At 39.4% G+C, this 63,750-nt stretch overlaps 3 protein-coding genes across 4 annotated transcripts; all 3 read right to left on the bottom strand.

Moving 5' to 3' along the window:
- Nucleotides 1-6,312: 6,312 nt before the first annotated feature.
- Nucleotides 6,313-24,127, bottom strand: LOC138395702 (pantetheinase-like). The gene is made up of 7 exons (XM_069488564.1): nt 23,684-24,127; nt 22,252-22,382; nt 15,226-15,418; nt 14,263-14,554; nt 13,439-13,800; nt 9,942-10,112; nt 6,313-8,009 (listed from the first exon to the last, which is right to left on the bottom strand). Exons 1-7 carry the CDS (start codon nt 23,975-23,977, stop codon nt 7,878-7,880), a joined length of 1,575 nt encoding a protein of 524 aa, XP_069344665.1. The 5' UTR covers nt 23,978-24,127; the 3' UTR covers nt 6,313-7,877.
- A 3,108-nt stretch (nt 24,128-27,235) lies between these two features.
- LOC138395703 (vascular non-inflammatory molecule 3-like) lies at nt 27,236-36,766 on the bottom strand. Its single transcript, XM_069488565.1, has 7 exons — nt 36,483-36,766; nt 36,235-36,365; nt 32,618-32,810; nt 31,455-31,746; nt 29,783-30,156; nt 28,921-29,094; nt 27,236-28,259 (listed from the first exon to the last, which is right to left on the bottom strand). Exons 1-7 carry the CDS (start codon nt 36,693-36,695, stop codon nt 28,131-28,133), a joined length of 1,506 nt encoding a protein of 501 aa, XP_069344666.1. The 5' UTR covers nt 36,696-36,766; the 3' UTR covers nt 27,236-28,130.
- A 9,394-nt stretch (nt 36,767-46,160) lies between these two features.
- LOC138395330 (pantetheine hydrolase VNN2) lies at nt 46,161-59,341 on the bottom strand. Of its 2 annotated transcripts, none has more exons than XM_069488069.1 (8): nt 59,269-59,341; nt 56,770-56,858; nt 56,515-56,645; nt 54,925-55,117; nt 53,944-54,232; nt 52,491-52,864; nt 51,384-51,554; nt 46,161-46,770 (listed from the first exon to the last, which is right to left on the bottom strand). In XM_069488069.1, the coding sequence occupies exons 2-8, from the start codon at nt 56,821-56,823 to the stop codon at nt 46,597-46,599; spliced, it is 1,386 nt and encodes a 461-aa protein (XP_069344170.1). In that variant the 5' UTR covers nt 56,824-56,858; nt 59,269-59,341; the 3' UTR covers nt 46,161-46,596. The 2 variants fall into 2 exon arrangements, with proteins under 2 accessions (XP_069344170.1, XP_069344169.1); XM_069488068.1 differs by having other exon boundaries at nt 46,514-46,770; nt 56,770-57,001; nt 59,269-59,282.
- Between the last annotated feature and the right edge of the window lie 4,409 nt (nt 59,342-63,750).

Raw genomic sequence — 63,750 nt, forward strand, 5'->3', positions numbered from 1 at the left:
GAGCTTCTGGATAACAGAGTGTTAAGATGGGGAGAAGGGTTCAGGATAAATTTGGAGCTTGATGCATGTAAGTGAAGAGGCTGGGGTCGGGGTGGGCTTAGGGTATCATCACAGGAGTGCTTGAAATGCTCTGAGCTGTTAAAAAGGTAATGAAAGTAGATGTACAGGGCAGCAAGAAAATGCCACAAATATTGGCTATTTTCCAGTATAATTGAAGAAAAGTACCATAATCAGCCAATACTATAAAAAAAATCACATCCTAAGAGATGATGACAAATTATGAAATGCATAAGCAAGGAGTAGAGTGCCCAGTTTTATATTCATAGAAGTTTTGCTTATCATATAGATGAGGGGTCAGCAAATAGTTTCTGTAAAGTAAATATCTGAAGCTTTGTGGGCCATAGATCTGTGGCACCTACTCAACTTTTCCATTGTAACATGAAAGAACCCATAGTGAATGGCAAATAAAGGGGTGTGGCTGTGTTCCAATAAAACTTTATATATATAACAAACAGTTTACTGACTGCTGATATAGACTAAAGAAGAGAGACTGTGAGATTTTCTACCACCAATCAAAGCAAGAAAACGGGAATTCAAAGCCATTTTACTGGTAAGATCCTTATCTACCTTCTGCTAAAAATACTGCAGAACTAGGGTAGAAATATCACTTGCAATGTAAAAAACATCAGTTGACTAAGGCAAAAATAAGGGAAAGGATATTAGTCTTTACAATTAATTGCATTTGATGTTTACATTTGGGCTTAGCTGTTTTCTGCTGACATAAAAAGAAAACAATTTAATCTCAACAAGAAACTATACAAACTTCTTGATAAGCTTACAGTGGACATAATTAGTTATCTCTTGGAAACTGTTACAGAAAGGGCTCCAGTTTCAGGAGAATTCCCTGTTATGAGGGCCCTTCCCCTTTCTCCTCATCCCTCAATTTTTACAGTAAAGCTAGTTTTGTCTGACATCTTTCCATCTCTCCTTTCCTCAGATGCTCTCACACTTGTTTGCATTTGAGAGGCCTTATTTTCAAGGATATAGTTGTCAGAGGCCCCAAGTTTTCAACAGCAAAATGAATATGATCATGCCCAGAGATATTTGCCATTAAAAACACACAAGCAAACCGTACGGTCTTCAATGCATAACGAAATGTCTCCACGTGTGGAATTTGGGCCCCGCGGGAGAAAGATCCTGGTACAAAGGATGTGGCTTCAAGCCCCTGAAATCACATGGCATAGCCCTGGCATTGTCCAGAACTGAGCACTTCCTGAAATGGGATATGCACATGGTCAGTTGGGCAGCTCTATTCCTATTGTGGAGAAAGATGACACAACAAAACTATCATGGCCTTCTAAAAAGTATTCCATAAAAATATAAATTCTCTTTACTCTGATTTTTAAATTATTTTTATCAAGTGACCTATACATATTATTGGGTTTCCCAAACAGCTTTATTTCATGAAGCTACTGCTGGTCTGAAATGAGTATCCAGCTGGCATTGTAGTAAGCAGTCAGTCATTTACGCAGTGCTTACTGTATGCCAGGCTCTGTATTGCATTGTCTAAATATCATAGCATATCAAGAGCATTTATATCAAAATAGTATATTTAGAATATTTATATGTAAAAGGTCTATCACAGCCCTTGGAACTTAGTAGAAACTCAGTAAATACTAGTTATGGAAGCTAATAATATGGAGGCTAAAAATCAAAGTGGGACTCCAAAAATTGTGTTTAGTTCAGAACCTTGAGAAAAGACCAGCTATTATCAGATCTCATAAATCTCCTAAAACTCCTTTCAGAAAACAGATCAACTGGTATCTTCCCAATGCCACCAACTCTGAATATTTTCATGAATATTAGAGTGGAGCTTTGGAGAACTGTCTGTGTATCTATTTATTTGGCACCGTTAAGTAGAAGAAGGACGTGTTAACAAGGCACTCAGCTTATACATTTCAGGAAGAGTACTTTCTCATTCTGAACCACTCCTAAGAAACTAGACCTTGAATGTTAATCTCTTATTGAATTTGAATCTCTGACCCAGATGTTATATTCACATGAACCTATAGAGGGCAGCCCTCTACAAATTTTTATAGGATATGGGTGTTTTTTTGTTTGTGTTTTTTTTTTTTTTTTTTTGTTCTTGGTCCCTCCACCCTCCTCCCAAAGGTCTCAGAATGGAGTGACCCAGTATGAAGTAACTTTACCCCTCTCACATTTTCCTCCCTGTGGGAGGGGAAAGGTTGGGAGAAACTAGGGCAACAACTTATAATAGTGGATTTCCCACAGTGTGTCACTCACACCCTCATCTGGCATCTTAGAAACTCTCAAAGGCAGAACATGAATCAAGTGCTTGTGCAGGCACAGCCTAAGCTTGCCATTGTCAGTCATAATAAAGAGGAACAGTGAGCAAGAAGAAGAAGAGGAGGAGAGGAGGAGGGCAGAGGAGGGAAAAGAGGAGAGGAGGAGGAGGAAGGGGAGGAAAAGGAGAAAGAGAAGGGAGGAAGGAGAGGAGAGCTTTTACTAACCCTGTACTAGTCACAAGGCTAAGGATATGACATGAAACCCAAATCTATTCCCACAACAACTCTAAATAATAGATAATATTTTTAACCATTGCTTTACAAAGGAATCCACTTAGAATCAGATAAATACTAAGGGCAGCGGTGGTATTTGATTCCACATTTGTTTGACTCCAGAGTTCTAGCTCCTAATCACTACCAAGAATTTGGAAAAAAAAATTTGAATGAAGGTTTTCCTTCTCTATAGCTGGTTTCTCCTACAGACCCTCTAAATACCTGGATAGAAGAAACTGAGATTACTCTATTAATGAGAACTTTAATTAACACCCATCTATGAATGAGTGGGCAAGGGAATCTTGTTAATTACAAGCTAGGCAGATGAGATACTAAGAGTAATTTCAAAATTGTTTTTTTTTTTTTGAAACAGGGTCTTGCTCTGTTGCCCAGGCTCTAGTGCAGTGGCATCATCATAGCTCACCGCAATCTCAGACTCCTGGGCTCAAATGATCCTCCTGTGTCAGCCTCCCGAGTAGCTGGGACTACTGACACACACAACGACGCCCAGCTAATTTTTCTATTTTTTGTGGAGACGGGGTCTCCCTCTTGCTCAGACTGGTCTCTAACTCCTGGCTTCAAGTGATCCTCCCACCTCGGCTTCTTCAAGTGATAGGATTATAGGCATAAGCCACCGTGCCCGGCCATAAAAACATTTTTAAAATGGCATTTGTAATTATCTTAATCACTGAAAGTATTATAATATATTTTTATCAGCCATTTCTGAAGATAACTTTCATATATTTATTTGTGTTAAAATGAAATTATTTGTGTGTACTTAAGAAGTTATTTTCAGGCTATCAGATTTTATTTTCTTGCCACAGTGCTTTTATAATTGATCTCTGCAACAACCAGTTTCCTAGTCCTAGGTACACAGTTAATTTTTACTCATATTGCGATAGCAAATAAACCTTCAGTTAATTATATTTGATGGAGCAAGACAAAATTTTACCATAGACGAGAAGAAAAAAGTCAGGTGGTTCACAAGAAATTTCATTAAATCAACATCATAATCTATTAAAATAGCATTTTGTGATACTAATGTTTTCATACCTCTTTTCAAAGTTTGTCCAGTCAACACGTCTTGTATGCACGTTGCCCAAACATTAACTATTCATCAGACAGTCCACCACCACACTGACAGCTGTATCCTGTTTGCTTTGGCTGGAATTTAAATTTTCTAGAAAGTATCAATAGCTAAATAGCTGTTCATGCTGATAGGCACTTTTGCTGTATTTCTATGGCTGGACCACCATACAGAACTGATATTTAAATAGCAAGATTAAAAGAGAGATAGCTCTTCTGTTAACATATTTCATTGATCCTTCTAAACTTACCTCTCAAGTCTGAAAAATTCCCATTCTTTGCATTGCCAGTCTTCTCCCAGTATCTCAAGGAAAATTTTTACTCTCCATGCCACGTCAACAGATATGATCAACAAACTTCAATCTTTGTTCCACGTATATATGTTTTAATATTAATTGTGTACTTTTACCTTAGCCCTCATCCTGCTTTGTATCAAGGTGTGCAGCTATTATAGCTACAAGATCGACTATGAGGAAGGTAATACATCTCTCTTAGAAAGGTAAGGGTGCAATAGAAATCTGACTGTAATAGCAGACCAATCAGTGTCTAACACATAAATCAAACAGGATCAACATTGAGTGCCTCAGGAAGCCACAGGCTAGCATGGCTATGCAAGAAAATACTAGCAACCTACAGTGATAGACAAAGTATTAAACATGAAGTTAAATGATTCTGGTTTGAGGATTTGATACATATAAATTAGAAGCTTTGAACATGACACTTTGCTCTCAAATGCACATTGGAGAAATATGTACCTACGCTGTGAAATATAAGAAAATATATGTAAAAAATGTTTTGAAAACCATAAATCACTATACACGAAATATCAGAGATGGCTTCACATTCTCCGGGCAAGAAAATACAGGTAAAATTGCTTCAGATCCATGGAAAGGACAGGGAATGGGTAAACTTGACCTTAGCCTGTCTTTATTGGCTTGCAACTGGCAGGTACTGACAACAAAGTAACAGAGCAGAAGGCAAGGAGGTTATTATAGGTTGGAGAATAAGGGAATGATAACAGTAGCCCTGGTAACTCATGGCAGACATTAATCATTTTTTGACTGATTTCTGTGTGCTAAAGGTGAAGAAGAATATAAGATCCATGCCTTTGAGGAACTTACATTCAGTGATAAATATTACTAGTGCACATCAATATTTATGAATCTGTTCCCCTTCTTGGACATGCAGGCTAATTACACTTTCTACTCCTTTTAAAGTTTCCACGGCCATATGACTTGTTTTGGCCAATAAAATATGAGTGAAAATGACATGTATCACTCTAAATGAAAGCATTTAAGAGGCAGTGTGCAATTTTTCCCTATATTCTCATGCTCCAGAAATTATGGAAGTACAAGTTGATAAGGAATTAACACAAGAGGGAAAAGGCCTGGGGTCCTGAGCTATGACACAGAGAGTAGCTGCCCTAGAGTGGACTCTGCATAGGCAAGAAACAAACTTTTGTTGTTTTAAGCCATGAAGTTTTTGGAATTCTTTGTTATTGCAACATAACCTAGCCTATGCTGACTAATGCACATCCCAAAGAGAAAGTATGGCACAGTGAAGAAGTATATACGTTTGAGGTAAAAGGAGCTGGGCATTTTATCTCAGCTTCACTGCTCATCATTGGTTGATCTTGAATATATTACAGATGCTGCTCAACTTATGCTGGGGTTACATTCTAAGAAACCCATCAGAAGTCAAAAATATCATAAATTGAAATGCATTTAATACACCTAACCTAACAAACATCATAGGTTAGCCTAGCCTTCCCTAAATGAACACTTACATTAGCCTACATAAAGTCTATAATAAAGTATTGCATATCTCATGTAATTTATTTAATATGCTGGAGGGCACAGTATTGGTTGCTTAATGCCATGGTTGTGTGGGTGACAGGGAGCTGCAGCTTGCTGTTACTGCAGCTCGCTGTCACTGCCTAACACGGTGAGAAAATATGATAGCACATGTATCGCTAGCCCAGGAAAAATTGAAAATTCAAAATTTGAAGTACGGTTCCTACTAAAAGCGTATTGCTTTCACACCATTGTAAAGTCAAAAAAAACATAAGTTGAAACTTCTTTAAGTAGGGGACCATCTGTACTTAGCCTCTCTAAGCCTCAATGTTCTCCTTTTAAAATAAAATAAATAGTGCTTGCTTAAGAGGATTGTTTTGTGTGAGAAAGTGCCTGGTTTAAGTAGGTACTTGAAAAATGCTTATTTTTTTCCTATTTTTATACCTCAGCAGTAGGAACATGCACTGGAAATGTCTTAAAAACAAACACAATAACTCGTGCCGGGGCCCCTGGGTGGCGGCACACACTGGGCTGGGTGCTGAGGGGCTGCCAAGCAGGAGAAAATAGCCACCATCCTCTAGGGGTGCGAGGGGTGGAGCATGCCCTGGCTCCAGGATGTTAGGGTGAGGGGGCCGTGGAATCCTGCAGGGGCATTTTTGTATTTTACAATTGTTTGATTTTTTTTTCTTTCTTTTTTGCAATCTTGAATATTTTGCAAGATCAAGGCTTCACGGCAAGTGGGAGCACCCTTCCCCTACAGCCAGCAGACGCAGGCACTTGGAACCCTCGCCGAGGACTTACTGTTCTTGGAAACTGAAAGTTCTGTGCTGTTGTTTTTCTTTTTTAAATTTTATACAGATGTATTTATAGAGAAATTCCAGGCTCTTTATAAACAACCAACTCTCAAGGGAACTAATAGAGTGAGAACTCACTCATTGCCACTCACTACCATGGGGAGGGCACCAAGCCATTCACGAGGGGTCTGCCCCCCATGACCCAAACCCCTCCCAGTTAATGTCACCCAAAAGCACAAGATTATTTTATTCAAATATTTTTTGGATGATGTGGTATTTTTTAGGAAAAACATCCGTCATGAAGGTGTTTGTTTCAAAATGACATCTTGCTGGCGTGAATCCCTGCTCCAGGACCCTGCTGTCCTGTGTAGAAGGGCACATTTTGTGTAGTGTGAGGTTGATTTGAGTGCTATGTGACAGTCTATCGTTGGAGAGATGTTTCAACTTAAAAGATGTTCTTTGTTTCACTAAGCTATATAACGTCAAGAGATTCTGCTATTACTGAAAAAAAAACATTTAATGCTAGATTAAATACATAATTGCTTAAAATGGCACTTTCTGGTTTCCTAATTCTAGAGGTATTCAATGTTCTGATGGTTTCACCATAAATCCATCAACAATCCCTCTCTTAGACCCTCTATTGGAATCTTGGGGACCCAGAGCACCTGAGTACTCTTAGGAGGTAAGAATTTTGTCTCAAGAGTCAGATTTTGGTGGAAAGTGGTGGTGGGGAGAGGGGAGCAGAAATTGGTCTTTGTATTAGTTTGCTGGGGCTGCCTGTAACAAAGTTCCACAGACTGGGTGATGTCAACACAGAACTTACTTTCTCATGATTCTGGTGGCCGGAAGTCCAAGATGAAGGTGTCATCAGCATTGGTTTCTTCTAAGGGCCTCTCTCCTTGGCTTATAAATAGTTGTCCTTCCTCTGCATCTTCATAATGGTCTCCCTTGTGCGTGTCTGTATTCCAATCTCCGCTTGGTATAAAAACACCAGTCATATTGGATTAGGGTCCACCCTGATGACCTTATTTTACCTCTTTAAAGACCCTGTCTCCAAACACAGTCACATTCTGAGGTACTGGCAGTTAGGGCTCCAACATATGAATGGCAGGGGACATTCTTCAGCCCATAAGAGAATGGAAATGTATTATTTATGTAAATAATTAACAGAGCAAACAAATAAAATCGCTGGAAATTTTAAGCAGAACTGAATAAGAGATATGTGTTATAATAAAGTGGTAATAGATTTAGACTTCTAATAAGTATATTTGATGGTAGTTTTGACATGCTTTTTTTAACTGTAATTTTTATTTCTTCTGCATAAAACATTTTTGATACTCATTTGATAGAAACAGCCTAATACCAAGAAAGATCAATGCTCAAATACAGTTTGTTAAGTCTACCTTAATAGATATTATATAAAGCTTTTATTATCTGATGTGTGTGTTTTTGTAAATAAAAAGAAATTAGTAATTCACATATACCAGAGAACACTATTTCCAGAAGCCAAGCCAATTTTTCTTTCTTCATCCATCATTTTTTAAATTATCTCAAATAAAAGAGAGAAAATATAGTCTATCAACTTAATGAGTGTACAATACATATTATAACCGCTAGCATTATTCTTAGTGTTGTGCTGTGAAGTCTGATGAAGCGTCTGATACTCCGTCCTTCTCATACAACCTCCCAAACAGAGTCACTGTTAAGACCGGTCCAGATGTTGGCTTCAGGCTAAACAAGCGTCCATCACTCGACACCTAATTAAAACACAGAAAAGTAGACAAGGTCTATCTTTAAGTTATACAATCCCACAACACACTTTAAACATTCAGTATAATTGGCTGAAGAAACAATAAAAAATACTGGACAAATTCTGTTCTATCAGAAATATTTGAAATGTTGCAGAGTACAAGAAAAATTCAGGCTATGCAACTGGCATGGATGCGTTTACATAAAAATTTAAACACCTGTCATCAATATCTCATCATTTACTTAACTGAGGAAGCATCCCGTGAGTTAATAAACACAAACCAACAGATTTGGTGGTATGTAAGAGAGAAATCTAGTCCTCTCAGACAAGATAAAGATTTTCTCAAACGGTCAGAAGTGATTGACTAAGGGGGGTTAGAGCTGAGCAACTGTCATCCCTTGTCCCTCGCTCACCATGGCCCCCTCACTGTCCCACCATCCTCCCTCACCCCAGCAGCGGTTTCTACCAGGAAAAGGGAGTGACCGTGGAACCTGCAGGAAAAATCGGTGGGAGAAAGTGGCTGGGCAGAGCACATGTGCAGGAAGGGTTAGTTTCTGGACTTTAAAAAGCTTTTGCTTCTTTGCCAACACTGGCCACTGTCAAATTCTCTCTCCTTCAGCTTTTCCTTCTTTCCTTTTGTCCTACACAATGAGAGGATTTTTTTTCAACTTCCTGAGCCCATACTGCCCCGTGATCCTGCAGGGCTCTGGTGGGATTGGTTCTGAAACTATTCCTGTTCAATCTTCTTTCTACTTGGCAGACCTTCAACAGCCCAGCCTCCTCCCTACAATCCCCCAAATAAGATATTTTTTTAATTCTCAAGGACATACTAATTATTATTTTGGGCTCAGTGGCTTACACCGTAATCCTAGCACTCTGGGAGGCCGAGTTAGGAGGATTGCTTGAGGCCAGGACTTTGAGACCAGCCTGAGCAAGAGCAAGACCTCGTCTCTACAAAAAATAGAAAATTAGCCAGGCATGGTGGCACGTGCCTGTAGTCCCACTTACTTGGGAGGCTGACAGGAGTGACAGGGCAGCCTTACAAAATTAACAAGAAAATATCTAATCCTGAAATTTCCTAGTAACAGTTAAAGATCAATCCTATGAATTCTTTCACTAATAGGCAGCCCCATAGGAGTTCTGTCTTGCACAACTTCTGAAAAGAGATGTAAATGTTTCTCTTTCAAAATTGCTTTTGAGAATCTGTTTTTACAGAGTTCCTGAGTGAGCAGCAGGGAAACAAGCGTTAGGCTTCAGTCATATCTCGAGGGCAGAGTCATATCTCCTGCGATAATATTGTCTCCATGGAAAGATGGGGAAGACAACTCTTGGACTTTGACATCCTGCCACCCAGAAGAAAGAAAGGAGGGGATGCAGCAGTTTCTCACAGCCACTTCTGTTATCAACTGACAGCAATCACTATTTCTTTCCTTTCTCGTTGTCCCCATAAAATCAACAAGCCACTTGGCCTCAGCACTGGCACCCCACTTCTCTTTCTTTGGGATGCTACACCGTCTCCCTGCTCTCCCTCTCTTTCCTTCTCTCTCACTCTCTCTCCTTCTAAGAAGGTGAGCTTTTTTTCTACATATATATCTCCTAATCTCTGGGTGAGAAATCTTTCTCCCCTGCACCTCGAGCACCCACTAAGCTGTCCACCCTAACAAGGAGGATTGCTTGAGCCCAGGAGTTTGAGGTCGCAGTGAGCTATGATGACGCCATTGTACACTAGCCAGTGACAGAGACTCTGTCTCAAAAAAAAAAAAAAAAAATGAGTTTCCAGACAAGAAATTCAGCCTGCTCAGTGACCTTCCTGATCCCCAAGGATAAATCTTACTCTTTCCAAATGGAAAGTTTTATATTTGTACTTGGGTAAGTTTTGATATTAAAAAGTGATTCCTCTAACATAAAATTAATTGTGATATCAAGCAAAGATTCTTACCTGAAATTCTCCAGGTGCAAGCTGAATGTCACTCAACAACACCTCAGGGAAGACATACTGGGTTCCAAAAGTGCCACTGAGGGAGAACATTTCAAACCTGGTAGAAGCCTTTTCAGTTGAGTCACCACAAGTGTTTAAGTCAGTCGTTTTACACTTCACCAGAGTACAAATCTAGGGAAGTAATGCAGACCAACAAGTCACAAGGAAGTCATGCTGGATCTGCTAAGTAAAGTGATTTAATCATTTCATAATATATACATACAGCAAAACATCAGATCGCACACTGTAAATATATATAATTTTTATTTGTTAAGAACACCCAAATAAACCTGGGAGAAAATTTTAAAAATAAAATAAAATAATTTATTAAATAAAATACTAGATGCTCTCAAAAAAAAAAAAAAAATCCTAAGACAGTCAATTAAAATATTCTCCTGACCTACAAAAATGCCTATGCCCCTTTGTTTGGTAAAACAATATTACTTCCTCGTTAGATTCATCCACTTTCTTGCTGAATAGTAAATGTAACTAGTAATAAAAATAAAGACCCCAGTGTTTCCTGCAATTCCCTGTGAAACAGATTAACCACATAAGGAGACAATCCATCAGATCCTTGGCCTACAGCCATGAACAACTATACCGTCAGTATTTCTCAAGGGAGCAATGCTTTTAGTTATCAGAAGTATTCAATTTTTTTAAAGGTTTGATTTATATAGGGATGTGATCTCTATTTTATTGCTTATTTCACCCAATGAAAGAACGTTAGAGTTGTAATGAACCCTAAAGTTCACCTAGAGACAACCACTGTGATCTGGAAAGTCATGTCCTTTATATCTGAACAAAGACTGAAATGGTTCTCCGTGAAGTTTTCTTCCACTATACTACATAGCTATTTGAATATAACATCTAAGTATATGACTCATCTCACCATGTAGATGGAAAATTCCCATACGGAGCTCCATATTCATTTAACTCCATGCCTGTAATCCTAGCACTCTAGGAGGCCGAGGCAGGAGGATCGTTTGAGGTCAGGAGTTTGAGGTTGCAGTGAGCTATGATGGTGCCACTGCACTCTACCCCTGGCGACAGAGAGAAGCTCTGTCTCAAAAAAGAAAAAAAAACTTTTTCCTTTTTATGTCCCTCCCCCCAAAATGGTCCTTTTTAAACACTTCTTTTAAGCCTTCCCCTTTGAGAATTGCACACGGAAGCTGAGTGGAGATTGCCTCAACCTATCTCATTCTCCTTTTTATCTTCCACTGTGACTCTTCTTTCAAAACTCTGCCTTGCTCTTACAACCCTTACTGTTTGTCCAGCAGGTCGGTCACAGACCCACAGCCCTTTATACCAGCCTTTCAAACCCTGGCCAAGAAGGGGAGACGGGTTTAATGGGGTGAGCAAAAATATGCGTAGATCTGTTCTTTTCTACTTATTCTCATTATAATCTATGTTCTCGTCTCCCTTTTCAGATCTCTTGTTACTTGACTACTAACCATCTCGCTCTTTCTACAGCCACCAACTCTGCTTTTCATGTGTGAAACTTCTAGGGAAGTTCCAGACAGTGGGCCTGAGGGAGCTCAGAAAATTTCACCCCAAAATATGACTCCTTTTTATAAAAAGTATTTTGAATTAAAGGCCCTTAGAGATCCACAGGCCCTGGGAAGGGGCTTTCCCTCTATCTGCATAATCAGATGGACCCATCAAAAGAAAAATGGACTTCCCTTTCCTTCCCTGTTATCTCACTATATTGCAGGAAAGAAAATCAAGAATGCAACCAGACCTGGCCCAAATCATTTTAAATATAATACCTGTCTCTCAAGGTTAATTTAATTTGCAAAGAGAATCATGTATAAGTCAATCTGTTTTCCTCATCCATTCATCCTCCCTAGCAACAATTTATTGCCCCTAAACAGAATTACCTATATTCCTCATCTCCCCCACCCCTCTAAAAGGAGTGTATAAAAATATCTGGATCCCACTAGGCACTGGGTAATCACTCTGTGATTTTCCCCATGCATATGGTAAATAAACCTCTTTCTCTTATTAATTGGCCTTAATTGTATGTTGATCTTTCAGCGAACTTCAGGGGGAAAGGGAAAGCTTTCCCTCACCCCCACAGCCCTAATTGTGCATGGTACTTTTCCTTGCAGTGTTTGTCACAACTAAAATTAAATAATAATTTCCTTTCTTTCTGTTCAATGTCCATCTCTCCACTAAACTTAAGCTCTATGAAGGCTGATCTGTCTTGCTCATCTTAATATTCCCAGGTTTTAGCAAATGCCTGAACATAGCAAGCATAAATATTTGTTGCATGAAAGTGAATACACATGTTATGGATGAAAATAATCAGAGATTTAACGAGGCTGAGGGATTGGCCCAAGGCCAGGTGGCTACTACGTGGTGAAGCAGGGATTCACACAGAATTTTCTGACTCCAGAATCCATATTCTCAACATGTTACCTCAAGCCCCTGCATTTGGTTTTGTTTTTCAGCAGAGTTTTTATCTCTAATTCCTTACGCTGTTGGGAAATAGGTTTCTCCATTCTGAAAGACTTAGAGACTGATGATTTGGATAACTTTCACCTCGACAGGAGGCTAGGAGAGGAGAAAGGGCGCAGCACGTAAAAGAGGTACCTAATCCATCTGGGGAGGTGGGAGTGGTCTTGCAGGAAGTGTCAGGGCAGCCTTCTTGGTGGAGATAAATCCTGGATAGTGCTCCAAAAGCTGAGTAGATGGGGTTAACCATGGATAAAGGAAGCAACATGTGCAAATACACATAGGCTGTGCAGATGCCAGCAAACTGGAGGAGGGAAAATGTCTCAACATGACAGAGTGATATAATCAGAAATGGGATTTCTCTGTGATTTTTCTAATTATAGTGTAGGGAATGAACTGGATGGAGCTGAGAGTGTCAACAGAAAGCCCTGTAGGAAGGTACTGCAATAATCTGGGTAAGATAGGATGGGGGCCAGACCAAGGAAGGAAAGAGCACAATGAAAGGAACACGGAGGCCACTGTGGGCTGTGAGAGATGTGAATCTTGGCAGCAATACACCATTCTACTGAACAATCTCAGAGGTCAACTCCATCTGTCTCCAGTACATACTTAGTGTCAAGCTCTTTATAGAGCAAGATAGGCATTACTGAACATAGAGGGAAAATAGCAAAATTTGTTCAGGCAGGAGATATCATAGGTATTCGATTATCCATTAAAATTAACCTTAATTTGAATAATTTTTAATATTTGTACTGCAAATAAAATTTCCCCTTTTTCCAAGCAGCTTAAAATTGGACTGAAATCTAGGACTTCAAGATTTAGCAAATAAAAATACAGGCTACCCAGTTAAAATTTGAATTTCAAATAAACAGCAAAATTTTTAGTATACATATATTCCAAAAAGTAGGACATACTTACATGAAAAAATCTTTCATTGTTTATCTGAAATTCAAATTCAACTGAGTGCATTTTATCTAGTAACTCTTTTGACACCAAAACATTACCTGTAGATAGTAGCGTCCTTCCACGGTGTGCAGTCCATCAAATGCCCCTAGGGCATAAACTTCACCTGATCTCTTCTCTGACATCGTGTAGCTTAGATGACAACAGAGATCTTTGTGACATACTGTGTAATTCCCCATGACTCCTTTGAGCTCCACAAAGGTGTATTCATCAAAAAAGATAGTGCTCCTAAATTCCTGGTTTCCAGTCGAGAATGCTTTCACACTGCTGGCATAAGATGTCCAGTTTACCACTACAGGGCGGTGTGGGTGGGAATCCAGTTGTGAGAGGAGGAGTTTTCCCTCCTTTGTCTTCATATCATAATGAAATGCTCTTGCAGAATTGGGTGCATAGATGCCACTTCCTGGAGGTGATAAGTTGAAAATGCCATTTGAAATAAGAAAGTGAAAAGGGATTTCATAGTTGTTATTGTGATTTTAAATTCATTAACATTTTACTCTCTCTAGGCTAAATACTTTATTAATTTCAAAAATATGCTGATAAAGACAGAGAGGTGAGAGGAAATACAATAAAGTATGACATCAAGATGCCAAGAAGGGACAGCTTTATGTAAGAATTTGTAAATTTGGGGCAGGGGGGAAAGTACATTCAAGTTGAATAAAACTAAATCTACAGAACAATTTAGACTGAATTTGATTTTACAGCATGTCACCAGCTAGATGTTCAGAAATTAACGCCAGAAGACATTGTATTAAGGAGTATGTGTCAGCTAGAAAAACATGATTTCTTTTTCTTTTTCTTTTTTTTTTTTTTTTTTGATTTTCTGATTACATGATGCCTGTAAATATTAAAGGTCACACGTTACCTGTCATCTTCTTTGAGGGGTAATGTATATTAGACGCAAGGAAATTGACCCCCATGCCCAGAGCCCACGCTGAGTGGAATTCAATAGCTGACAAATGTGGCAAAACGTTCATCCAAGCTGTTGGGAAGAGTATGGTGTCCACGTGGAAGTCTTTCACCAGGGTAACAGCAGGATCATGGAAGAGTATATCAAAGCATGTGAAAATGCCAAACCTTCCAAAGGTGGTGTTGAAAGTCACAACCTCAGGCTCCTTGGGAGCATTGAATTGATCTTCACCCATGAAAAGATTTTGCTGCAATAAACAGAAGGGGAAAAAATTATTTTAGGAAGTTGACTTGGACATTACTGTGTCCGAAAAAGGGCAAGCTCATATCTGTTGAATAGTGCCAAACTCATCTGTGACCACTGTCTTCACAGGAAAAAGTTTGCTTTAGAGAATCAGAGGCCCCTCCAGCTAAATGGAGCCTTTGGTTCAATCTCTGAATGATTGATATGTACATCGGTATCCTTATCTATAAAGACCCTCTTGAATCTTACAAGACACTGGAGTATAGTATGCCTATTCTATTTGCCAAGTACACTTAACTATTTCCTGTGGGCAAAGAACTTTGTTTGCTTCTTTCTCTGTAAGACCAAGTCTATCTGGCAAGTTTCTTGCCTTGACCCCTTGCCAGGGTATGTCTTTAAAAGGACAAAGTCCAAAAGGCAAAATTGTGTTTTAATGCAGGTAGCTCCTTCTGACACTCAAACACTTCCAACAACATACTCCTGTGTTCTTAAATGCACAGGGAATTCCTTGAGCCTCTTTATAGGACCTTTCTACACCTAATCATTAGTTTCTATGCTTTGCCTCTACTCTACTTCTAAAATATTATTCTTATTATCAATACCAATTTTTTTCCTTCTTGCCCATTTTATTTCATTAAGCATACACCAACTGAATTATTTACAAATTAATTTTACCTTATGGTAGCGTGCCACCAGCCTACCCTGAGAATCAAACACAACATCAGTGTTGTATTGGTAACGGCCATCAGGGGGACACTGAGGGTCACTGGCGTTGCATGGCTTCTTGTCCCCAATATTCGCCACAACATAGATAGAGTTGTCCTTGGCCAGGCAGCTGAGTCGTTCTTGTACTGGGGTGTGGCCAAATCTGGTATATGTTCATTGGAAGAGGAAAAATTTTAAAACATCAAAGTTAACAGATTTCTGAATGATAGTTGCCTCAATATATTATTTGATATACACAAAAGTAAATTCTAAATAATAGTAGATTGAAGAGAAGGATTAAGACAAGAAGGGAGTTTAGAGGAAGCCCATATTTGTGGGAATTTGGTTGTAGGAAGCTAGGATAAGACTCTAGGCCATGTATTTGTTTCTTCATAGCATTTATCATAATCTATCATCGTATTTTCACTTATGTGTACATCTTATAATGTTTGCAGCATCCTGTAGATATTATCATGCAAAGACCTACATATCCTGTTCACTGAACCCATACGTGACAGAAAAGAGGTGAGTGAACAAAAACTTGAAGGTAGGAGGATCCTGGGAAGATTGCAGAATAGGAAGCACCAAGAGTTTGTCTCCCCACTGAGGCAACAGTTGCACTGGCAGAATCTGTCTGATGTAACATTTTGAGAGTTCCAGAATCTATTCAAACCCTTGCAACTTCCAGGGAAAGGCTTGGAAGGAGAACTGCAGTTAATTTCAGGCAATTTCAGCTCTTAGCTCAGCAGTGGCTACCCATCTCCCATTCCCTGGTCTTGTGATGAGCAGCCATGCATGTGTTCCTGGAGTAGGTTGCAAGCATCTTGTGGGAGCGTGGTGGGCAATAAAAACACTGTCTTCCTATCCCAAGAATGGAAAAATAAGTACCACATGTACTTATCATCAAATTGGTTTCACCGATCAACACCTAAGTGCACATATAGGAATAACATTAATCAGGTGTCGGGCAGATGGGAGGGAGGAGAAGGGGATGTGTATAAACATACATAATGAGTGTGATGAGCACTGTCTGGGGGAGGGACACACTTGAAGCTCTGACTCAGGAGGGGGAGGAGGGGGCAAGGGCAATATATGCAACCTAAACATCTGTACGCCCATAATATGCTGAAATAAAAAAGAAATATGTCTCATCCAAAAAAAAAAAAAAGAACGCTGTCTTCCAGTATCAGAGATCTATGTTCTGATCACTGATTATTGCTTCTGATCATAGAGGTGCAAACACACAGGCAGGCAGCCATTGTTGCACACACATACACACATACACACACCATTGTTGCAAACCCTCCCTCTGTGTGAAGTGAATTCCAGGAGATTTAAAGGGCCAGTGCCTTCTTCTTTTCCCTGATTTTTTTTTTCTTTTTCCCCTATGGGGAGCCAGGCTTTTAAGGACAAAGATATACAAAAACAATCAAATACACAGGGGAATTTAGAAAGTCACTACACATGCCCGGGGAAAAGTGAAGTCCAGAAAAGAGCTGAGAAGATCTTAAGTTTATACTTCAAGCTGATACCCAACATAGGAACATCCTACAGCAATCAAAAAAAGGAAAGCAAACAAACAAACATAGCAAACCCTGGAAGAGGGGAATCTGATTTCCAGAGTTACTACATGAAAAGATTCAAATATCCAGTTATCAACAACAAAAAAATCACAGATTATACAAAGAAACAAGAAAATATGGCCCACTTAAAGGAAAAAGATAAACCAACAGAAACCATCCCTGAGGAAGACCAGATGGCAAACCTAGTAGACATAGGCTTTAAAACAACAGTTTTAAAGATGCTCAAGAAAATAAAAGAAGATGCAGACAAAGTCAAGAAAACAGTGAACATACAAGGTGGAAATATCAATAAAGAGATAGAAAATCTAAAAGAAACCAAAAGGAAATTCTGGATCTAAACATTACAATAACCAAAATGAAAATTTCACTGGAAGAATTTAAAGACAGATTTGAGCAGGCAGAATAAAGAGTCAGTGAACTTGAAGACAGGACAGTTAAAATTATAGAGTCTGGGGAACAATTAGAAAAAATATTGAAGGAAAGTGAACAGAGCCTTAGGGACCTATGAGACACCATCAGATAGACCAATGCACATATTGTGGGAGTCTCAGAAGGAGAAGAGCAGTTATTTGAAGAAATAATGGCTGATAACTTCCCAAATTTGAAGAAGGACATGAATGAATATAAAGATCTAAGAGGCTCAACAAACTCCAATAGAATGAACTCAAAAAGACCCACACCAAGACACATTATAATCAAACTGTAGAAAGCCAAAGACAAAAATGAGAACCTTGAAATCAGTAAGAGAGAAGTGACTCGTAACATACAGGGCTGTCCAATGATATTATCAGCAGATTTCTTATCAGAAACTTTGTAAACCAGAAAGTATTAGGCTGATATATTTAAAGTGTTGGAGGAAAAACAACTCTCAACCAAGAATCTCATATCCAGCAGAATTGTCTTTCATAAGTGGGGGCAAAATTAAGACATTTCCAAATTTTTTAAAACACTGAGATAATTTGTTACCAGTATACCAGCAAGAGCAAGAATGCTCATGGGAGTATTACAGGATGAATGAAAGGACACTAGACAGTAACTCAAATCTGTATGAAGAAATAAACATCACTACAAAGGTAAATAAATGAGCAAATATAAAAGCTAGTATTATTGTAACTTCAGTTTGTGACCTCATTTTTTGTTTTCTACATGATTTAAGAGACAAATACATTTTTAAAAATTATTAATTTAAAAGCTAGTATTATTGTAGCTTTGGCTTATATTCATCATTTTGTTTCCTAGATAATTTAAGAGACTAATGCATAAAAAAAAATTAGTCTGTGTCTTGAGGCACACAGTGTATAAAAATGTAAATTTTTGACATCAATAACTGAAAGAGCCTGGGAACAGAGATGTACAGGAACATAGTTTTTTCTATGTTATTGAAATTAAACTGGTAAAAATTTAAAGAAGAGTGTTATAACCTTAGAATGTTAAATGTAATCCCCATAGTAACCAAAAAAAAAAACAAAAACTATAGAATATACACTGAAAGAAATGAGAGGGGAATTAAAATATTTCACTCCAAAAAAATCAACTAACTAAAAAAGAAGACAGTAATGCAGAAAATGAGAGACAAAAAGGTATAAGGTATATAGAAAATGAATAGCAAAATAACAGAACTAAGTCCCTCCTTATCAGTAATTACTATAAATGTAAATGGATGAAACTCTCCAATCAAAAGAGAGAGACTGGCAGAATAGATTTAAAAAAAATATAATACAACTATGTGCTGTCTGTAAGAGACCCCCTTTAGATCCAAAGACACAAAGAGGTTAAACATGAAAAAATGGATAAAGATGTTCTATACAAATTGTAATCAAAAGAGAGCAAGGGTGGCTATGCTAATTTCAGACAAAATAGACTTTATTTTTTTTTTATTTTTATTTTTTTTTTTTGGAGACAGAGTCTCGCTTTGTTGCCCAGGCTAGAGTGAGTGCCGTGGCGTCAGCCTAGCTCACAGCAACCTCAAACTCCTGGACTTAAGCGATCCTACTGCCTCAGCCTCCCGAGTAGCTGGGACTACAGGCATGCGCCACCATGCCCGGCTAATTTTTTGTATATATATATATTTTAGTTGTCCATATAATTTCTTTTTATTTTTAGTAGAGACGGGGTCTCGCTCTTGCTCAGGCTGGTCTTGAACTCCTGACCTTGAGCGATCCACCCGCCTCGGCCTCCCAGAGTGCTAGGATTACAGGCGTGAGCCACCACGCCCGGCCAAAATAGACTTTAAATCAAAAAAGGTTATAGGAGACGAGGACATTAGATATTAATATTAACATCCAGAATACATGAAGAACTCCTAAACCTCAACAACAACAACAATAAAAAACAACATAATTCAAAATTGGCAAAAGACACAAATAGGTATTTCTCCCAAGAATATATATTATACAAATGGACAATAAGCACATGAAAAAGGGCTCAACATTACTAATCATTAGAGGTGACTCAGAGTGAGCTCCTAGATAGCTTCAGGATGGGGGCTGGTCACCAGAAATACCAACCACATGATTATATGTTGGGACTTTCAGCCAACAGACCTCTGGGAAGAAGAGATGGGGGGCAGTGATTGAGTTTAATCACATGGCCAACACTTAATCAATCAAGCCTACATAATGAATCCTTAATAAAAACCCTGGACACTGAGGCTCTTGGAGAGCTTCCTGGTTGGTGAACACATTAATGTGCTGAGGGTGATGAGCCCTGATTTCATAGGAGAAAAACATGAAAGCTCTGTGCTCCCTCCCAGATTCTTGTCCTATGTGTCTTTTCAGTTGGCTGTTCCTGAGTTGTATTCTTTATAATAAAACTACAATTGTTAAGTACAAAAAATAAAAATAAAATAAATGCTTTTTCATCAGGCTAGCTAATTGGGCAAGTTTGTGGGGTATTTTTTTTTCCCCACCTTTTAAATCTGCAAGCCAAATCACCTTGATCATAGGTGCAGACATTCACTGTAGCAAAGCATGCCTCTTGTACAAGGATACCTACACACTAACATGGTGGAGTACCTAGTGCATAAGAAGTAGTCAACAAAAAAAATGTTGGATAAGTAAAGTCACCTTTACGCTATTAGACATAGTTTGTCTCTCAAGAAATATGCAAGCTTTCTTCTATGAGGCAACAGACACTTCCGAAATTATTCTCTTAGCCTCCCAGAAACTCTCAGAACTTTACTTCAGCTCCTGACCATAATGCCTGGTAATAATTATTTCCTCTAGTCATATGTCTTGTAGTTAGTTTCTATAACTAAACTATCCTATTTTAATTATATTAGATATAATAAGAAACCTAAAATCTTTCTGGAACTGTGGGACCTATAAATGATAAATAAATAAATAAATAAATAATAAATAAAGGAAAAAAGAGACATGCTGAGCTCCTGTTCCTGTCATACTTAGGCTAAGGGTGATGTAAGCTCAAAAAGGTTGGTGACTGTGAGAAGAGGAACCAGTTGACTCTGTGGATATTTCAAACGTACTCAACAAGACACGATATCTGATTCTATGTGAGAAGTAAAGGAGCTTGGCTCCTCTCTTTCTCTCACATCCTACATCCAATATTTCAGCAAAACCTGTCAATGCTACCTTCAAACTTTATTCAGAATCTGGCCATTTCTCAATACTCAAACTTCTACCATATTGGTTTAAGACACCATCATCTCTCTACTAGATTATTGCAATGACTTTTTAACTGCCTTCTGCTTCTTTGTTGACCTACCCCTGGAATCTATTCTCTACATACTCCAAAGAGTGAACTTAAGTCAGAACATGTCACATGGCTGCTCAGAACTCTCCAAGGGCTACCTTCTCATTCAAGTAACAAAGTCACTATTATGGCCTGCAAAGCCTTATGTAATCAGTGCCTCCTACCTATCTGCCTCCATCTCCTACTTTTCCCTCCCTCCCTCACACCACTTCAACCACACTAAGCTTTTGCTGTCTGGATAGAATAGATATGTACTCTGCCCACAGAGGATCTTAGAATTTAGAATTCTCTTGGCCTCAAATGGTCTTTTCTCAGATATTCATAAGATCTATTCCCTCACTCCTTTCAGGTCTTTGCAGAAGGGTCTCTGTGAAACCCTCTGATATCCTATTAAAAATTCAGCCCCACACTTGCCACCCTGTTCACCTTTCCTGCTTTATTTTTCTTCATAACATTCCATCTCATATCATAGATAGTAGATAGATGATAAATACCTAAAGATAGATAGCTAGATAATTGTCCTTTTTTAAAAAAATTTACTATCTTCTCACACTAGAATATAAATTCCAGGAGGACAGGGATTTTTCACTTGTTGTATTCACCTCATTGCCCAGAACAGTGCCTGGACATAATAGGTGCTCAAAAAGTTTGTCGAATGTATGAATAAATGCAAGAAATGGAGATGTCATTAGTTGATGGAAAACATGGAGGAGCAACCAGGCTCCTTGAAATGGAACAGATGGGACATTCTTGCAGGGATAGTCAGGAGGCCCTTGGAAATCTGGTTCTAGGGAAAGTCCATTCAGAAACAAATCAATTCAATTCATAATGGAAAATGATAATATGCCTTTTAGAAACTGAAGCTCTGGCATGGGAGATGATTAAATAAGAAATAATTATGATACAATGAAATGAGAATAAGGTTAATGATTAAGGTAAATAATACTGAACTTTGTCAAAATCAAAGTGTCTCTACATGCAGTTACAGTAGTTAGTTTGTGTGGTTTTGAAAGCAGTTCCACAAGAGGAATTCCTAAAACAATGTTAGCCATGTGCATTCAGAAAGAAGTTTGTTAACTAATATGATTCTCTTAGGTGTGTAAGATATTTGTTTCCTTACATTAACATTAATGGTTCTACTTTCAGCACACTTCATATCTCTTTAGGCCAGATTTAAACCACTTAACAGTTCTGATGTATCACCTCTTAGGTTAACAATCAGCTTAAGCTTTAAGGATTTTACGTTAATTTCATCAGCTATCTTATCAATGAGGAAAGAAAATTATTAATTCTAAACTGACACGTAGCTCTATTTTGCCATTCACTCACACAGTTTCCAAATTACAGACCCACACAGGGAAGTGTTTTTCTGTTCATTGCCAGGGAGTCAGAGACTAGCGTTTCGGTCTTATTTTCCCACTAACTACCTCTGTCACCCTAAGCAAGTTATGTTGTCTTCTCTCTAGCCTCATTCCCTCAATGGAAAGATATTCAAATTGAATGTGATGATTTCTAAGCCACCATCCAGCACCAATTTCTGTGAGTTCATAATTCATATTCACTTTCCTAACAAATATATCCATAGATGAAAAATAAACTATATTGAAACATAATGGATCCATGCAATAATCGTCAACAAAGTTTTCGCAGGCAAAACGAGGTGATGTTTACTATTGGGATTTTTCACAATCTGCTTCTTTACCTGTTAGGATTATTACAGGGGATCCAGTTTACTTGAGGGTGTGGGATATCCTCCAAGTAGGGGTAGAGAGAGTCCCTGCTGAAGTTCCAGCCATAAATACCATCTTCTGGAGTCACTATAATATGTGCACCCTGTCAAAAATGAAGCTTAATTAAAATATTCCTCAAATAGGCAGTCAAAGAGGGAGGTTGCAAGAGGAACTTGAGGAACCAAGTTGCTAACAACCATTTGGGCTTTTCCCTCTCTTTCACTTTATTCCTTTGTTTTCTATATTTTTATAATATATTTACTTCTCCTAAGCACTTTAATTTTCTAATCCTGCCATCATCATTTCCACATAACTTTTTCATCCTTTCATAGACGTTAACAGTTTTCCAGGCCACTCACAGCTCTCCCTCCCGTTGCTATTGTTAACTAAATATAAACCCAGCTGTTTCTGAACTCAACCCCCTCCCTGAACTTTGGTGGATGGTTGTGCAAGACGGTATCAGGATTGATTTATAACTCAAAGTCTCTGTTTACTTCCTCCTCTGCCCCAGCCTTCCTCTGCACCATACCCTGCAAACACGATTCCTGTTCCTTGTAAAAAGAGGGGTCGCACACTGTGTACCTGAACTGTGCTAAGCCTACAGGTGCTGCCTGAGCTAACCTGGGCACCTTCTGATTGGAAAGTCACCTTGAAAGCTGCTGTGGACTTCAAGGAAATAGTTGAACTAATTATGAGAAAGAACATCAGAACTCCTGATAACCTTTTAATTTTTAATATATATAAGAAGATATATTGATAGATATATGTAATATATACATATCCATGACTTTCATCACACTTCATATAATCATGAAAACCATACATATAGTGTATGATTAGCTTTAAACTTAGCTCTTCATTCAACTCAAGGGCTTATTATACATTCACATCTATACTTTGCTTGTAATTAGAATGAAACAGAGAGAATATAATACATACTGTAAGTAATTTGCAACTTAAGTTTAATTGTTGTCAAGTTGTAAACTTACATAAAAAAAAAAAAAGTCTGCAAACTCATAAGAGCACCAGCGTCTATCAAGGCCACTAATATTCTAAGAATAACACTTGGTCCCTCATCCATTTATCATCCTCCAACCTCCATCTGTAGCAGAAAGGAACAAAGATGTTGAATTTACAGCCAGTTTCTCAAAAGTCTGCTGCTTCTTAATGAGAATGAAACCATCCTTTTCTTAACTTTGCTCGTACTGCTAGGGAGGTATAATATTATCCTTGCTCTGGTAATTTTGAGAGGAAAGTAAGATTTTAACTATAGAGCAAAGTTTCTTGGCCATCCTTATACATATGACATCCAAAAGTGTAACGGATCCTGACAGGGGCCCTGTCCCCTAGGACCTCCTCCTTTCTCACAGAATCCAACACACTGGAGACCTGGCAGACACGTACCTGCTCTGCTGCTGACGTGATCGCTCCTTCCAGAAGGTCCAGATTCCGGTTCATTAACGCCAGCGCCTCCTCACGAGACACTGGTGTGAGGGTGGTATTAGGCAATAGCACCGCATGCTCATAAACAGCTGCCATAAAAGTGTCCAGAGAGCTGGTTTTTGAGGCACAGAAAACCAAAATCGCCACATAAGCCAGCAACGGAGAAGCCATCATGCCCGAAGGCCAATGACTGCTGGAAACAGGGCAGCACGCCTGATATTTATGAAGTGAAAACAAGTGGTTCCCAGAACTCATTCCTCTAGTCAGGAATCCTGAGGCAGATTAACTTGGTGCCTCTGGCTTAGAGTGTCTTTCACAAGGCTGCAACCAAGCTGCCGGCAGGGTGAGGTATTCAAGGCTGGACTCCAGAGGATTCACTTCCAAGCTCCCTCAGGTGGCAGAGGGCGGGGCTCAGGACCTCACTGGCTGTTGCTCAGAGGCGTGAGTTCCTAGCGATGACACAGGCGTCACCACAGGGCAGCCCACGTATGGTTACAGCCCACATTATCAGAGCTAGGGCACAAGAGAACGCCCCCAAGATGGAAGACACAGTTTCTGTGTAATCTGATCTGAAAGTAATACCTCATCACTTTTGTTGTGTTCTATTCATTAAAAGCAAGTCGGTAGGTGCAGCCCACACCATGGGAAGGGATCACCCAAGGGCATAAATGAGGCTAGGATTTCAGGGACCATCTTAGGGGCTGCGTCCCACAGAGGCGACAGAGAGGGAAGTATGAAGAATGAGATCTAGCAAGCAAGAGCCAGAGAGAGGAGAGGAAAATAATATGAAATGAAAAAAAGTTTATAGATTTTGATATGGAATAAGTAAGCAAATTTTGTTTCTATCGTGGATTCAGTATCATATTTACAGAATTAGTGTTTATGATTATCCATTTTATTTTTAGGTATATTTGATTTTGAATGGTGTTTTTACAGTTCTAATTGCATATAGGCAGGTCTGATTTTTTACTTCAGGAACTATAATGAATTTATAACCCAGGGGTCGTGGTTGCCCCGTCCTCTTGAGTCACCGGTAAACACCAGCTCCCACGGACGGCCTGCTGACCCTCCGTGCCACCTGTGGACCCTCCACACCCAGGCGGGTGGGGGCACTATGAATACGTACTTCCCAAGGAGACATAATTGTTACATAACAATTTATGAAAGAAAGCTCTGAAGTAAAAGTTAAAACTGGAATGAGCTACCAAGAGGTTAAAAAATTACTTCTTTGACCTTCTTAGGTTAAAAATATTAAATAAGAATCTCCCATTAAGGTTTCTTTCCAGTACAATTTGTACAAAGCTTGGCATTCCTCTAGCCCGTCCTCACAAGAAAAAAGCTGAACAACTGAAAACAACTTTTCTTAGACGCTTGAGAGAATTAAGGTCATATTACAAACTGCTACTCCGAAAGTTGGAGAGACAGGCAAATACAGAAAATAAAAGCGTACTGGGGCTGAGTGCTCGGCTGCCAGTGCAGTATCTTAAGGATTGCTTGGATTGCAGTTGGTGAACTGCCGGAGGCTCCGTGTGGACAACCTGGAGAGTGCTGTGCTGCTCTCAAGGGAAAGCATTTCACCAGGGCCTAACCTACCTCGGGGGAGGAAAAACTACAACTCCAATCCCTCTGACCTTTGACATGGGGGAAGGGACAATCCCAGCTCTAGCAACCCCTCTCTAGTTTGTTCTGGTCCCAACTAAGGGTAGAAGAAAACACATGGAGAAGTCACAGCCAGAGGTATAGACTTACTGAAAGATTGAGACTGAATCATAGGACCCTATAACACTTCCCCTCCTCCGACATGTCACCACCACATCAATCTGGCATTTTTGGTCTACCTAGCATGTACTAGACCAGCACAAGTTTTCAGATGAAATATGGCAGTTCTTGTGGCATTGGACCTGGAACTGGGACACACAGTCTACTACAAATCCTTAGCTGGGGTCCCTGATCCCTAAGGCCACTGCATCCCTACGGCCTGCCAAGCTCCCCAAATGCAGCCCTTCTGCTCATACAAAGTAGAGACCAGGGAAATTATCTCCAACAAAACAACTTTGCATGTAGACAAAAGGCCTAATCGATGCCTCCAGACTCCTCCAACCAAACCTGCATGGATGGAGCAGATTGCCTCTTATGAGGAAACCGTGACAGCCCACTGCCTGGCCTAGGGACAAGACCCACAGTACTTTGGACTTTGCTGACAGAGCAGTGACGACACCAACCCATCCAGCAGGCCCCAAAAGGAACTCAGAAGCGAGTCCTGTGCAGCCTAGGCAGAGAGAACCAGACACAGGAAAAAAGGAGGGGAGAACAAGGACTGAGCGAGGTAGGCCCTGTGTCTCCTATACCACCTGGTGTATTTTGAAAAGCCGTGTGCACACGTTTGTGTATATGTGCACATACTGTGTGATAGAAGACTAGAAGTCTGCCTCTACATTGCTACTAAACATGTATGCCTATATATTAACATTTAGTGGCTACAACACCTGTCAATTCTCTTATTGACATTAATCTGGTTGATAAAGTTGTTTTATCCTGTAAGAAGATATATTTTTGCCATAGGACTTAATATGACTAGTTTTACATTTTTTAATGTGCCCTGAACTGGCTCTCTTGAAGAAAAAAAAATTTTTTTCATGAGTGAGTTATACTCCGCTGTATCAGAAATTAAAGCCACAAGAGTGGCTTTGCTCTCCAAAGAAAGATTTTAGATGAAGAAGATACAACTGCGAGAGCTGAGTCTAGCAGAGCTCCTCATGTACAGGTCATGGTAAATAAAATGAGAAATGAGGTGAGGGAAGGAAGAGAGGCAAGAAGTCAAAGAAAATAAAAAGCATAAGGTATTGAAAGGTGCAATCCTGGGATCCGAGTGGCATAGTTCCTGGAGGGAGAATCCAGGAAAGATGGAATGGGGAGACCATGGGCATCATCTGCCACCCAGAATGTCTGCAGCTTCCTGTGCTGGGTTGAATTATATTGAGTGGGAATAAACACCTAAGACAAGCAAGTCCAGGAATGTGGTGGTCATCATTTTTGTGGGGGTAAGAGATGTCTCCAAACTCAGTGACCCTCAACTGCTCCTACACATCCCAGGGAACCCTCCTGCTCTCCAACGTGTCCCTTCCCAGAGTTAATCAGTGACCAACCAGGGAAAGGACTCAGAGAACCGAGACAATGGACCAAAAGTAACTGGGGAAAAGGTGACACAACGGCCCTGTCTAAAGAGCTCCCAGCTTAGCACAGCCTGCAACAAACCCTGGAGCACTAGCAGATGGCTCAGCCAGGACTGAGATCTTAGGATAGAATAATTTCAGAAGGAAACAAGGTGTGGTCTGAAGGAGATAATTTACTTCTTTTTTTATTTCCGTTCCAAGTATCTAATTTCCATACAAATAGACCATAGATGTCAAAAAGGTTATGATAAAAAGATAATGGAACAATTTTAATTAGCTAGAAATTTGTTCGTAATTACTTTTAAAAATGTCCTTGTTCATTAACTTACTATATATTACTTGACTGGGATCAAATACCATCTGCATATTCAAAGTTCACCCTGTGTACTTACAAATGAAGTGTACTAGTCAGGGTTCTCCGGGGAACGAGAAGCAATAGGGGATATGTACGTACATCACCTATTTTTATATATATATAAAAAGAGGTTTATTATAGGGTATTGGCTCCCCCAGTTATGAAGGCTGAGACGTTCCACAGGCTGCCATCTGCAAGCTGCAGACCCAGGAAAGCCAGTGGTGTAGTTCAAAGGCCTGAGAGCTGGAGAGCTGATGGTGGCAATTCCAGCTCAGGTCTGAAGGTCCGAGAACCAGGAGCACCAAAAGGCAGGAGAAGATCTATGTACAACTCAAGCAGACAGACAGAAAACAAATTCAACCTTCCTCTGCCTTTTTGCTCTGTTCAGGCCCACGTACAGTGGGGAGAGCCAGCTACTTTGCTCAGGCCACCAATTCAAATGCTAATCTCTTCCTGAAACACCCTCACAGACACCCCCAGAAGTGATGTTTCACCGGTTATCTGGGCATCCATGGCGATGTCAAAGTGATGCATGAAATTAACCATCCTATGATGGGAACAACATTTGCATATGTTAGAGTAGTGACTGCAAAAGTTTGTTCCAGGACTTCTTCCCATTTAAAACATGTTCCACTGTACTTAAACATACTTACATATTCTTAAACACACAGACATAGAAGACAGCTCCCATAAATGAGGTTGTGCTATACCAAATATGTAAAATGTAAGGTTTACACACACATCCATTGCTTTTTAAATCTTCTTAAGTTTATTTGTTGTTTTGGTGAATTTATGACATCTCCTCTAAACAGACACTAAGCGCTCTCTTTTGTTTCCTCTCTTTGCCAAGCTAATGCAAAAAGGGTCCTGGTAAAGGAGATCAATGTAACTTCCCAGGTTCCTGCCCTAAGCGGGGAGGGTCCTTCTCAAACACTCTTCCATACAGGGCCATAACTAAGACAGGCAAAGGGGCTCCACTTCGGCTCTTCAGGCGTCCGTCTCTTGAAACCTGGTCAAAGAAAGCAAAGGATTAACTCCAACGCAGGGCTGGTTTCTAGCCCAAGGCCTTCTCTGGGGACAAAGCAGAGTATAATAGTAAAAATCACACAGTGTTTGGTGTCAGAAGACCCAGATTCCTCTTTCAGGTCCAATAGTTGAGGGACTTTGGGTGAAACTGCAGCAAATAAATCTGTTACACGGGTGGTCAAATAAGATAACGTATTCAAAAGTGTTCTTTAAACTCATAAATCACCATGCAAAGTATTAGTTATTAGTATCATTGTAACAACTCAAAATAACACACCCACAAAATAAGCTGTAGATGCATTACTTAATGTACTTAACCTGAACCTTGCAAACCATGCAAATGAAGAGAACATTAGTTGCCGTTATCAGCGATCAATATTTTTACCTTAATTTCTCTATGATTCACTATTGCCTCAGATCTCAACATCACATCTATGCAGAAAAATGAACTGCAAATTCTCCATCACAGCCTAAAGTCAATCTAAAACCACAACTTGTGTTTCATATCACAGTTTCCATGTCTTTAAAGTGACTCGTGTAGAATGGGAACCACAATATTGTGATACTCTCATTATTTCCAAGATTTCATTGTGCTGGGCTACCCCATCTGCTTGAAGAAATTTATCATCCTGAAAACCTCCTACCTCATAGTGCCTTTCAGGGGCAAGCTGACTCCCACTTAGAACGATCTGTGGGAAAACATAACTTGTTCCGAATGTGCCACTGAGGGAAAATTCTTCAAACCTGGTAAAAGCTGACCCAACAGGCTCTCCACAGGTTCTCACATCAGTGGTTTGACACTTTAGCAACGTGCATATCTATGTAGAGAAAAAAGAGGAGTCTGAAAACTTGCAAACATTTTCTCAGCTAAATAACACAATTTCAAAGAGTAGAGGAATATTTAAGTTGCCATGTAAGCTACATTTTTCAAACTGCATGTCACAACTTAATTAGTGAATCCTAAAATCAATTTAGTGGGTCAGCATTAGTTCTTGTTTTTTAAATGAAGCCAAGTAGAATAGACTAGAATTTTAAAAATCAGAGTGCATTGCACATAATTATAGCCATTTCTAATTTTAATTTGAACTATTTCATAAATTGTTTCAATTAAATCTCCCTTTTAACTCAGTCACACATCCAGTTGGTTACACTGAGCCTGATGTAAAACATCCTTCTTAGTGTAGACTCTAGTTGAAGACAGTTTGAAAAACATTACTCTGAAGTAACCCGATTGAAAAAGAGAATGCATGGAAGTTGTAGCTTTGTAAACTTGAACTTGGCCTGCTAAGAACTAATCAATCTGCTTTATGTTTTTGCCTTGCAGCCATAAGAACTAATTCCGTTCTTGCTAAGATTAAACAAATAAAGTGTTCTAGGGACAAAAGTCAGCGATAAAGGCAGCATTATACCATTGAACTGAATCCAGCACAATTTTCAAAGAAAGGCAATGATGACCTAGAAGAAAAACTAATAATAAGGCCATTTAACATATTTAAGCATTTCTACCTGCAAGTAATATTGGCCTTCTACTGTGTGCAGTCCATCAAAAGCACCTAGTGCATAGACCTCATCGGTTCGCTTCTCAGACATCTTGTAAGTTAAGTGACAACACAGGTCTTTCTGGCAAACTGTGTAATTTCCTGTGTTTCTCTTAAGCTCAGTGAAGGTGAACTCATCAAAATAAATCATCCCTGGGAATTCTGACTGCTCAGAGGAGAATGGCTTGACACTTCCGGCATAAGCCTGCCAGTCAACAGCTGCCGGGTAGGTGGGCTCACGGCGAGGCCGAGACTTCAACTCTGACAGCATCAGCTGGCCACTCTCGCTTTCCATGTCATAGTGATACACCTTGATGGCTTCTGGGGCGTAGATTCCACTCCCTACAGGCAACGTCAAGAAACACAAATAATTGGTTTCAGATTTTTTATGGTGACAAACTAATAGAATATTCCCATGTGAGTATTTCTTTTTATTTCTTTAAATAGAAAGTTATTAAAGCATAAACATTTTCAAGACAGCTGTAGAGATAGCTGTGACATTGGCATAAGTTCCAATTTGATGCTGCATCCTCCATAAAGCACTACTTGCGCTAAATTATCATTTGAAATGGAGAACTTGTTTTGGGGTTTTTTTAAATGTAAACTACCCTTTTTTTCCCTTTCCTTTTTTTTTTTTTTTTTTCCCCTCCTGCATCTCAGTCTCCTGAGTAGCTGGGACTACAGGCGTAGACCACCACACCCAGCCATTTTTATTTTCTGTAGAGACAGGGTCTAGCTATGTTGCTCAGGCTGCTCTCAAACTCCTGGCCTCAAGCAATCCTCCCACTTTGGCCTCCCAAAGTGCTGGAATTATAGATGTGAGCCACTGCATCCAGCTCCCCTTGCTTAAGTCAACTTAACAACAAACTAGAAAATTCCAAACATGAGGAATAATTTTAGCTCTCCACTGACTATTTCATTTGTTCATGTTTAGAATTCTCATCTGGATCAATGAATAACAAAGCAGTCAAGAGGAGAGCTTGCATTACCTTGAACATAAATACTATAAAGGATAAACTCTAAACATATGATTAATTCTAAAGTGATCTTATCACCTTGACAAACAAGATTTATTTCAATATTACTAATAGACATTGGCTGGGAAGTTCCTTAGATCTGGCTTTGATATTTCACATGACTAGACTTCTCTCTAACTCCAATTTCCCCTCAAGTAAAATCGAGATGATAATGTTTGCCTCCTTTACTCAAAAGGATAGTGTTCCTTAGCAAAAACCCATGCTATCATTAATTTTGTGAGGTTAGAGTTATTAAGAGAATCGTAAATTTTTGTTATGCTTGAATTTGTGACAAAACTTCCTGAAAAGAAAATGATTTAAAAATCTGGCTCAGAGGAAATCGGTATCTTTCCTAACAGTAAACAAGAATCTTTTCCAGACTGCTGGCTGGGTCTTTGACACCAGTATATCCTCATGTCCAAAGCAATGAGAAGTCATAATGATGTGACTTCGCATCCAGACAGGTAGTCAAGCTTGTTTATGCTTCACTAGGGCACAATAAACTAAGAGTCGGTTGGTTAAAAAAAAAAAAAAAAAGAAAAGAAAAGAAAATTGTGGCTTGAAAATCAATGAAGACTTGCTAAGACTGTCGCTGCCACTTGGCACGTGACGAGCGTGAGTTACCTGTCATGTGCATGCTGGTGTTGTGGGTATTTGCAGCAAGCAGATTGACTCGCATGGCTCTGGCCCACGCTGAATGGAATGGAACCGCCGAGAGGAGGGGCAGTGTGTTGTGCCATGCCGTGGGCAAGAGGACACTGTCCGCTTGAAACTCATCCACTACCACGATAGCTGGGTCATAAGAAAAAATGTCAAAGCAAGTAAAAATGCCAAACTTCCCAAAGGGAGTGTCAAATGTCACAGATTCTGAATCCTTGGGGAAATCAAATTGAATTTCAGGTGCAAAAAGATTGTACTGTTAATAAAAAGCAAAGAAGGGGAAAATTAGTAAGAAAATTATCAAATAGATTTCATCAATACCCAAATCTTTTTTCCCATGTATATGGACATGCACATTTAAGATTGTTACACATAAATTTGCATAAACCATGCTTACTGTCCCACTATCCATGAGTTTTCTTACTGTGATATTAGTCAAAAATTTTCATTTTTCAATAACCAGTGAATGAAATCGTATCCACAAATGATATTTAAAATGTCAGTATTTCTATATTAGAAAACAAAGGTTGAAATCTTGAATCTTATGATTTGCAGATTGTTTGTCACTGTATTCTTTAAATTTCAACAGCACTGCCTGGGTAATATCTAAAACATGTTAATAAAATAAATTTCTTCATGTCTCCCTATGATACTGCTAGGTTTATAGACCTACTATTTACATTTTTTCAGATGGAGGAAATTCTCCTCCTTTTTTTAAAGCCAATTTCAGTTGAGGTTTTGTTTTCATTTCAATCAAAAAAGACCTAATATAATACATGGTAGCTTAGTACGAAATGTTAACAAATTGGGCCATTAAAACTTCCGATATTAAATCATGAATGAAACAGAGCATTTCTTCCTTTTTCTCAGAGAATATTAAAATCTTTGTGAGACTATTCTCACATCCATTTTTAATATTCTGTCATATTTATTCTATTTTATGGCTAATTCAAACTCAGAACCCTTATATGGAATTGAAATAAATCCTCATTTCAATTAGAATATAATAATTAAGAGACACATCTATGAGAGTTCTCTCCCCAACATTCGACAAGCAAATGTACATACATACCACAAACAAACAAAGGAAGTAAATCAAGTTTAGCTAAGGCACAAGTAATTCTCACCTTATGGTAGCGTGCCGCCAGCCTACCCTGAGAATCAAACACCACATCGGTGTTGTATTGGTAACGGCCATCAGGAGGACACTGAGGGTCACTGGCGTTGCATGGCTTCTTGTCCCCAATATTTGCCACGACGTAGATAGAGTTGTCCTTGGCCAGGCAGCTGAGTCTTGCTTGCACTGGTGTGTAGCCAAATCTAATTCAACAGACATTTCCTCAAACTCACTATATTTTAGTGATTCCTGAAATACCAACGTGGTATTTTATTTGCCTGTTACCTGTAACACAACAGGTCTAGGTCAAGAATCAACAGAAAAGATTTTAAAAGTCACATGCAATGTAGTGTTCATCTTCATGAAAGCTAACTTATTTTAATGTGCCAGACTCCAGATTACAGAGCAAGACTGAAGCACAGAAAAGATAGAAGAGGAAGAGGAAGAGAAGCAGGCAAAGGAAGGATGGCAAAGGAGGGGCTTGAAATTTAGCAGACTCTTCTAATGGGAAGGACCTTGTCTACAATCCAAGCCATAGTATTACAAACATGCTGCCATGACACGCGGGTGGAAACACAAATACCAGGTAGCAGTAAATAGCTGGTCTCCTGTAGATCATCTTCTGTAGAGCACAAATGTAGCATTATGTAGTGGAAATGTTTCTGGTTCTTTTTAAAAAAACAAAACAAAACGAAAGCACTGCACTGTGCTGGCTCAGTTTCCTCATCTGTCAAATGTAACATAACAGCTTCCTTCTGCCTTCCAAAGTCCTCATGAGAAATCCTGAGGTAAGTACAGACATGAAATTCCTTTGCGAAGGAATGCCAAATCCATCCACATTGGGGATATTTGTCCTAGAAGTAAAAGGGAACGTGGCGAGGGGACAGGTGGCTTCAAATATGTGAAAGGCTTAATGTAGAGGAGATGGCTTGCATGTGTGAATATAACACAGAGTGCAGAACAAAGGGGAAAGGAAGCTATAAGGAGGCAGATTTCTGCAGAAAATAAGATTTAAAAAAGTTTTAGCAACCAGCTCACTCTGTCAAATAAATGGATTTGCTAGTCACTGAAAATTTCAGTATAATATGGTATATGCAGGCACTTAGAATCCATTCAGTTAGCATAGCTTAATGGAAATGGCTATGTTTTAATTACCACTTACAAGACCTTAAGCCTCCTTTTCTTTTCATATGCAAAATGCAAATATAATATCTACTACATAAATTGAAATGAGATTATGTGCATAGTACACCAGGTACAGTTCCTGGGACCAAGTAAATGCTCAATAAATAAAAAGTGGCTATTAGGGATTTTGTAATTCCAAGAAGGCAGCCCAGGGTAGGGACAGCTTTACTGCTTTTTGAAGCCATTCAGGGTCTCCCCATGATCTCTCAGCACCTCAGCAATTGGTTTCAAGCTAATCTTTAAATTAAAAGGACAGGCAGGGTGCAGTGGCTCACACCTATAATCTCAGCACTTTGGAAGCCCAACACAAGAGGATCACTTGAGCCTGGGAGTTGGAGACCAGCCTGGGCAACATAGCAAGATCCCATCTCTACAAATAAATTTAAAAAATTAGCCAGTCATGGTGGTGTGTACCAACTACCTGGGAGGCTGAAGTGGAAGGTTTGCTTGAGCACAGGAATTCAAGGTTACAGTGAGCTATGATTGCACCACTGCCCTCCAACCTGGGCAACAGAGTGAGACCCTGTCTCTAAAAAATAAATAAATAAATAGGACAGATTAATAATCTACTGGTTTAGACCCTTTCTTTTTTTCCTTCAAGAAAAATAGGGAAATACTATCAATATTCATATTCACTCAGACCTATCAGTCTGTCTTACTCTTTACTTAATTTTTCTTTTCTTGGATAAATAATTCAGGTTCTTTAGTATTTCCTATTAGTTCCTCATGAAAAAACCCCAAAGAAGTGTTTGACTTGTCAGCATTCTAAATAGCAGCATGTAAATTCACAAGGATGACCACGTGGCCCTCAATTATCCCTTTCAGGGATAAATATTACCAGGGTAGAAACTGGTTTTCTTTTCCAATACTATCATTATATGAAATACTGGATTTCTGCCTTTTACAACACAGAACTAAAAGCTTACCGTTTGAATAAGTATGTGCAACACTCCACAATGTTTCATCACTCACTTACCTTCCCAGCTGAAAATAATTCATCTCTGACTAATTATCAGATTAAGTATATCTTTCCCCTAGGAAAGTCAGTTTTATCAGCACAAATAGGGTGTGTTTTAGCGCTAGCTTCATGAATTACTGCAAAAAATGATTCCTTCTTGTTTGGGGAAAAGCCTCATAAGGAAATAACTGCTGAGTCATAGTTACGTGGTTTCTGTAAGCACAGACCATGCAACATTTACAGGATAATTTTCCAAAGGTAAAAATCCCAGAGAGAGACTCAACTCTCATAGCAGAACTCAAGTGTTGTAGCATTGAACTTGACTTTCCAGTTGATTTCTCATAGTCAAAATTATCAAAGAAGTTCCTCTTTTTATGCAATAGGTGTAGTTCTAAACAGGTGCATGTACAGCAAATTATATTACTTTTTAATGTATCAATTTCACCATTTAAAAGCACTATATATAAACTTTTTTTTTTTTCCTTTGGTAGACAAGGTCTTGCTATGTTGCCCAAGCTTGTCTCAAACTCCTGGACTCAAGTGATCTTCCTGCCTTGGCCTCCCAAAGTGCTGGAATTACAGGCATGAGCCCCCAGGCTCAGCCACATTTGAACTATTTTAAAAAGTAAATATAATCTATTTTATACATTTTTATTATTTATTATACATTTTTCTGTAAGAAAATTTTGTCTAAACTACAACTATTAATAATTACGAAAAATCTCTTGAACAAGAACACAAACAAGTTCAGATGCAGTTTTTTTCTGTTATAAAAAAACTAATAGTGACAGCTAGCATTGGAGAGCACACTACAGTGTGCAAATTTCATGTGTATTACTTCATTTGACACTCCTGTTTACTCATAAGGGAAGTAGAATGGAAAATTTATTATCCTTGTTTTACAGATAGAAACAGAAACATCGAGCATTTAGGTTATATGAGCTCATATCATTCAGCTAGGAGGTTACAAAATGTGATCCAAGAAACAGTGCTTCCTTTTTCAAGTTCTATGCAATTTCCATTCATCATATTGAGAACATTGTATGATAGTGACAATGAAGTTCTTTGGAAACATAGATTCATTCATCTTTTTACTATTCCTATGAAAGAGGCAGGTGTTCATGGATGAACCAATTTACTTGTATTTGGTAACACAAGTGCTAGATATTACAACTTTCTCACTTTGCTGAAACCCAATTAAATGCATTTATTATAAAAATTGTATATATATATATATACACACACTATACTTTAAAGACAATTGCAACAAATAACCAACCAAAGCATCATTTTCTCAAGTCATTTACCAAACAGGAGATATGCCAGATGATATACATCATGAAGCATTAGAATTATCTAAATCCTATGGCATAGATTGACCATTTGTCAACAAAATGACTAGTCAAGCTTAGTGAACTTACTATTAGTATTTTACAATATCACAACTTTTTGTTTAAAAATTGAAGGATAATGACAAGACTTACCTCTGGGGGTCTCTGCATGGAATCCAGTTCACTTCAGGGTCTGGTATATCCTCCAGATAGGGGTAAATGCTCTCCCTCGTAAAGACCCAACCATAGATTCCATCTTCTGGGGTCACAATGATGTGTGCACCCTAGTCAAAACAAGTGGGACAAAACAGTTTCTCAGGAATTCCAAATACTCGCACTCTTACCAAGTTGCAAACCTCCTTTACAATATCCCATCCAGTATTTTAAAAAAAGGTCAATACCTGCTTGGCTGCCAACTTAACTGCCTCCTCCAAAACATCTATGTTCTTGTTCATCAGGAGCAAAGCTTCTTCTTTTGAAACCGGTGTTTCTGTGCTGTTTGGTAATATAACAGCATGCTCATACACTGCAGCAATAAAAGTGTCCAGTGCGCCAACACTCAGGATAAAGAGGGCAAAAAGTGCCACACGCTTTGGAAAGTATAATCTAATCATAATTAAAATTCAGTAATCTTTGAAAAACAAACTTAGATTCTTATATTTTGTTTCACTGGAAAAATTTTACATTAAATCCCTTCCAGCAACCAGTTGTATTTGTTTTCTCATTTATACATTACACAACTCAGCATTGAGAAAGGATATTGTGCAAGAAAACTGACAGCCAGAAGTACATAATTGGATTGTGCAATGCTGTTGTTGATGTTGTCCACAGGTCAACTCAACCATAAAAGCAGAAGGATGAGCCAACCAGATCAGTTCACCCCAATCCAAAACACACAGGCAGTTGAACTCTTTTCATTTAATAAAATACATTTTCCTGGGCTGGGTGTGGTGGCTCATGCCTGTAATCCTAACACTCTGGGAGGTCGAGGTGGGAGGATAGCTCGAGGTCAGGAGTTCAAGACCAGCCTGAGCAAGAGCGAGACCCTGTCTCTACTAAAAAATAGAAAGAACTTAACCGGACAACTAAAAATATATAGAAAAAGTTAACCGGGCATGGTGGCGCATGCCTGTAGTCCCAACTACTCGGGAGGCTGAGGCAGTAGGATTGCTGGAGCCCAGGAGTTTGAGGTTGCTGTGAGCTAGGCTGATGCCACGGCACTCTAGCCAGGGTGACAGAGCAAGACTCTGCCTCAAAAAAAAACCAAAAAAACCATTTTCCTGGTAAACGAGTTTTTTCATTAATAGATCCAATATTGGACAGTTCTAGAAGGTAGCCACCATTGCAACAATTTGTTGAATAATCACTTAGATGACTGTATACCCGTTTCTCCCTTAAGACTCGTGCTCTCCATCTGTCTAAGCTCCAGGTCCTCGTAGTGGTCTCCCAAATCCACTTCAGTCCTAAGTGATATTTCTGAACTCTTATAGCAATTTTTTTCCCGTGCTGTTAAATGTCTCTCACTGCTTACTGTTGTCTTGACCTTTAATTTCAATCTTATACTGATTCTTAATTTTGCATATGTATGCCTTGTTTTCTTAAAGAGATTAAAAGTCATCTTAATGTTTTCTCCTAGGACATCCATGTCCAATAATCATGTGACCCCTGGAAGGTAAAGAAAGCGTCCTGCTCACTGTTGAACCTCATCACCCCAGCACATGTGTGACAGGTGGTGGGAGCCCAATACATGAATGGATGTTGAATGAAGGAGTTCACTACCTGACAGGTCAATCTAGTCCATGTTTGAACATGGCAGATTTTTAGAACATTCTTTCTTGTGTTGAGATGCAATTTATTCCATCTATCTTCCACAGTTTAAACAGTATCTCCAATCCTGCTGCAATATAATAGACTACGAGACAACTCAAAGTGTTAAATTCTTTCTTAAATCTTTTACTTTTCAGACATATCATCCTTTAAGTTCCTTAAGGACAGGGGCCACATGACAATTCTCTGCTGCTCCTTTGGAATTTTACACTGTGCTAAACTCTGTAAGTGTTTTTTGTTACACTCAATTTCCTTGCCTAATTTTGGATTGGATCCTCTTGTTTGGGTATGAGTTGATTTAAAATGTAGAGTTTCTTTTGAGGTTTAAATCTCTGATTCTGGAGTCATTAATACTATTTCTCTCTTGGGATTCTTTCTAATCCTCATCTGATCTAAGAAAACTTGTAAATTTTGGAGATTTGTGTGTGGAGAGGGTTGTTTGGTTTGGTTCTATAATTCAAAGTCCCTCAGTTCTAATAACCTTTTCCATTGTAATATTCTTCCAGGTACCCCACTGTGCTTCCATATGTCCTTATGTCCTGAAATGGTACCCATCAGACATCAATTCTTTCAGAGTAAATATTCAAGGACAAGAAGGAAACTGTGTAAGACAGACAGGTTGCTTTGTGATAAGAAGAAAAATATTTTCATTTTTCAAATTGAAATTCTAACTCTTGCCTTGGTTCACTTGACTTTCTGAATAGAATCAAAAGGAAACATGAGAATTCCCCTTCATTCTCCTAGGCCCTAATTCCAGGAAATGTGCCAGCTTTTTATTGTGTTGAAATTAATACAAAGAGTGTTCCATTACCAAATGTGGTTAGTCAGGACTTTGCTTCATACATATGTAAGGAATCAGGATTGCAGATACGAGTTATTTTAAACAAGGTATTTGTATATAATCCAAATGACAAGTTAGAATTATTGTGGGAGTAGAAAGTTTACAGTCTGAAGTTTTGTATTAAAACCAATATCATTTTTTTTTAAATATATAAGGGATAAATTTTAAAGGGAAGAAGAGATCCTGGAATAAAATCTCTGAGAGTCTTTATTTCTAATACTCACTGTAAAACCTCCTCGATTCCCACTGTCAGGTCCCGACCCCAGGAGCAAGAATCCCTCTTGCAGTCTCTCTACTGATCCTGCTATTCCCACTCTAACCTCAACACTGTGGTCCATTTGCGTTCCCTTAACTGCTGCTTCCATTAATGAAGATGCTTCCCACGTGTGTATGGAATCAAGGCAGACAATCAGAGCCTTCTTGTACTTGGTCACATTTCATCTTTCTTATTCTTAGCTAAAACCACTCTTCTTACTATATTTTAACATGATCACCGCTACTCTGATCCTGAAATGATTTCTCACTGAATCCTACCCTTCTGGCTCAAGTTCATTACCTCTCTAGTCCTCGTTGCTATTCCCTTCTCTGAACTCTTAATGCACTTATGGTCAGTGGCCATGTTGGTGTTGTCTTTCAATCCTTTACCCTCTCTCCCCCACATCAGATCTTTTTCTACTTCACACCTTCCGCTACCTTCTACAAACTCAGAACTACTGTGTCTCCATCTTTAGCACAAACTTCTATCCTGAACTCCAGGCCTATTTATCCAACTCAGAAGAGACCTCCTGCAAGCTCCTGCCAAGCATCAACCCGCTGCCAGCATCTGTTCCTATAAACTCTGCCTCCCTCATCTCCCTACAAATGACTGCTCATGCCCCTGTCTAAGGCCAGCAGTTATCCTTATACACTGGAACCCAAGAACATTGCTTCCCAAGGAGAAGTTCTCTCTTACTGTTTATCGTCAATTTTTTTCTGTATACAATAAAGAAAATACAAATATCTTGTTATATCCTCCTATCTTAAAAACAAAACAAAACAAAAACCTCTTGATCTGACATCCCCTTCCAGTTCCTGCCCCAATTCTCAGCCTCAATTTACAACAAAACTCCATTCTGGGGTTGTATTTCCTGTCTCGATTCCCTTCCTCCCAGCAGGATTTTACCCCACTGCCTTTGCTTGACTGCCTTTGCTTCACTGCCTTGCGAAAGTTGCGTGGATCCCCACATCACTAAGCCCGATGGTGGATTCTCAGTCCTATCTTACTTGGTATCTTGGCAGCATTCAACACAGCTGCCGCCATCCCATTCCTGACGCTCTTCCTTCCCAAGATCTCCTAGTTTTTCTCTTTTCTCCTCCTTGGTGTTTGTATTTGGTTTTGTGGACTTTTTCTTTCTGTTCTTTCTTATTGTCCCTGACTTCTTAATATTATTACACCTTAGGGCCCAATATTTGGAATCTGTTTCTATCCACACTGACTTCCTAGGTCAGTTCATTCATTTCATGACTTTAAATACCATCTCTGTGTTGGTGACTCATAGATTTATATCTCTAGCTCAGAGGTCTTCCCTGAACTCTAGACTCTTGTGTCTGACAACCATCTCCTCAAAATCTCCACTTGGGTGTGTGACAGCGTATCTGTCAACATGAACAAAACTGAGCTCCTGGTCCTCTCCTGAGGCTCCTGCACTGCAGTCTTCCAGAGCTCAGCTAATGGCTTCTCTCATCTTCCAGTGTTCAGGCCAACCCCCTTGGAGTCATCTTTACTTCTCTCTTTCTCCCTTACTTTCGTGTTCAATCAGGTAGTCTTTCACCACAGCAACTGTGGTCTAAGCCTCCGTCATCTCTAATCTGGATTATTCCAAAACCCTCCTAGCTGGTTTTTGTACCCCTACTTCTACTTTTGCACAATAGCAGTCAGAGTGATCCCATTAAAATGTAGGACTAAATTGTGTCACCCTCTGCTCGAAACCTTTCAGTAGCATCCCACTTCACTCAGAGTAAAGGCCAAGTTCTCACAATCCCTACAAGGCCCAGTATCATTGACCTCCCATTACTTCTACTACAACCCCCGCTACTGTTCCCGTGTTCACTGGGCTCCAGTATGCTGACCTCCTTGCTGCTCCTCAGGCCTGTTCCCAGGCGCTCTTCTGTCTCAGCTGCCCTGAGGGGACTATTGCAATTGTCTCCTCCTTGGCCATCCTGCCTTTAGAACTTCCCCTTCCACTCTATCCTTCAAACCACCATCAAATTTATTTATTTATTTAACTGTTTTCAGTCCCTCATGGCTACTTGACTCTGAAACTCTTCAATGGGTCTTTCTCTTAGCTTCAGGATAAGGTCCAGGCTTCATTGGTGCTCAGTGACCTGGCCCATATCTCTCCAGTTTCATTTTTTGCATTGTCTGTCCTTGTCCTTCCTCCTGGTATCCTCCCTCTCCCCAGTGTATCAGACTTTGCTTGAAGCATGCTATTCTTCCATGTGTTTGCATGCATGACTAGCTGTCATTGACTTATCCAGCTGGTCTATGACATCTTTCTTGTCTTCCAAGGTAGAATTGATCCATTCCTGGTCCCTATATTGATCAGAGCACTATCATATTCTATGACTTTTATCATATGTATTAAATGAGATGCTTGAAAATGCTTACTTAGCACAGTGTGTGGCATGTTCTAAATGCTCATTATTTAATTGCTATCATAATGAGTGATGATGATGGTGGTGACAATGCTCTGTCTCTTTTTTCTAGTCTGAGATCTTTAAGAAACAGAACTTTCATTTTATTCATCATCATCATTCAGCACAGGGCTTGCTTGATCTATAGTAGGCATTCCAAAAGTCATTTGGCTTCTTTTTTTAAAAATTTTATTTTTTTCTTTTTAGAGACAGGGTTTTGCTTTGCTGCCCAGGCTGGAGTACAGTGGCTCAATCATAGCTCACTGCAGCCTTGAACTCCTGGGCTCAAGTGATTCTCCTGCCTCAGCCTCCCAAGCAGCTGGCACTACAGGTGCATACCACCACACCAGGTTAATTTTTTCCCTTTTGTAGAAACAGGGTCTCACTAGGTTTCCAAGGCTGGTCTCAAGTGCCTGGCCTCAAGCTATCATTCTGCCTTGGCCTCCCAAAGTGCTGGGATTACAGGCATGAGCCATCACACCTAGCCTAGTTTACTTCTTAACCATACACAAGGAGACACGTACAAGGATGCCTAGAGAAGCTTTATTAATAATATAAAATAATAGCAAAAATAATTATAATAAACAAATAACCAAAAAGATAGAAAACTTAAACATCTGTTGAACTGGACCAAACCACAAAAACAGGCCGAGGTACAAAGATTGTTAAAAATGATGACTCAGAGTTGGCTAATTTTGCTTCTTGGTTCAGCTTATTACTGAAAAATCACAGAAGTACCACAAAGTACATTGTATGTTCAACATGAAGGATATATGTGGCTACCAAACCTGTGTTTTCAAAGTTCATGGCCTCAGTAGCCTTCCAGGAGTGAAGAACATGCCATGTCAGAGAATGTCCAACAATGGGCATGCCGTCTTTTTCTGATGGCCGGTTGAGAGGCCACAACAATGTGCCTGGGCCCTCCACTGCATCACGGTTGGATGCCTCCGCATTTTGTGAGTACTACATCTGGCTCACCCACGATTTCCACGCAGCAGGCCTGGCCACACTCACCATGTTCATCAGTAGGAAAATGGACAAATGAATAATGTTTTATTCATTGTATCCGGCAAGATGCAACCAGGAAAACAGAATTGACACCAGTAATATTAAGAAAATTTAATATAGAGACTTGGCTAAATGGGTATTTGATGAAGAAAGGGCGGAAAAAAAAAAAAGGAGCACTGGCATAATGTTACCGAAAACTCCACCACTTGTCCACCAGGCTGAATCAGAAGAATGAGGACAAGTGGTTTGAGGAGGAAGGAAACAGAGTTTACTTTGTCGACAAAGGAGGAAATATGGTGGACCTTCTCCTCTCAAATTTCCCAAACATAGGCAGAAATACAGAGCTTTTAAAGGGAGGCTTCTCATCTTCAGGCAATTACTGTGGTTAACTATTCTAATCATCCCATCTTCGCCAAAGACAAAGCCTGTGAACTCTGCCAGTTGTCCACCCGGGGGCTGGCGCCACCTAGGAGTTTTAACAAAAGCCTTAACCTGCCTCAGGGATGCAGGCCAGAATGCAGCTCCCCAAAAAAGTGGGGGAAGTTCTAAGGAGACAGAAAATCTCTTTGCCATTTTTTTTTTTCAAGCCATTCCCTCTGTTACAGTAACACAGAGGTAGTAACTGCAGGAAGCAGCTACCACTCCCAATGTTAGTGAACAAAAGGTAGAGGAGGGTGCTAGAAGCTAGAAACTTGCCAGAGGACCCTGAGGAGCTGAGGCTCAGACGTGGAATGAGGGGCGCTCCCCTGGTGGTGCGGAGGAGTCAGATCTGCAGAGGGCCCCCACAGGGCTGGAACTCACACCACTAGAGGAGGCACTGGCTTGTGCTGGTAAGTTTGAAGAGTGGCAATGGGGCTGAGAGTGTGGAGAAAAAACTGGAAGCTAGAACCAGTTCGTACTGGAAGAAACTGCTGCTGCCAGGTACAATACTCTAGGGGAAAACACTGATAGGTAAGCAAACAGGAACAGGTACCTGTACTCTTCCAACCTTTTCTGTCCCTCTAGTGCTCCCTACTGGGAGCACTTAACAGCCGGCAAAGGAGAAATATGTTAATTGCTTGGTCCCAGTCACAGCATCACAGAAAAGAATATAGAAGGGTGAATTTGAAGCTGAGAGACAATAGCTTGGTAACCAGCACATCCCTGTAGCTGTACACCATACTGCAGGGAAAGTGGAGGAAATAGATGCCTTTTCACATGGGTTGAGTTCACAGTATCGAGTATAAAACTAAGAAATATGCAGAATATGTATAATTTACCATATACAGTATACAAATTTCAGAAAGATGCAAAAAGTACTAAGTAGGGATATCTTTATATGTAATAAATTACGAAGAAGTCATGGGACTGATCTTTGAAAATCTTAGGATAGTGATTTCCTCGGGGGAAGGGGATGTATTCATAACACATGCTGGGCGGTGGGCCCTGCGTGATTGTTATGCAATCCTTTATACGTTTGTGTGTGTCAGAAACATCTGCAGAAAAAACTTTAAAATAACTTGGAATATGAATTTATTTTTTAATAAGTGAGTATTTCATAAGGAAACTCTCCCAGGCTTTGACATTTCTAAGCCCCAGGCAGTCTCTTTCTTTAGATCCAGTGTGACTTCTCTCCTCTTTTTTCCTCCACATGACAAAAAGCATGCATTGTCCTCCATGGAGCTACCCCTGCCCGCTTTGATTTTTGAGATTATGCCCAAGACTGGCAGCCTTACAAAGCACTACCATCACCACCACCACCCCCTCAAAAGAAAAGCACGCAGGACCTTTGCATCTAGAGGGTTTGTGCAATTCACTATGCAGAATTAGATAACGGTAACAAAAATGAGGAAGTGCATTTGTCCAAGTGATGGTAATCTAACTCAAAAGAGCTTCAGGAGAAACAAAAATGACACTCCTGGGCTCCCAGAACTGGGAAGTCTAGTGGAACGTTGGTTCCACCTAGCTAGATCCAGGTGCTTAAATCATCCGACCACAGGTTTCTTTTATAACATTGCCATCTATGGAATATCTAGGAAAGATGGTAAGAATGGAGTCAGAAATGTGCAGATAATTTAGGAAAGCGGTCAAAGCAGAAAAAAATGCCAGTGGAAATCATCTGTATAGAGGAATGAGCTGACACCAGATAAAAAAGTAGAAAGTAGGGGCAGTGGTCATTGCAGAGTAGGCTGTATGTCACAAAAATTACGGGACTAGATCATACAGGGGCAATGTCACAGAGTGGCTCAGAGAGCAAAGAGAATGCACAGACCACTGTCCTAGTGCCTAGTGCTCAGGACACAGTAGGCACTCAATAAATGCTCCTGAATGAGTGAACGGTGGATGGAGAGTGAGCCCTGGAGAAGGCAGACGCTGAGGGTGCAAGGGGTTGTAACAGGTAAGTTATAAAAGAGAATTTCAGGAAAAAAGCTAAATACCAGAAACCCAGAGCCTTGTTCACTACCTCCAGAACTGCAGGGGATTCAGGAACTAACATGAAATTTAAAGTGAGACAAAAGACAGTAATCAGAGAAACTAGACTCTGACATTAGACTCTTTAGAAACTAAAGAGCTGCTTCCTAAGCTAAGGCCAAGTGTAACTATGCTTGGGTTGTTTGACGTAATAACATGTGTATGTGAAACCACCGTGGAAAGATGGGTTAAAAGGTTGTGGTGCAAGCAATTTTACAATTGAGTATAAGTACTCCCCATTTTCCTGGGGATTTTGTGCTTTTTGTTTTTGTTTTTTGTTTGTTAATGAATCACAGCTGACAGCTCCAAGTTTGAATCAGAGGAAGAACTGTCATTAGGATCTGTGAGGAGCTTTGTACTTACATCTTACTCAAACCAATTGATTTAAGGTCAGCTGCTGACTTTCAGTCAACATTTAAACTTTTGGAAGGGTAGCATTGTTGCCCAAGAGCCATGACACACACACAGCAAAACCATTGCACAACATCTAACCGCCTCAAGAAAAACCTGGCAAATCTGAAATGTTCCATATTTTATGAAAAGACAAATGAATGCACAATTTTGATTTGGTAGTTGTGGACTATGCACATAGATATGCATTCACTACAGCTTTAAAATTACCATCTTTGATGCCCCAGTGTTGAACACAGGGAACATATAAGCTCTTCTCAAAATTAAACACAAAACATAGCTTAACCTCTATATATCTCCTCTTAATAATAAACACTAGATTATAAAAGTGGTCTTAATTTTCTAGTGCATTTTAGTAGAATATTAAAATTGAATCTGTAAGTAGATTTATGACAATATATAAAAACAAAACATAAACGCCTCAACTGTAATTTTTAATGTAAAAATATTGGACCTAAAAAATAATTAGGGAGATATAAAATTAGAAAAAATTTGAAAACTAGAAGTTATTTCTTTAATTTTAAGAACATATGAATTATTCAGTAACAGATATACTGCTATACTTCAACTAGATGGGATGTATGTATTTTGAAAAAAGTAGACTGCCCAGTGTTGAAAATAGTGTTACCATTAAACATCATAGTCTTTATGTTATGGAATTTGTGCCTGTTAAATTATACCACAGCCTTCAGGTGGGACAGTTGGGGCTATGAAGGCCCTGGATTAGATCTCCTAGATGAACTTAGAATAACTGTCATTTCTTCTACCACATCTCCAAACAACTTTCACTGTTAAGATAAACTTCAACATTGTCTTCCAATTGGAAATCAAATTTTACCCCACCCATCATTAGCACAGAAAACTAGGGGAGTTCAAAATGTCCTTAATTTTAAAGCAAATTCAGTCATAAACTTGTCAATTCCCATCATTACTCTTCTCTTCCAGGGCACAGCTGTGTTTAGTGACTCTGAAACTCTTCACACTGCACACTCTCTCACACACATGCACACACAAGATCTCACAGCAAATAAGGCTGGAGCTGAGGTCTGATCCTCGTTTATCCAACCCAAACACCCATGCTCTTTCCATTGTCCTGCACAGCAGCATTTCAGCATTGCCAAAAATGGGACAAAATTACCATAATACTTAAAAGTAATCCTTTATGAGGACAAAAAAAGCATTTAGGAATCATTGGTCTGTACTATTAAGATAGCCCTTCAAAGTTCCTTGGAAAACTTGGAAGCCTGATAAACACATTTAGTAAAATACATGCATGCAAAACATGCATGTGATAAAGACATGGCCTACAAGGCCACACTCATTAATAATGTGGATATCAGCAGGTAAGTTACTGCTGAATTGCTGGTCCCAGATGAGTTGTAAACAGAGTCCTTTGCATACCACCTCCCAAACAGTGCCACTGTTAGGATAGGCCCGGATGTTCCATTCTTGTTTACCAAACGCCCGTCTTTTAGCACCTAAGGAAAAGGTAAGAAAAGTACAGTCGGCTTTATTAAAATACACGTTACAAGCAGACTAATGATTTTGTAACCATTCTAGATATAATGGATGATCAAGTCATTCCTGCTTGGGGAGGGAAGAAGCAGCAGGACAGCCAGCGGACAGCTGTTTTCTACGTAATGAAGACTAGAGCAATTCAAAAGAGCACAAGATTTGAGTTCCAACAATCGAACATAACTATTCATGAAAAGTCAAAATCAGTAACAGCAACGACTCATTGCATCCAATTATGTGCAAGATAATCAGGAACCAGAGAGGTATACATCACACGTTTCTCTCAAGAAATTTAAAAGCTAATGGTGAAAATAAGCCTGTTCTAAACATAAAGAGAGAAATCAGTTTATTAGTATATGAGAGAGGGAAGCGGATACGTGCTCAGGAGGTCTGAGAAGGAAAAGCTATACTGGTCTGCTTCTCAGAGTGAGGCCCAACCTGCCATGAAAAGGAGCAATTAAGAATTTCTTCCGGGAACCGTATGGCAGAAGACACTGTGGGAAGTGGAAATTGAAGCAGCAAAGGCTCATTCGAGACAGAGTGTATGTGACGAGTCTAGGCAACGTGCTCTCTCACTCTGCTTTGGTTGGAACCAGGGGTGTGCCAGAGCCAGTGGTACAGGCTCATGAGAACAGATTGTTAACTTTCCAGAACTCTCTGACAGCTGGTTGTCAAACACAGCCTTTCTTGATCATGGGGGGAATATTTACACCATGGAAATTGGCAAATGGCACAAATCAATGCTTTTTCTTTTATGCCTCAGAAAACAAGTTGTTAACAATTTACAGCTGGCTTAGAGCTGGAGATTAGTGAAGAAGAGAAGAAGCCATATGGTCAGAGCAAGGTGGGGATCAGACTGTGAAAGCCAAGAAAGACTAGATCTATCCTAAAGCTGCAGAGGGTTCTCTGTGAAGGAGAAATGTGTATAAAGTAATTGACTAAGAATAGAAAGAAAGATGAACAGATGGACAATAGATAGGACAAGAATAAAGGAAAATGAACCCATCAGTTGTGGGAAGGACAGTGTGGATAGGGAAGAAATTGGAAACTGGGAAAACAGGTATTTTAGGGAACTGGAAGAAAAAAATAACTAAATAGCCTAGAAGATAATTATTGTGCTTCACTGTTAACAAAGTGCCTTCCCCAAATCAGTGAGAAAGGTATACTGCCCTATAAGTATGGAATTCAGAGGTTAAGGGACTTTCCAAAGGTTACACAACTAGTTAGTTGTGGAGACCAGGCTCTTCCAGTGTGTCAACAATAACACCAGAGATGCAAAAGTGCTAATGCATGATGTTTGCACAGTTGCGGGCATAGTCAGTAACACTCCACCCTTTTCTCGTAAAATTGGGGAAGGAAGGATAGATAGTGTGTTGAAATCTCTGCAGCAGTGATCCTCTAAGATAATGTGTAAATATTTGCTGAAGGAGTGTCCATCAGTGAATGGAACTAGAGAAATACTCAAGAAGACACTGTGACTATGACTTGTGAAAACCTTGTCATCTATGTTGACAGAAGGGGCAAGCTCTACAAGGTTTCTACAGAAGGAAGCACTCAAAAAATCAAGAATTGGTCGCTGTTTATTTGGCTCTTTTTGAGGAAAGTAGTCACCCTCCTCCTGGGTGCTCTTTAGACCACCAGCCCTAAGAGGAAAAACACATTGCCTCAGGCTACCACGGCTTCCTAGAAATCTTTTCTAGAAATGCCCAAATCCTTTTGTTTTAATTCTGTGCTCACGAAACAAACTTCTGACCTATAATTTGGACTCCTGAGAGGATTTACCAATGGGGAGCCTTCTTGAGATGACAGTTCATTGCTCTCCAGCTAAGTGAGTCTAGTTTTAAAAATAATAAGCTGGTGCTCTCTTTTATCCATCTTGTGAGTTTGGTTACTACCTATCGCTTAGAACTTGATGAACTTGCAGGACAGTCATATTTAGAGTATCTACACTTGTAAAATGAAAATCTGCAGCACGCTCACTATGGTGCTTGCTCCAAGGAATTGCTACACCAAAGACCCTGGCTGTCAGCTGCCATCTGTATCTCATTTCCTCTTTCTGAAAAAGAGCTAGAGTAGGCAAGACAAGATTTAAATGGTACATAGGCTAAGTGCCTTGTTTAGAGGTTAGGCGCTGTCCCTCCCTTCCCGCCTTCCTTCATCCAAGAGTAAGAAGCCAGAGATGGGAGACAGCATGACAAGTCTGGAGAGTTGTTAAGAGTTGAGAACTTACAGATACTATACAGTTAAGTACTTAAACAAAACATTTACAACTGTTTCCAACTGCCTGAAACCATTTAGGATGAAAATTTTAAAACAAAGAAAGGAGGTAGCTATGGAATAATTTATTGCTTTCCCATTATCACCATTCAACTTCTTCAAATACTGATATGGTTCAGAGTGATAGTGAAAGGGTATTTCTGGCTCTAGATCTTTAACTTGTCTGGAAAACTCTAACATTTTTTCGTCTTTCTCCCATGGATGAGGTGGTTTGTTTTTTGTTTGTTTGTTGGTAAATGCTCAGTCTTACTCTGAGACAATTCCTCCAAGGGATAGATTTCTTTGAGTACATGACATAGAAAAAGTGTCCCAGTAGCACTCAAAATATTAGATTGTGTGCTCAGTTTACGTGTCTGGACTTGCAAGATATAATGTGCCAATATGGCCCTATGCCTTCCTAAGTTCACCTATGTGACCCTGTTTTTCCCTCTCTCACTTCCTTGAAGTGACTTCAGATATTTTAAATTCACCTATGCTTATTTATTCCAGTCCAGTTACCTTTTAACTACTGGATTTTAGCCCAAGACTCCTCACTTCAGATCTGATCATGATTTTCTGCAGTTGGCAGTTAAGTTTTTATTCCAGCCTCAATTTGCTCATGAGATTCTACCTCACCAGGTTCTCTGGCAGCCAATGATTCCTGTTTTCTGGATTTCACAGCCTTAAGACTGTACTTTATGTTAAATTGTTGGTATCACAGAATTAAATATTTTCATAAATGTGACATATCCCAATGTAATTACACAGGCAGATGCAGATATATGACCATGAGCAGTCTGCAATTTTAAAGACTTCCTTGCTCGATGCTTTACATAAATTAACTTAGATCCTGTTTTCCTTTTATAGACTATGCAATGATTTCATCCTAGTTACTGAAACCCTGCAACTGTTTGTCACAATTCAGAGAAGACATTAATATCCAAACCGGTGGAGTATGGTATGTATGTGTACATGTGTGTGTGTGCATGTGTCATGTACTAGCAGATACAAACCTTCAGAGTCATAATTCTAATTTGAGACCAGCTTAATTTGGAAATTAATTGGTTACAACAACTATAATTTGTGAAATAAATATCTGATTTTCTATTTGTCTTCAAATGTGACAAAAGAAATTAAAAATCTATAAACAAACATTTTTCAATGAGTGGTATCTTGCACTCATAGTTCTAGCTTTGTTAGTTATAGTGGTATTCCAATGAAGTGTCTTTACTTTAGAATTATAGTTGCTATAAGATGCAAAAATGGCCACAAAATTTTCCCTGCCTTTACACATGCCCTTTTGCAATGTGATTTTATAGCTCTTCCCACTGAGAGGTCTGAGCCATTTATTTCTCTACTGCTTGAATATACATTGCTCGTGTGACTTGCTGTGTGTAGGGGCCACCCCTGGGCAGGAAATTGGTTTTTGCCCAGGGTCAGCGAAACTGGACGTGTTTCTTGAGGCCAGAGATCAATAGGTCCTGCACACGGCCTGTTGATGATCTATAAGTCCGCACACGGCCTGCTGATCATATAACCTGTTCCCTGTGACTGATAGCCAAGGGCCTGTGGTCTTGCAAACAAGCCAAGGCGTCTCATTGTCTGCACACAGTGATGAGACCAGGAGGCTGAGATGCAAACATTCACCTCCCTTGAGCAAGCACTCTTAACGAATGGAACAGGTTACATCAAGGCATCAAAGAAAGTCACGCACCAGAAAGTAGCTGCGGGCTGAGAGTATAAAAATAAAACGACTGGTACATTACAGTGCTGCAGCCTTGAACCGTCTTCGTGTCTCTGTGTGTATTTTTTGTGTGTCTGTTTGTTTCTTTATGTTTATGTGTCCATCCCCTATTCTGTAATCGGGCCGCGACACTGTGGTTGATGAGATGTTCACAAATAGGGTGCACGCAGAGACTTGCAAAGAACTTTCCCATTGTGGCTTTTCCTCTTGATGCTCTTGCACTCATTCAACTAACATGTGAATGAGCCCAGGGAGAGATGACCCCAATCATCCCAGCTGTCCAAGACAAACCTATCACACACCAGTCAGCCCCTGTCAACCCACTAACTAATGGCAGATGCAATGAGTCCAGGTAACATCAACTGAATCCATCTCAGACCAGAAACACAGCCTACCTACACTCAGTTCAAATTGCCACCCCACAAAATCAGGGCTAAATAGATGGCTATTACTTAAAGCCATCAATTTTGGGGGAGGTTTGTTAGACAGCAAAAGTTAACTCATGCAGTTACAATAGCCTGTTTTACTTCGCTTCAGAGAACATATAAAATGAAAATACTCTTAACATCCTTTTACCTCAAATTTTCCAGGTGACAGATGAATTTCACTAAGTAGCACTTCAGGAAAAACATACTCTGTTCCAAATGTACCACTGAGGGAGAACATTTCAAATCTTGTAGAAGCAATTTCTACTGGCCGCCCACAAGTTGTCAAATTAGTAGTTTTGCACTTCAGCATCGTGCATACCTATGTGGAACAGAAGCAGATAAAATACAATGCCTTACATCTAACTTAATTGGACTGGAACTGTTGACTTAGTTTTTAACCACAGCAAGGCAAAATTTTCTTTCTCCAAAAAGGGATTTGGATCATGTTTCTTATAATTGCCTGCATTATTGGAAATGGCAAGTGATTTGAGAACCAGCCCATTTCCTGGACAACAAGTGAATTAAAAGACAGTTTAGAATTAGACTTCAACCATTAGTTTGGTATGTCAGATGATGGCATTGAGCCCAAGGAAGGCGAGGTCTTTGGGCAATGGTATTACTGAAGCTGAAAGGATGATTAAAATTTTGACCACTCCTGCACCTTGCCTATCTTTTCCATGTCCTTTTCTTTAGAAGAAGACAGGGACATGGAATATAAAAAGAAAATACAAATTCATAGACAACATTCTATAAAAAGTTTCCATCTTTAAAATTTGTCATTTGAAGGGAATAAAAAGACTAGGACATCTAATTAGAAGACAAAGATAAAAGTGGTATTCCTGTTCATTGTTGGTTTTAAAAAGTGAAAATAATCTAGACCTTGAACTTAGGGGATAACAAGAAAAAAGGAAACAAAAAAGTGAAAATAAGACTTTATATTCAGATGTGTTGGCAAACCTAGTTAAGGAAGACTTCTCGAATTCACCACAATAGGCTAATTGTTTCAAATAAAAAGTAATCATGATTGGATTAATAATTTTTTTAAATGTGCTCAAAGCAAACAATCAGAGTATACCTAATTCCCCTTTGCAAATATTTGATGAGTCCCTCTGTGTGAGTGTTCGTGTATGTGTGTAATATTGTCAAGGCATGGAGTCATACCAAGAAAAAGCACTTGGTTTTCTAGAACAAATATGAAAAGTTAACTTGGAATTTACTGGCACATAAGACCCTCTCTCACTTGAGCTGAGATTACCTGCCAGTACTCTCTTCTCCTTCGGCCGTGTAATCCTGTAAATGCTCCTAGAACATAAACTTCATTCTCCTCTTTTTCTAACATTCTGTAGCTTAAATGACAGCAGAGCTCTTTTTGACAGACTGTAAGATTTCCTGCATTTTCAAAAAGTTCTGTGAAGTTGAACTCATCCTGGGAAATAAATCCTCCGAAAGTGTTTTTCTGTACTCGGAATGGTCTGATGGCGGTGGCGTAGGCTCTCCAATTCACTGCCATCGGGTAGGCAGGAGAGGCTCGGGGATGCGAATCCACCTCCGAAAGGAGGATCCTTCCCAACTGTGTTTTCATGTCATAATGGTACACTTTGGGAGAGTTTGGTGCATAGATACCACTCCCTGTGAATGGAAGACAACAACACAAAAAATACCAATAGTGTCAATTTTCCCCATCAAAATTGGGCATGTGATCCTGTCACAATATTAGTCACAATGAGAGAACACGAATGCTTCTAGTGGCATGGAACACCTAACTACTTCTCTTATTCTCTGTTGGAAGAGATTAAAACAGACATTCAATGGCCTCACTTCAAATAAACTTTGAGTATAATAGCATTAATTATTAGTGTGAAGGAAAATTAAACCAACTATAAAAATCTTTGTATTCAGAAGTCCCTGAAAGGTGGGGAAAGGTAATGCAAAATTATCTCCTATTCCCAACTGTGGTGGTTTTCAAATATATCCAAAAATTCGTCAACACTGCTCTCTCCAATGGGTGGATGTAATTCCCTCTCCCTTAAGTGTGGGCTAGACTTAGTGACTCACTTCTAATGAACAGAATGTGGTAGAAGTGATGGTGGGTAAGTGAGTGAGCCAGTCTGGAAGCAGATCCGTGAGCCCCAGTCAAGCCTTCAGATGACTGCTAGACCAGCCAACAGCTGACACAGTCAGAAGAGATAGGCTGAGCCAGGATCACCCAGCTAAGCCACTTCCAAATTTCTGACCAACAGAAACTGTGAGATAATAAACATTTGTTGTTTTAAGCCACCTTCACTTTTAACTTTTATAGTAATTTGTTATACAGCAGCATGTAAATAATACACTCTGCCTTTGCCAGTTTAGAGTACATCTCTGTTCAGTTCCCTGCTTTGCCCTTTACTAGCTGGGTAGCATTTGGCAAGTGACTTGCACTGTCTGTGTCTTGGTTTACTCATCTATAAAACTGGGATGATACTACCCATCTCACAGAATTGTCATAAGAATTAAATGAAATAATACACATAAAGGTCTTGGTAAAACCATGGCTTATAATCAAGCGCTAGCTTTTCTTTTCTTTTCTTTTTTTTTCTGGAAAAAACATGGCAAACACAATGAGGAGTTCCAACAAAGAAGTAAAAATTTAATACAGAGCATATCTGAGACATTAGTTTCTCTGCACTTAGAAATATAAGATGAAACCTAAGCTGGTCATGAATTACCTGTCATATTTAGGCTGACATGATGTGTGTTGGCCACAAGAAGATTAACTCTCATGCCCATTGCCCAAGCCGAATGGAATTCAATAGCTGTCAGAAGGGGCAAAACATTCATCCAGGCTGTGGGAAACAGTACGGTATCCACGTGGAAGTCTTTCACCAGAGTAATGGCAGGATCACGGAAGAATATGTCAAAGCATGTGAAAATGCCAAACCTTCCAAAGGTGGTGTTGAAAGTCACCAACTCCGGCTTTTCAGGGACATCAAACTGAGGCTCAGAGTAGAGGTGGTACTGTAACAAGTGCATAGAGTAAAACTAGTAAAGGCTTATTTATTGAAGAGATGACTCATAAACCGCCCCCACCCCCCACAAAGTCAGTAACAGATTTGACTACGGTCAAGGAGGAGGCAGGACAGTCCCACTGCCTGTATATCACATACCCACGTGAAAGGCCAGCCTCTCTCCCCACTCAGTGTAGTATAAAATTATGACCTAAAGATTATTCTACTCTTTTTTCAATTCAGAGTTTAAAGTAAAAATTTTTTATGGTTTGAGTTTAAATCTACAAAAGGGTAATTAAATTAACTGGCATAGAAAAGAGTATTTGGTGCAAATTAACTTATGTGAAACTGATGCATATAATTTTGAAACATCTTTATACCGTGTCAATATTGAATGGTATCCAGATTACAGTCACTTTAGTATCTTTTGCATCAATATTAAAATTACTTTATACACACACACACATACACACCCACAAAAATTATCTCAATGCTGAACCATTACAACACTTTTCTAACAGGTCTCTGTCTACGTATTTTTCCAGATTAGTTTTATTTCTAAGATGTCATTTTCTTTATTGTTCACTTACATAAAAAATCTTTAGTCATGTCAAGTTACATAGGGAATAAAGCTCAAACTCCCGAATACTGCACTAGCCACTCTCATATCAGCCTCCATTTTACACGTCCGCCCCCTCTCACCTTATGGTAACGTGCCACCAGTTTCCCTTTTGTGTCATACACCACGTTGGTATTGTATTGGTAGTAGCCATTAGTAGGGCATCTGGAGTTGCGGGAACTACATGGCTTCTTATCCCCAATATTGGCCAAGACATAGATAGAGTTGTTCTTGGCCAGGCAGCTGAGTCTTGCTTGCACTGGTGTATCACCAAATCTAAACCAAATTTTAATTAAAACATTTCCATTTTTAAAAAACATTTTAGTCACTTCATACAGAGATAGTAACAACATTAAGAGCTTAAGTGTGACTTAAGTCAATATGAAAACTACTTATAAAATGATCATATTTTAAAATGCACAAATGATACATAAATTTGATGACTATTTTCCACACCATATCTATTGCTCTAGCAATTCATTATTCACTCTCCTGCATCATCAATTGTATCCTCTCTACTGGAACATTCCATTAGTATGACATATGCTCTATGTCATGCTAATTTAAAGACTCCTATCTTTAAAAAAGTAACATAAAAACTTCTCTTGACCCCATATGGCCTTCCAAATATTGCTTTAGCTCTCAGCTCCCTCTTAGAGCACAATGCCTCAAAAGAGATGTCCATCCTGCTGTTTCTAGTTCCTCCTCTCGAATTCTCTTGTGAAGCACTCCAATTAACTTTCCTCTCCATCACCCCAGATCTTACTCATGCCAACAGTGATCTCCACATCTCACCTGATCTTATCTTACTTGACTCACCTGCAGCAGTTGACACAATTAATTACACCCTCCTCCTAGAAACATCTCCCTCCCTTAGTGGGCCCACCCTCTCTTTCTCCTACACATTGGTTGTTCTCTGACTTCTTTGCTGTTTCCTCCTAATCTCCCCTGAGTTCAGACATTGGAATTTCCTAGTACTCAAGCCCATACCTGTACTCTTCTCTAACTCACTCCATAGGTGAAATCATTATGTGTTAAAAACTGTCTCTATGCTGACACCTGATTCCCTATCTCCAGATATAACCTTGTCCTTTCCTGACAAAATTGTATATATAACTGCCAGGTCGACATCTCCACATTGACAGTAGCATTTAGATATTCACTATATATTAGATATTTTATATTAAAAGGTTTCTGGATAACCTCCCAGGAAAATTAGCTTTGCGAGCCTAGGGAAAAGGCTTATGATTTACATGAAAGTACATGATGAGGTCTTTCTGCCTAGGAAGCAGATTCCGGGACACAGAGACTCTATGAAATTGAAATACAGTCCCTTCAACAGAGACCTTGGAATATTTTCCTAACACAACCCACCGTCTACTTCAGAAATTAAGTTACAACTTGTATGCATGAGATCCTCTTCCTTTAGCTTTTCTTGCAATAAATACCCTGTTTACATATTTCTCCAAATTTAATAAAGATATTCAATCATGAAATATTGTTAAATGGTATCTAAATAAAATTTTTAAAAATCTAACAAATGCCGAGATAAATAGAACCATAACATATCCCACGTATATGATAATTCAGGGTCACTCATTTTGCTTTGGTGAGCATGCACATTTTAGAGAATTACAGCACTTTTGCACAAACAGCTAGGATAGTTAAAATACCTGTAGGGGTTTTGACATGGAATCCAGTTCACCTGAGGGTCTGGGATATCCTCTAGATAAGGGAAAACAGTTTCCCTAGTAAATTTCCATCCGTAAAGTGCATCTTCTGGGGTCACAATGATTCGAGCCCCCTGATCAAAACAAGTAAAATCAAAATTATTTTTCCATGTACAACACAGATAATTCAACACTTCCATCTTCCACCAGCCCCCATGTCCCTACTACAAATTATGATTAGCAGAAATAAAAGAATACCTGCTTGGCTGCCAGCTTAATTACTCTCTCCAGAATATCTATATTCTTGTTCATGAGATGCAAGGCGTCATCTTGAGAAACAGGTATTTCTGTGTTGCTTGGCAATACAACAGCATGTTCATACACTGCAGCTATAAAAGTGTCCAGAGCAGCAACATGCAGAGTAATTAGGGCAAAAACTGCCAAAGAGGTTAGAAAAGAGGAAGTGATCATGGCCAAGGCGTAGTGATCTCTGAAAGTGAAAATAACATTCATGTAGTATTTACAAAGGGGAGAACATTTACGTAACATGTGGCTGCCAGCTACTGGGCTTCTATTTTATTCATATAATCTTATAAATACGTTATGCCTGACCAATTTTGAGGAGAAAAATGTTGCAGGTCAACGAACACAATCAGAAAGTACTATCAGACTTTAATAACATGTACTACTGATAAAATTTAATGTCAAATTTCCAAAAGAAAAAAACCCCAAATTCAAATATAGTACAATTCTACCTCTTATTAACAGAAAATAGTAACTAAATTAACTTTCATGTGAAAAATGGCAACAAATATTTCATTTATTAAATTAAAAAATTGGCAGTAATTTTTTTGTTCCTTTGAGTAGTTATATCTTGTCTATTTTTAGAAGAGGAGAAAAATATTAAAATATTTACTACTAGGAGAATGCAGCATGGAATAATCCCGAGAATTCACCCCAAATCAACACTCTGACTTACTTCCTGCTATTAAAGACTAAGAGTGTGCTGCTGCCTAAAAGCTGGAATATGTGTCTGTGACTGAAGCACAAGTCCCCCAGGAGCTGCTCCCTGAGGTTAGGCCAGAGGAGAAAGTGAGACCTCTGCTCAGAGGCCCCAGGCCTCAAGAGACCCAGCTCGCTCCTCCCTCCCTCCCTCCCTCCCTCCCTCCCTCCCTCTTTCTTTCTTTCTTTCTTTCTCCCTTCCTTTCTCTCCTCCTCCTCCTTCATCTCCCTCCCTCTCTCTCTCTCTTTTTCTCTCTCTTTCTCTCCCCGCCCCCCTACACACACCGGTTCTCTTTCTTCATTCTGTCTTCTATGGGTGTGGGAGGAAGATGCCAGGGAAGGGGAAGCACCTAGGACTAGTGGTGATAAAGAGAATCAGTGTTGTAAAAAAGATAAGATATAACGTTCATTTTTGTTAGAGGCAAATAACCACAAAAATGAGTTTTCAAACAACACCACCATATACAGTATGTGATCTCTGATGCCCTTCTAGAACATCCATATTCTCCCTTCTCCAGTTTCAATTCTACCAGGTAAAAGCTTTGTTTTATTTTATCTGGGCCTCTGGGTAAAAACCATTCAAATGCTTTTAGACAGCATAGAGGAGTAGATACAAATATAATCAACAAAATTCATTCTGTGCTTTCCCTCATACTGAGATAAAACTTTTTTTAAGAATGAGATCTAAGGGATATAAATAAGATCTGCTCTTATTTTCTGCTTCGAACAGAAGTTTCTGTTAAAGGAATAACTTTTCTTACCTCTATAGAGCGAAAAACTGAAAATAATTTCAATAAAAATGGTCAAGCCCTTTAGTAGAAAATGTGAAAGGATAGTTTATAAATTTTTAACAGATTATATAATACATTATTGGTATATAATTATACCATATATAGAACATATATAATTAGTAAGTTAGCACATTATTGGCATATAATAGATGAGCACCTTTAGAGTTTAGAAATCATGTAACCCAAATGCCCTCATATTTCAGGATAGGAATCTGAGGGATAGAAAGACAGTGACTTAAAGCACGATGTGTCACATTTCACTCCTGATTCTAGAATCTTTCCCTCATTCCTAAGACATCATGGATGTGTCTGTGCTCTGTTTTAATGTCTGCATCCAAATGTCTCAACACTTACGTCTTTTAAAAAATCCAGTTCAAAATGATCACCTTAAGGAGATCACAAGGAAATTTGCTAAGTGCTAACTGAATATTTGATGCAGTTGACCTGTAAAAACAACTAAGTTCTTCCATTTCTGTAAGTATAATTTGGATCATGATCTACCTTCATGTGATTTATGTGAGTGAGCTATGATGATGTCATTGCACTCTAGCCGGGGCAACAGAGCGAGACTCTGTCTCCAAATAAATAAATAAATAAATATTAAAAATTAAAATCTTCTTGGTTGAATTCAAAGATTTTGGTAAAGTTAGGATGAGGTCTAAGGATGCCATAACAGAAATAAATCCAAAGGAGCTGGATAAAAATCCCTTGTTTATCTATGCAGGTCGTTGGGGAGACATGCGTTTGAAAGGGTACTATACAAAAATGAAACTGAAATCTCAGACACAGGAAAAAAATGAACAGATAGATTAGAAACAGAAAAGCATTGAGCTGTGGTGCATTATTTTATTGAACAATAGGAGGATGCCACAATAATTCACCAATAATTCAACTTGTTCTTTTCTAAGTTGAAAAACAAGGACATAAGGAAAAAATATGTTTCCAGGCTAAGATAACTACTTACAGCTCTCGCCAAGGTGAAGCCCTCCTGTCCTCTGGCTCCCAGCTGCTTTCTCCTTTGCAAGGCTCATGCTTCTGCCATCACCTCTGGGCAACTGTCTGTTTCAGTTTCACTTTCTGGGCAGGCTCTACCCTCTAGCATGACAGAGAGCAATCCAGCAACAGCTGGCTTGAAGATTCTCTCCCTTAGGCACCGGGAGATAGAGCACCTGTTTTATTCTAGCCTGGCAATTCTGATTCTTGGACTTTCAGCCAGCTTGCGTTGATATGATTGCTATGGAATAGTGACTAAGTTCAGCAGAAAAACCAGAGTAATAGAAGCTAGAGATGCTAGCCAGTAATGCTAAAGTTGATTCTTACATTTATGTCACATTCTTTCTCTTTAGCACTTTAGTCTTTCACTGTAACACAAACCCAACTCTAGACCTTTCTTCAAGGTAGAGAGAATTATGGATGGTCCTGCATCTGGTTATGATGAACTTTTCTCACTATAGTTACGAGAGTCATGGTGGTATCTCATATGCCTGGGTTTGAACCACTTCCTAGCTGCACGACTATAAGAAAGTTAAATGTCCTCTCAGTGCCTCAGTTTCCCTTATCTGCAAAATGGTGATGCTATGTGCTAAATAACGTTTGCTGTTATTATCACCATTGCCTCATTCCCACAAGATGGAGGTCTAATTGCAAGGGCCATGCCCATGCGGCTCTGATCAGGGTGTTTAACTTCCCCCTGGTCAGATGCCCACCTGTTCTTGGTTACTATCTTGTTAAAAGAGTCCCAGTGAATGCACTTTCTCTATTTTCTCGTTGTTCTTTCCATCTCCACAAAGTCTTTCAAGTTTCCTTTTTTCCTCGGCAACCAGATCTGAATGGTTTCTCCAAAAATTATGATGGCTTTCCTTCCAGCTGTACCACAGATTCTCCCTGGGATCAAGAGCTCTCACTCCACCTCTTTCAGGCATCATTCTATTAAAAAAACCAAAACTCACACCTACACAAAACAACTGGACGTGAAACTAGATTACTCACATGTTGCTGTTGGGAACGTGAAATGCTATAAGCCACTCTCGAAGACAGCTTGGCAGTTAGTTCCTTAAAAAATGAATCACCCCTACCAGGGTGGCAGCAGCAGGGAGGCAGGGTGAGGTCATGGCACCTCCTTCACCCTCTTGATTCCTCTGGGGGGAGGGAAGGAGGGCCAACAGTACAGGATGGTGTTTGTGGGGAATGTAGAGGCCCCAGTGCAGGAAGAAATGCTTTATGAGCTGTTTCTTCAGTTTCTCATAGGCTATGCCATTAACGAAAGTGATGGTATGCAAAAACGAAGAAGAAAAGGGGAAGTCTTGCATTTGTCTGCTTTAAACATTATGAGTCAAAAATTGTTTCTGAGCAGCATGCTTTCCTGGATTGTCCCCTACAACACTCACCTATAAATAGGCTGGAATTAGAAGTGGAGCTGTGGATTTTCTAAAAGAAACTAGTGCAAATATTTGAGTTGCAAATGTTCTTAATGAAGACTGAATATGCAGGCTTTTTCATGCTTTACTTTCCTTTGTTAATACTTTGCATAACATTTTATTTTTTCCATTTAAATATGTTGTTTCTGAGCTTTAGTCTCATATGGCTCTATTTCATAAAATGGGGACACATGACAATGATACCAAAGGAAAGATGACTATCATGGGACTAGTCTGTGGATCATTCCTTTGTGATGTGATTATATATAAATAAGTAGAGATAATTCCCAGTTATTAATTGTATTTAATGAAAATGAGTTGTCTATGTTAATATTTATTGACCTCTTTTGCCAGCAAGGTTTGAGAGGGTGTATGTAACATATTTAAATCTTGATAATTTAATAAACTAAATGGGATGTTTCATTAATGTATAATATTAAATGCTTATTATTAAAATCAAGTTTCCTATCTAAAATAAATGGGCTATATGAAGGAAAAAAACAAAACAAAACTAACTAATTATGCAACTCCCGTATCACCCAGCTGTTGTATTCCTGGACATTTACCCCATAAAAACCTATTCTTGAATGTTAATAGTTCTTTTGCTTGTAATAACCATAAATGGGAAACAATCCATATGTCCTTCTAGAGGTGAATAAACAAGATGGCCATATATCCAGATGATGGAATACTACTCAGCAATATAAAGACTTGAACTATTGATGCATGTAGCAATGTGGGTAGATCTCAAGAGCTTTATGAGTGAAAAAAGCCCATCCCAAAAGGTTGTATACTATATGATTGCATTTACACAACATTTCTTGAAATGTCCACATTAAATGGAGAAAAGATTAGTGGTTGCCACAAGTGAAGGTGGGAAGGAAGTGGGGGAGGTATGGCTACAAAAGGGCACCCTGAGTGCTGTGGTGGTGGGAATGTTCTATATCGTGATTATGCTATTGTACTATAGTTTTGCAAGATTGGAGAAAACTGGGGAAAGGGTACACATGATCCCCGTGTATTATTTCTTACAACTGCATGTGAATCAACTATTATCTCAAAATTTTAGAAGTTTAATTTAAAAAAAACTATCTTTGATTTGTATTAAGCGTTTTGATTTTTCCTTTGGATTGATTCTTGTATCATATGTATAGGTTGCAATATGATCTTAACATAAAAAATACTTTTGTTATTAACATATTCCACATTCAGCTACATAAAATATTCTCATTTTTAAAAAGGTTCTTTTAAGCTGAGTATCTTTGTTACAGTTAGAAGACTATAAATATATAAAAATATAAACACACACACAGAAATTTCCTTTGATCGTTTTGACCTACCTTTTGGTTTCATTGCTCAAAATGTTCTCTCCTTTATCTTTTCTTATATTTTTAAACTTTTTTATTATTTTATCTTAGTACTTGCAAAATCATAACATGAGTAAGAGGTAAATTTGGTTAAATACTGGTATCCGAGGCATGTATTGACAGCAGCTTGTTGAGAATGGGAACAAAGGAAGTTCCTCATCAGAAAGGCTGGAATCTTTGCCTTGACCTTGAACTCTCAACAGTCTACTACGCTGGTAACAGTGATAGGCTGGCGATCCAGAGCGATGCCCAGATGCTAGGTTGGGGAGGTGTGAGCCGGGTCACAGCTGCCCTCGTGCTTTAATAGCGGCCCCGCGTGGCAGCGGCGGGAACTGCGGGCGGCCCGCGGGCTGAGGGGCGGTTGCCCAGCGGAGCCGGCAGGGATAGGGGAAAGCGCCGCAGGGGGACCTAGGCCCGGCCCTGTTCTGCACTCCTCCCGGGTGCAGCGCTCAGGGCCACACCCCATCCCGGTGCCGCTCCGGGAAAGGGACCGACAGGCCATTCGTGCTCCTCACGCGCTGGACCACCCTCTGGAAGCCCAAGGGCGAAGGGGCTCCTGGGAACAGGGAAATGAAGAGACCATGAGAGAGATGTACACCCAACCTTGACGATTAACGCCAAGCAGTCTTCCAAAGCGATCCTCCCCAACCCTTGGTGTCGTCATCCTTTTCCATTGTTTTCGCTCTGGTGCTACGAACCGGCATCCCATCTTGGTTTTAATCGACCCCTTCAGGCTCTGTTTTGCTCCTCTTTGGACCCATCTCACCGCCATCCACCCACGCCCTGAAGCCAAAACCTGGGAGTCACCCCAGATTCCTCTCTCCCCCCTCCACGTGGACAAGTCCTATTGGTTCCACTTCCAGATATATCCCTTTCTTTCCAGCTCTACCGCCACCTCCCTGGTCAGGCATCACCCCTTTATTATAATAATAAAAGCAAGCTCCTCCCCTCTCCCCCTCGGGTTTACTAGACTCCCGCCTGCTGACCACCACCTGTCTCACCTTTGACCATGCCAAGCCCATCTGCACAAACTATGGGCTGTTCCTCAGAATGAATGAACGGCGGGCTCATTCTCACCCTTTGGATCTCAACTCAGAAGTCCCTCCTCCATGGACAAGCCTTACCCAAATTAAGCCCCCACACTTAAACGACCCCAGCCAACTACCCTATCACATCACCAGGTTTTTCCTTCTTAGCATTTCTGTAAGATAATTAGAGATTCTGGTATTTATCAATATTTATTGTTTGTCCCTTCCACTGGTATAAGTTACATAAAAGCAGAGATTGTGTTTATCTCGATCACAGCTAAATCCCTAGCTGTGTCAGTCCAGGCATTCAATAGATATTTTTGAATGAATGAATAGATAAAATCATTTCTTCTTTTAAAAAATTACTGTAAACGTGGCTACTACACCATGAAAATAGATCAGGAGGTATGAGAGTTGCACAATAGACATTTGCTCATATCAAACAACTGCATGGATTTCACATGAAGTTGGAGGAAGCCTTTCATGGGGAAATGGGGGGTGACCTGCTGATAGAATACAACCACCAAGAATACGGAGGGAAAAAACAAAACAAAACAGATGGCAGAACTGAAAAACAGAGACAAGGGAAATGAATAGTGTTATGCCAAGTAGTAATGTTTATAAATTCAGATTA

Source organism: Eulemur rufifrons, chromosome 15 (assembly GCF_041146395.1).
Source record: "Eulemur rufifrons isolate Redbay chromosome 15, OSU_ERuf_1, whole genome shotgun sequence".
Classification (NCBI taxonomy): domain Eukaryota; kingdom Metazoa; phylum Chordata; class Mammalia; order Primates; family Lemuridae; genus Eulemur; species Eulemur rufifrons.

What these genes read in the sequence shown, in the direction of transcription:
- LOC138395702 (XM_069488564.1), bottom strand. Translation starts at nt 23,977, where the DNA reads ATGAGTTCTGGGAACCACTTGTTTTCACTTCATAAATATCAGGCGTGC. An exon ending in CCCCTCAAAGAAGATGACAG is followed by an intron (nt 13,801 to 14,262) that starts GTAACGTGTGAC and finishes TATCACCTCCAG; the next exon opens with GAAGTGGCATCTATGCACCC. An exon ending in AAGGACGCTACTATCTACAG is followed by an intron (nt 10,113 to 13,438) that starts GTAATGTTTTGG and finishes TTACTTCCCTAG; the next exon opens with ATTTGTACTCTGGTGAAGTG.
- LOC138395703 (XM_069488565.1), bottom strand. Translation starts at nt 36,695, where the DNA reads ATGATTAGATTATACTTTCCAAAGCGTGTGGCACTTTTTGCCCTCTTT. An exon ending in CCATGCAGAGACCCCCAGAG is followed by an intron (nt 32,811 to 36,234) that starts GTAAGTCTTGTC and finishes CTGTTGAATTAG; the next exon opens with ATTTGGCTACACACCAGTGC. An exon ending in AAGGCCAATATTACTTGCAG is followed by an intron (nt 29,095 to 29,782) that starts GTAGAAATGCTT and finishes TTCTCTACATAG; the next exon opens with ATATGCACGTTGCTAAAGTG.
- LOC138395330 (XM_069488068.1), bottom strand. Translation starts at nt 56,982, where the DNA reads ATGATCACTTCCTCTTTTCTAACCTCTTTGGCAGTTTTTGCCCTAATT. An exon ending in GGAGAAGAGAGTACTGGCAG is followed by an intron (nt 51,555 to 52,490) that starts GTAATCTCAGCT and finishes TGTTCCACATAG; the next exon opens with GTATGCACGATGCTGAAGTG. An exon ending in TGTCACCTGGAAAATTTGAG is followed by an intron (nt 46,771 to 51,383) that starts GTAAAAGGATGT and finishes CCTTTTCCTTAG; the next exon opens with GTGCTAAAAGACGGGCGTTT.